The sequence below is a fragment of the Vitis riparia genome, chromosome 15, assembly GCF_004353265.1.
Source record: "Vitis riparia cultivar Riparia Gloire de Montpellier isolate 1030 chromosome 15, EGFV_Vit.rip_1.0, whole genome shotgun sequence".
NCBI classification, from domain to species: domain Eukaryota; kingdom Viridiplantae; phylum Streptophyta; class Magnoliopsida; order Vitales; family Vitaceae; genus Vitis; species Vitis riparia.
The window spans coordinates 8734920-8805422 of record NC_048445.1 but is presented as its reverse complement, the minus strand read 5'-3'; the positions used below and the strand labels follow the sequence as shown (position 1 = coordinate 8805422).

Below are 70503 nucleotides of genomic sequence, written 5' to 3'. Positions count from 1 at the left end.
AAATCATAAAAATAAAATTCAATGAGTTTGATCGAGGCTTTGACCCAGTAAGATTAGAAACCAGCCCTTATTAAACAGTCATCCCCTCGAGAAATAAAATTCTATTTAATGTTAATCATGTGGGTTTGCGTAGTTATAAGAAGAATCCAATGGGATAAATATAATATTGGGAAAGTTGGAAGCTTCTACGTGTTGATGACAACAAAAGTAATTGAAATTTTCATTAAGTGGTGGTTGTTGGAACAAAAGTATATATATAGTTATATACAATAAGGTGGTGGGCATCATGCTTTTTGATTAATTATTCCCTTTATTCATTAATGTGGATGTGTATCACACCCATTTATGCTTTGTTTGGCTTTAAAGAATTTGATAAATGATAGATGGTAAAAAAGAAAAAAGACAAAAGAAAAGATAGGATATGTTTCGTAACCGTTTTTGAGAATCGTTTTTTGTTTTTTTAGAACAAAAAATTAAGAAAAAAACGTTTGACAATTAAAAATTGTTTTACGTGTTTTTAAGCAGAAAACGTGGTGTTTTTAAAGAATATATTTTAGTTGTTTTTTACTGTTTTTATTTATTTTATAAGTGTGATTTTAAAAAATAATTATATAAATATGTAAAATGATTAAAAATAAAAATTAAATGTAAAAATTATTTTTAAAATATATTTAAAAATATTAAAATTAGGTTAAAAACATTTGAGGATTTCAAACAGATTTTTATTTTACAAAACATTAAAGAATAGTTTTAAAAAAACCATTTTTTACAACTGTTTTTAAAAATAGTTATCAAATAGACCCTTAAAGTCGTATGCTATTTCAAATTTATTTTACTTATTTTTACACTTCTATATAAAGATTAAATAGTATAAAAATAATTAAATTCCTAACTAATTTTAATTATATTTATTTTTTCCTTTTTCTTTTTAAATATTTTTCTTAACATTTTGTTCTCCTTTGCTATACTTACTTTCTTGGAACCAAATATAACTTCTTCTTCTTTTTTTCTCTCTTAAAGCTAATATTAACTTATTTCCCTCATTTTCTTTCTTTTTTTGAATGATAACAATGGATTTTTTTTTTTTAATTATAAAGATTTATTTAAAATATTTTATTATCTTGTAATGTTTTAAGTGGGATTATCAAATTTTTTGAAATATGTATTATACAATTCATATCTAATGATTTAGTGCAAATCCAGGGTTGAGCCTGAAAAGGCCCCAAGAAATTGAACATGGTCTTCATCTAAAGAGTAAAATTTTTATTTTATATATTGTTAGGGTAGATTTTCTATTTTTATTTCAAAAAAGAGACAATAATAATAAATCCTATATAAAATAGTGAAATTCCCATAAATTTATCTTTAAAAAATTAAGATATTAATTTTTTTTTTACTATCCCAATACTTAAAACATAAATAAATTCATGTTTTTTTTTTTTTTAATTAATAAGAGTTCCTACATTTTACATAAAAATTATTATTATTATTATTTTCACTTCAAAAATAAAAAATAAAAAATAGTAGGAGGTTTGTAGCCTTCAACACAAAATTAAAATAACATTACATGAAGATAGGGTGGTGTTTTGGATGGTTGGAAATTTCGTTATGAGATTGAGAAGTGGTGGTAGTTGAAAAGGACACAATGGTTGTCACCATCATGGCCTTTTATTAATTTCCCCATTTGACAATAATATTAGTAGTTGGCTAGTTGCCTTGCGGAGTACACAAAACATTGAATGTGGCTTAAGGCTTATCCATTAAAATAAATTATATTTAATTCTAAAGATAAGAATACCAACCCATCTTTGTAAAAGTGATAATGAAATGTTTTTTTTTTTTTAAATTACCTTCACGTTTATTATTATTATTATTATTATTATTTATGTAATTGTACATGCTTTGTGAAAAGTTTCCTATATTCGTCCGACATTAACAATTTGCACATATATGGGCTTATTTGTATAACAGCCCAGTGTTTGGAGAGCCTGGCTAACAAGGCCCAGCCCAGTCAATTCTGATATGAGATGGGTAGGATAGTAGGACTCTGTTAGGCCTTGAATTTAGGCCCCAGCCCATTAAGTTCTGAAAATGCCTCTCTTTTGTGGGGAGTGCTAACAAATTTTAACGTTTGTTTCTCGAAAAAACTCACTTGCGCAAGAGAAAATAGTTTTTTACTCTGATTTTTTTTTTTTTTTTTTTTTGAAATATTGACTTCTTTCCCATGAAGGAAACGTGAAAAGTGAACTCAATTGAGCCAAATATTTGTATTAGTTTCAATTTTGTGTTGTTTGATGTTTGCTTGCCCAATGTTTCTCGGGAACCAAACAGGGCATAACCGTTGATGATAATAAGGTGCGCATGAGCTGTTTGTATAAATGTTTGGCTGAAGTTTGTACTTGGTTATGTGCATCGAAGCTGAGGTTTTGTTTGGGTGGGAGAATTGGGTTTGGTTTGGTGTTCTAGTTCTGTGGAATTTGAAATGTTGCTTGATGTTATAATTCTGTTGTGGATTGGAGAATTGGATTCAATTTACCATATTCCAGTTCTGTGGAGCTTGAAACTTTTAGTTTGGAATTCTCTCTCTTTATTTTTTTGTTGGTGAATTAATTTTGACGTCTATGGTGTTTTTAATTCAATTCCAAACCTATTGTTATGCTACGGCTGCATTTGGTTCTGGGAAATTGGATTAATTTGGAATGCCAATTTTGTGGTTTTTTTTTTTTTTTTTTTAATTTCACTTTGGATTATTTTGTGGGGTTATTAAAAATTGTAATAGCTTGATTTGGAAATTTGGCTAGGTTATGCATTCTCAATCTCTGCTAACAGTTGATTAGTTGATTCATGGATCGTTGGAGTGGTGTTTTGAAGGTTCCACTGCACCCAAGCAGCAGGGTCCTCTACAGAGTTGCAGCATCTCTCTGCCTTTCACCCACTTCCAAAACCCTAATTGTAAATTCACTTTACATAACTTCATGCTCTATTCAATTCAGCTCTGCTTGAACCCCTGATTCTTTTGCAGTTTTCCCTCATCCCATGGTAGCTACAATGATAGTGATTATCATTTTTTAAATATCTATGCATGTATGATGCAGGTGCCTTCTGCAAATGCCATCTTCTTCAATGGAGATCGTGTCCAAGGAACTGGGAATTCAGTGATTGAGAGGTTGTCAAATATAGAGCAGATTGCTGAAATTCTGGTTTCCAAATTTGGTGGTTCTGTCAATGCTTGGGTTGTAGAGGCTTCCACTTTTAATGGCCCTTTTGCTGTTTATAAGGATTTTATCCCATCTGTGAATCAATGGGGAGATCCAAAATCATACAGTCCAAGTGGATTCCCGGCATCCACGTCTACTGTTTTGCTCTTGTCAAATTGCCTTGAAGAGGTGTGTTCTTCTCCTTGGATCAATGCATTTGAGTTATAAAAGCAATCTTAAACCCCCTTGTGCATGTCCAAATGATTGAATTTTTGAGCCACTTGGGCTTGACTGCTTCAATGTAAACCAAAATCAGGAAGATAGATATGTTCATGCCACTGCACCGGGGACTTTATGATTACATTTTTAAGTGATATTTTCAAATTTGCATAATATGAGATAAATAATGCTGGTACATCCAGCCCATTTCTTGAAAAGCGGCTTACTGAATTGTTATTGCGAGGATCTATTTTTCCAAGAGTTTTATTTGATACTTATAGAAAATGTTGCATGAGTATTTCTACGGGAGTTAGAAATTGATTCACAATGGAAACTACTGCTTACCTAGCTTGAAAAAAATAAATCTGAAGTTCATGAAGAAAAAGAGATGTATGTACACTAAACAATCAGAATAGTATATTCAAATATATTTGGAGGGCTTTAGCATCTAAACAGATTGTAATTTGGAAATAAAAAACTATTTTTAGTAGAGGCTAAGATCATGAAGCATGTTAGTTGGCCATCCATTTATCTGAATTCAGCTAGAGCAAAAGCAAAGGATAAATTTAATTGTGATGCATAAGAATTCATGAAGTGCCAGTATCCAACAAGGATGCTTCATTCTTCATTTAGAGGTCCTGCTATAGTGCTTCAAGTTCTTTGTGGGGCATCTGTCTATGTTGCTAAATCTCATTGTAGTATAAGCAACTGCATCATATTTTAGCCTTTTAGATGTGTGATTGTTATCGAGTTCGTTTCTGAATCAAATCCCATGCAAAATTTTCCTTTTTCTTATTTAATTCAAACTTTTGTGTGTATTTCCTTTCATCCCGATCCTCATTCCTCAATGATATTCTGTGCAACTTGAATGTGAGAAATATTCTGAAGTAGCACAAACTGTTTGCTACTTGTTACAATCAATTTGAGACTGAAGATTCTTGCCAAATTTGGTTATTGTAATTGCACTCCTAGCTGCTTTGTGAAGTATGTTTCCAACCATTTCTTGATACTGCTAACTATTTGTGGTGTTGCGTAACTTCCTGAATTCTATGTATGTTGCTACTTGCTATGTCAGGCAAAGAAAGCTATTTCAGGAAGGCAGAAAGAACCATGCCCACTCGGGCTATCTGCATCTTGTTCATATCAACCCAAAACATTCATCCTCGGATTCAGCAAGGGTGGTACTGTACTTAATCAGCTAGTTACTGAGCTTGGCTTCTCCAAAGTTGCATCTATTAGGAGTTCACCCCACATAAAAGAATCTGATGTCCAGGAAGAGTATCAAATACTACCCACTTCAAAGGAAAGCCTCTTAAACAGCACAGCTGAGATCCATTATGTGGATGTTGGCTTGAACTCTGCTGGAGCATATATCACTGATCAAAATGTCATCTGCAGAATATCAAAACGGGTTGCAAAAGGCGGTGGAGGAATTCGTTTTGTTGTCCATGGAACTCCCAGGCAATGGCATGACAAGAGGCGAGTTTGGATTCGAAATGAAAAGGATAAATTGGTTCATCTGCTTGAATCAGAAGCTGAGCACAGTGAAGGGAAATTACGGGTATGTGAGAGATTTTATTTTGCTGATAGGCCTTCTAATCTACAAATGCATTTTGAAATAATAGAAAATCTTGATGTGAGTTGAATGCTGCAACTTTGCCTTTATAAAAATGTGTCATTTAGCTGTCTAAAACCCTTGTACATTGGATTCATGGGGATATAAATATTTCTTTTGTCTCTTTTGTTGACAAGAAGAGTTAGGTAAACCTTGTATATTGGATTCATGGGGATATAAATATTTCTTTTGATTTTGACAAGAAGAGTTAGGTTAATTAGAGTGGGTTTATGTTGAGTTAGACGATATTTGATAACTATTTTTTAAAATAATTTTAGAGTATGTTTGACGGAGTTTTTAAAAATTGTTTTCTGTTTTTAAAAATTCATAACATTGTTTGGTAATTGTTCTCTAGTTCTAGTTTTTAAAAACAAAGTAAAATAGAGAACACCTTATAAAGAACAAATAGAACATCTTTTAGAGAACAAGTAAAAGTTGTTTTCACTTATTTAAAAAAAAAAAAAAAAACCGTATACTCTATATTATTTATCTTTGCATAAAATTTTTATTTTTATTTTTATTTTTTGCTAGAGAAATTAACTTCAAATTAAACAAGACTTAACGCCTTGAATTTGTTAATAAGTTTATTAATTTTTAAAAATAATTAAAAACTTAAATGATAAACTCATTAATACTAGAAATTTATTAATATAATAAAATATTCTTTTTCTAACATATAATAAAATAGTATATTTTTTATTAAAAATATAATTTATGATTTTATTATAATATTACTATTTATGTTTTACTAAAAACTACATATTTTTTAATTTATACATAATTACAAAATTATTTTCATTTTCAATAAGACTTCAATTAAATTTAATTATTTAATATTATATAAATTGAATTTAAAATGTTTTTACAAAATCAAAACAATAAAAAAAAACAATTTATTGGAACACGTCTTTTTATTTTTTATTTTTTATTTTTATTTTTTATAAAATAACTTACCAAATATCCTTAATTTTATAAAACATTTAAAAACTTTTTTGATTCTTTAACTTAAAAAAAAAAAAAAAAAAGCGTCTAAAAAAAACATGAGAAATCATGGATCAAACAAAAAATTAAAAAAAAAAAAATTAAAGTATTTAGTTGACATGTATTAAAAATGAATATTAAAATTATTTTTATCTTATAGAAAATTTTGTTTCACTACAATAAAAAAATTGTTTCATAATTAGAAAAAAAAAATATCTTTTGACTCATATATAATTGTAAATTTAATTTTTATTTTTTTAATAAGACTTAATTTGAATTTGATTTCATATTATTATAAATTAATTTTATAAAAATTTTATAAAATAAAAGTAATACATTGAATTTAAAAACAGTATAAATTCTTTTATTCAAACAAGTTTCTTGTTTTTTATTTTAACAAATTATTTTTAAAAACATCTTTCCAAACACTTTAGTTTAAAAAAATTCTAAAAAAACTGTTCTTTATTCTCTATTTTAAAAAACAAATCTTTAAAAAACACCACCAAATGGGCCCTTAGTTTTTTAACTAAAAAAACACGTTTAATAAAAGATTGAGTATGGTTTTTTAAGAATTTTTTTTATGAAAATAGATTGTATTTAGAAAAAAATTTAAGTGTTTTTAGTCATTTTTTTTATGTATATATATAGAATGTTAATAAGTAATAATTGACAATATAGAAAATACTTGAATACTTTTATATTATATATAAGCATGAGAATAAGTCGAAAATTCTTCAACAAAATTTATTCTAAAAACAATTGAGAATTTATTTTAAGAATTGTTCTCCAAAACCATTTTTTAAGAAGGGTCTTAAAAAACATTAGTAAAGATGTATATATATATAAAACAACCTCCTCTCTTATGAAGATGTGTGGACCCCATATTTTACTTCATGCGTTCCCACTCGATGATACGATTCGTTTTTTATTTATTGAAAAATATGATTTTTAGAAAAAACTTGGAGTTGCTACTTATTTTTGTTTTATTTTTTTTAAAGGAAAAAACAAATAGAAAAGAAAAACCCGAAGTGTGATTCTTGAAGGAAAAATAGGTTGGTGAAAAATCAAAGTCGGATTCGAGGGTCAGCTTACCTATTGGGAAGGTATGGTAAAAAATCGTAACACCCCTCTAAGTCCCTAAAAACGGGTCTCTACTAAATAAAGTAAGAAAAATGTGATAATTGACAAAGAAATCAATGAATATACACTGGAAGTTAATAATGCGTGGAGAATAAATAAACAAAGTAAGAGCGAGAGCGTACCTTAACAGTGAATAATAATGTGCTATCATGGAAACAAGGTTAGTTCAAGTATAAAACTATTACATGCATATCAAAGAGTAAGACAAATATCACACAATATTCATTAAGCATAACAATTGTCAATCAAGAGGAGAAAACTCATATGTAGGTCCCCACCAAAATCCAATTGATTTTCCATGAATTAATCTCATAAATTTCATTGTTTTGGAATTATGAAAATTCATTCATATTTATTAAAAAAAAATAGAGAAAAACAAAAAATTATTTTAAAATCAAAGAAAATTTGTGAAAGTGCTTACCTAAAGGGAAATGTAGCAAGTTTATTAAAAATGAGATTTTTGATGACTCTAAACCCTAAGGAAGGAAAAAGAAAAGAAATGACTTAAAATTATTTGAAAATTGGGGTGAAATTAAAATTATTTAAAAATTGGAGTTTTGAAAATTATTTGAAAATTGAAGTTTTGAAGATTAAATTTGGAAAAAGAAACTGAAGTTTTGAAAATTGGAGTTTTGAAAATTAAATTTGAAAATTGGAGTTTTGAAAATTGAAGTTTTGAAGATTAAATTTGGAAAAAAAAAAAAAACTGGAGTTTTGAAAATTATTTGAAAATTGAAGTTTTGAAAATTAAATTTGTAAAAAAAAAAAACTGAAGTTTTGAAAATTATTTGGAAATTAGAGTTTTGAAGATTAAATTTGTAAAAAAAAAAAAAAAAAAAAAAAAAAAACTGAAGTTTTGAAAATTATTTGGAAATTGGAGTTTTAAAAATTAAATTTTGAAAATTGAAATTTTGAAAATTAAAGGTTTGAAAACTAAATTTGAAAATTGGAGTTTTGAATATTAGAATTTTGAAAATTATTTGAAAATTGGAGTTTTGAAAATTAAAATTTGAATATTAGAATTTTGAAAATTGGAGTTTTGAAAATTAAATTTTGAATATTATAATTTTGAAAATTATTTGAAAATTAAAGTTTTGAAAATTGGAGTTTTGAAAATTATTTGGAAATTGAAGTTTTGAAAATTAGAATTTTGAAAATTATTTGAAAATTAAATTTGAAAATTGGAGTTTTGAAAATTAAATTTTGACATGTGAGGATGAAAGATCAAAGAGGATGACACATGGCCTTGAGGTGATGCACTGGAGAGTGGCCATGCATGGCCATGTAGGAGTGGGGCCCGAGGTGCAATTGGGACTAAAGCCAGGTGGTGTTTGAGGGCTCATATTGGGTGGAAAAAAAAATGGAGCTTGCTAAATGAGTTGGTTGTGCCTTTTCTCCAAGCTAATAGTTGCCACATACGGGAATGAAGTTATGCATTTTCATTTTCATGCACATAGGTTGGTGCAGTGGCAATTAAGAAGTGGTCTTAGATTAGTCTTGAGCTAAATACCAACAAGAATGGGTTATCCAAGCAATAGCCTCACACTGCATCCTTATGTCTTTCAAATTTTCCAATCTAATCTCAAGTCTCTCAATTTCTGAGCATGGGAGCAGAATCCTTGCTAGTGTTGATAAGAAAGAAACCATCTGGGGCGACAGGACTGTAGGGTCATGGCATTGTGGGCATTGAGAGCTATTTTCAGCGAGAACATGGAGGCAAGTTGCAACCCCCTTCCCACTGCATGAGGATTGTCACCACAATCCAACTCCATTCACATAACACAACTAGTTTTGATTCGAGCAAAACATGTTTATTTCCGACAGGTTTTCTTTCCATCCATATAAGCTCTTTCAATGCTATTAACCTAGCTTATTCTTCTCTATGAACAAAATTTCAGATAAGGTAAATGATCACTCGAGATTGCAAAGTGAAAATGTTAGATACAGTGGTTGTTGGAACAGAACACAAGTGGCTTTGATCTACAAGCTTCTACACCTTCAGCTTTCAACTCGCTGCCATCACCAGAATTGAGATATTCCATTAATAGCCGGAGCTACACCACTTCATGAACAAGATTCAAGTGTAGCTTATTCCCTGTCCAAACCAATAATGATATTTGCCACGTGTAAGAGCCAAGAAGAAGGACGATGCACTACATGCAAACTATAGTAGAGTTGCTCGAGACCCATTCCATAACCAGTGCTAAATCTAGAATCTTCCAATGGTAGATATGGTTGCTGAACAAATGAGCTACTCTTGGGTAGCTTTGATAGTGAAATACATTTTGCATGGGATATGATTGAAAAACATGGTAATGCACCGGGTAGTGAATGAATGAGCCATTCTGACCGAGCAGGTTGAAGTTGAAGTTTCTGCTATTCTTCTTAGGCTCAAGAAGGTGGCCAAGCAAGCCGTCTGAAAGTGGGACCCGGGGCTTAAGGGTAGGTGGCGGAGTAATTGGGGAATGGGTCTTAGTAGATAAACCCATTTCTAGAGCTTTTGTTCGCTATAAGGAAGGTTCCTTTCTATTGCTCACCTTCTTGTTGTCTGAGATATTTATGAAGTTTTGCCCATGAGCCATGAACCTTAACAACCACATATGACCAATAATACAATCTAGCATGCTTTGGTTTTGCATCATCCACTTTAAATCCTAATGGCTTGATTAGGTGTTGACCCACAACTATTGTTGTACATGCTTTGATAATGACTCCTCAATCAAATTCTTGAACCCATATTCATTCTCCCAGCACTAGCAAATGGAAGGTTTATACTCATAAACAACCATGAACCTTCACTAATCCTACAACCAACTTCTCTACCAAAATTAATAACTCGCATCAACCAAAATGGCAATCCCAAATTCTCACAATCTTACTCCTCTAGTCCCAGCAACTTGACCATTGATGATATCATCTCACTATCAACAAGAAACAGGGCAATAAACATAGAAAAACAAAAACATAAAAAACTGAGTATGAACTTAGCTCTATTTTATATATCAAGTTCAAGGAAGTAGCAATGCATCAGATATTTATGAGAGAAATCAAAGATACCAAAATAAAACCAAAACAGAGTATGCATGTAGAGAGTTAGATCCAACAAAGCAAACAAGTGACCCTTAATGCCCTATTAAGGAAATTATATTTTAGTTATTGTATGATTATCTTGACATAATTAGCTGATTGTATAGGAGCATAATTTACCTTATATTTCTGATTCTATAGCTATAATTTAGGAGAAGATTAGATTAATTTAGGAGAAGATTAGATCAAACATGTGTATATATATACTACATTCTGTTAATGAGAAAGGTATCCAATTTGAAGCCAATCTCTTTATTCTTGTTATGGTATCAGAGCCAGAACAACAAACCACCATGGCTGGCAGTCAGAAGGCTTTTGGATCAGAAAACAAGACCATCGATCCTTCACATCCCCTCTATATTCATCATTCAGATCAACCAGGCCATCTTTTGGTGCCCATCAAATTAAATGGGGTCAACTATCAATCATGGAGCAAAGCAGTTATTCATGCCCTTACTGCCAAGAAGAAGATCGGCTTCGTCAACGGGACAGTTGAAGAACCATCGCAGGAAGATGAACCCTTTCTGTTTGAACAGTGGAATCAATGCAACAGCATGATACTTTCTTGGCTAACTCATGCTGTTGAATCGGACATTGCTGAAGGAATTATCCATGCTAAAACAGCACGCGAAGTGTGGGTTGATTTACGCGACCAGTTTTCTCAAAAGAATGCTCCAGCGGTTTTTCAAATACAGAAATCAATCGCCACCATGTCGCAAGGAACGATGACAGTAGCTGCATATTTTACAAAGATCAAAGCCTTATGGGACGAGCTTGAGACATACCGTTCCCCGCTGACCTGCAACCAACGACAAACACATCTCGAGCAAAGGGAGGAAGACCGTCTTATGCAATTTCTAATGGGTTTGAATGAGTCATATAAGGCAGTGAGATCCAATATTTTGATGATGTCGCCATTGCCCAATGTCCGTCAAGCATACTCTTTAATTGTCCAGGAAGAGATGCAACGACAAGTTTCTTCTGAGCCAACCGAGAATTTCTCAATAGCTGCTGCAGTCCCGGGAAAAGGAGGTAATCCAAGACAGAAAATGTGTGACCATTGTAACAGATCCGGACATACCATAGATGAATGTCAGACTCTTAAATTTCATTGTAAGTTCTGTGATAAAAGAGGTCACACGGAGGATAGATGCCGACTGAAAAATGGGAGCAATAACAAAGCGGGACAATTCCGAGGACAACGTCCTTTTGGTCGTGGGAATCAGCCCTCAGCAAACGCGACAGAATCCCAGGAAATGTCTGATTCGACTTCTTCTAGTACAGTCCAGGGGTTCACTACAGAACAAATACAACAGTTGGCTCAAGCAATTCGTGCATTAAATCACAGTAATTCCGGTAATATTGACGCATATGCAAATGCTGCAGGTTTGATTCCATCAACTCTTGTGTCTGTTAATTCTAGTAGTACAAGTTCTTGGATTTTGGATACAGGTGCCACGGATCACATCGTTTCCCACATGTCTCTTCTCACTGATCTCAAACCTTCTAATGTCACAACTGTTAATTTACCAAATGGTGCAGCATCACCAATAACACACACTGGCACCGTTATTTTTGATTCCCAATTGACCCTTAAAGATGTTTTATGTGTCCCATCCTTTAACTTGAATTTAATTTCGGCTAACAAACTCGCAAAAGATCAGAATTGCTGCATCATATTCTTTCCTGACTATTGTATTTTGCAGGACTTGGTTTCGGGGAAGATGATTGGCTCGGGTAAACAGCGTGGTGGTCTATACTACATGCATCCATCAACAAATAAATCGGTTGTCTTTCATGTTTCTCAACCGTCTGACTTATGGCATTTACGCTTGGGTCATCCCTCTTTTTCTCGTTTTAAATTATTATCACATTTGCTTCCAGATGTTCATAAAGAATTAGGAAATCATTGTTCAATTTGCCCACAGGCCAAGCAGACACGCTTGCCCTTTCCCAAAAGTTCAATAACTACAAAATTTCCTTTTTCTCTTTTACATTGTGATGTCTGGGGTCCTCACAAAATTCCTGCACATACTGGTTCACGTTATTTCCTTACAATTGTTGACGATTTTTCTCGTTGCACATGGATTTTCCTTATGCATCATAAATCAGAAACACAATCTTTGTTAACTAATTTTGTGCAATTCGTCAAAACTCAATTCCACACAGATGTTCAAACGGTAAGAATGGATAATGGCACAGAATTTATTCCTCTTCGCATCTTTCTTCAAAATAAAGGAATTGAACTTCAAACCTCTTGCATTTACACTCCACAACAAAACGGAGTTGTAGAACGCAAACATCGACACATTTTAAATGTTGCCCGTTCTCTCATGTTTCAATCAAATGTCCCACTTGAGTTTTGGGGGGAATGTGTTTTAACAGCCGTTTATCTGATAAACCGCATTCCGACTCCATTGCTCTCAAACAAATCACCATTCGAGGTCTTATATAATCGGCCTCCTTCACTCACACATTTGCGAGTTTTTGGTTGTGAATGCTATGTAACCAATGTTCACCCCAAACAGAAATTTGACCCTCGGGCATCTATTTGTGTTTTTTTGGGGTATCCACATGGACAAAAAGGCTATAAAGTACTCGATTTGCGAACACAAAAAATATCAGTCAGCCGAGATGTATTCTTTCGGGAAAATATTTTTCCTTTCCATCCTAGTTCTTCTCAATCTCAACAACATTCACCTTCTCTTCCTTTACCGCTTCCCATTTCTTTCGATTCCACACCTCAGCCGATATCTCTTCCTCGTTTTTCTCCAAGTTCCACTCCTCCCTTGTCGCATCACAATCCTGTATTATCTCCACCTTCCTCTAATACTGATGTTCCCGAACCTTTATCCCCAGAATCAGTTGCGTCACCCTTACCTTCTTCTCCATCTCCTTCTTCGCTTTCTTCCCCACCTTCCGTGCCCTCAGTACCCTCCAACACGTCAGCCCCTTCCCCCACCCATGAACCCCCTCTTCGACGTTCCACTCGCCATATTCAGCCTCTTGCCTGGCACCACGACTATGCCATGTCTGCCCAGCTTAATCATTCTTCCACGCAATCAAGTTCTCGTCAAGGTACAAGGTATCCCCTCTCTTCTCACCTTTCTTTTTTTCGTTTTTCACCCCATCACCGTGCTTTTTTAGCTCTTTTGACAGCCCAAACCGAACCTTCATCCTTTGAACAAGCTGACTGTGATCCGCGTTGGCGCCAAGCCATGTCCATTGAACTTCAGGCTCTAGAACGAAACAACACTTGGGAGATGGTCCCTCTTCCTCCGGGACACAAACCCATTGGCTGCCGCTGGGTGTACAAGATCAAATACCATTCTGATGGAACCATTGAACGCTATAAAGCACGTTTGGTTGCCAAGGGCTACACACAAGTCGCCGGTATCGACTATCAGGAAACCTTTTCTCCAACTGCCAAACTCACCACTCTTCGCTGTTTGCTGACTGTCGCAGCTTCCAGAAATTGGTACATCCATCAGCTTGATGTGCACAACGCATTCCTTCATGGCAATTTACAAGAAGAGGTTTATATGACTCCACCTCCTGGTCTTCGCCGACAGGGGGAGAATCTGGTATGTCGGCTTCGCAAATCTATTTACGGTTTGAAACAGGCATCACGCAATTGGTTCTCAACTTTTACAGCTACTGTTAAGTCTGCGGGTTACATATAGTCCAAAGCAGATTATTCACTTTTTACTAAATCCCAAGGTAACAAGTTCACTGCTATTCTCATTTATGTTGATGATATCCTGTTGACTGGTAATGATTTGCATGAAATCAAGATGCTCAAGACTCATCTGCTCAAGTGTTTTTTTATTAAAGACCTCGGTGAATTGAAATATTTTTTTGGTATAGAATTCTCTCGCTCTAAAAAGGGAATCTTTATGTCTCAAAGAAAATATGCATTAGATATTTTGCAAGACACAGGATTGACAGGAGTGAAGCCCGAAAAATTTCCAATGGAGCAAAACTTGAAATTGACTGATGAAGATGGCGAGTTACTTCATGATCCAAGTAGGTATCGGAGACTGGTTGGCAGATTAATATACTTGACTGTAACCAGGCCTGACATAGTGTATTCAGTACGTACACTAAGTCAATTCATGAACACACCTCGGAAGCCGCACTGGGAAGCAGCATTACGGGTCCTCCGATATATTAAAGGATCACCAGGTCAAGGTCTTTTTCTTCCATCTGAAAATAATTTAACACTCAGCGCATTTTGCGATTCAGATTGGGGAGGATGTCGTATGTCAAGACGTTCCGTTTCTGGTTATTGTGTTTTCCTCGGATCATCACTCATCTCTTGGAAATCAAAAAAACAAACGAATGTTTCACGTTCGTCAGCAGAAGCAGAGTACAGAGCAATGGCGAATACTTGCCTGGAATTGACTTGGTTGAGGTACATACTTAAAGATTTGAAGGTTGAATTGGACAAACCAGCACCATTGTTTTGTGATAATCAAGCAGCTTTATATATTGCGGCTAATCCAGTTTTTCACGAACGTACTAAACACATTGAGATTGATTGTCATATAGTTCGAGAAAAACTTCAAGCTGGGGTAATTCGTCCGTGTTATGTTTCTACAAAGATGCAGTTGGCGGATGTTTTTACAAAGGCACTTGGCAAGGAGCAGTTCGAATTTTTGTGCACCAAGTTGGGAGTTCTTGATTTGCACTCTCCAACTTGAGGGGGAGTATTAAGGAAATTATATTTTAGTTATTGTATGATTATCTTGACATAATTAGCTGATTGTATAGGAGCATAATTTACCTTATATTTCTGATTCTATAGCTATAATTTAGGAGAAGATTAGATTAATTTAGGAGAAGATTAGATCAAACATGTGTATATATATACTACATTCTGTTAATGAGAAAGGTATCCAATTTGAAGCCAATCTCTTTATTCTTGTTATGCCCACACCAATCAACAAATCAATAGAAAAGTAGTTGAAAATGAGACTGAAATAGTATGAAAATGAGAGACAAGAAGTTCACAATAGTCATACCTGGAATGCTCCCCTCAAGCAAAGAGTTGCATGGCTTCCAACTCTTTTCACAAATTTGCCTAATCTTTCATCTTCTGCCTCCCGTTATATCATCCAACTCACCCATCTGTTCTTGTTTCCCGTCCAAGCCTCCACCAGCTCTACTACTTCCCATTCAAAGACATCTCCATCCTAACCACCACCATGCTGAGGTAGCAATGTCTTTTGCTACGTGCCTCTTACAACTTGCTCCCCTATAGAGGTCGTCCCCCACTCCTAAATATATAAAAAAAAACCTAGCTCACTCTCGGGGTGGCCAACAAGTGGTAATGGAGAAAGCAAAAACATATAATGTCATAAAATGCATTAAATAAAAGTAATTAAAAAAACAAATGTCCCTTGGTCCAAAAGAGGGGTCTACAAGATGTAAAGAAGGTTATTTGAATTAAGCCTAAACCTTATTTTTTTAACAGAATATTTGGAAATCCTTTTATATTATCATTTTTTTAAAATAATAATGTTTATTTTTTACATTTGAATATTGGAATAATAAAATAATGTTTGGATATTAGAAATTGTTAAAAAGTGGAAAAAATATTTTTAAACAATGATTTTTTTATTTTTTTTATTTTTTATTTTTACATTTAATATCAGAAGAAACAGTAATGGAAATGAATATTAAGAAAATAAGGGAAAAATTATTAAAAAAATTTCCTTTTTGGAAAATTTAACATAAGTGCATTCCTAAATGATTTAATTTATATATCTTTAGTATTTTTTTATGGAGAATCAAACTAGAGAAATATTTTTAAGTATTTTCAATTCTTTTTTAAAAAAATTCCATTTATTTTCTTTCTCTCAAATTTCCTTGGAGTTGAATTTGATACTTTGAAAACTTGACTAAAATCTGGAATATAAGTATTTATTTATTTTGTTGAAAGGTAAAGTTGGAGTCAAAGTTATAGTTTTCAAAAGATGATATTGGTATCTTAATATTTTTGTTAAATGTGAAATAATTTCTTTCATAAAATAAAAATTATTTCTAATAAAAATTATAATATTTTTATTTATAAATTATATTTATTTTAATATAATTAAAATTTTAAAAAATTTGAGTGAAGCGAGAATGAGAAATTCTTATATTGTTGTTGTTTCGCCTTACTTAAATTTTTTTTTTTGAATGGGGATAAGAATATATTTAAATAATTAGAACGAAATCGAGATGAGTGTAACTTATCACGAACTTACCCAATATCATTCCTAATAACATCGACTATTCATGTCATTGAGTTATACTAATATGATTTGAACTTTGATGAGTACACATAAGACAACTTGTCATACTAGCATTAGAAAAAAATTATAATGGGGTGACACTAGTGTGTGTGTATATATATATAATTTTCAAAAAATATTTTTAAAAAATAAATATAAAAATATGTTACTTTTTATCACTAGTTCTATTTTAAATTGAACTCGTTCTATGAAAATTGTAAGTTTATTTTTTTTGTACTCATCTTTTTCACTTTTTGCGCTTTTAAAAATTTATATTGTGAACTCATCTTTTCACTTTTTTTTTAATTTTTATTTTTTTACATTGAACTTGTTTTTTCATAAAACAAGTTTTACTTGAAATTAAAAAATATGGTAGTTTTAAAATTATTTTTTATCCTACAATTTAAAAAATAAAAATAAATTATCCTACTCTTAGAGCAAGCCCCTATAGACTTGCATTCTAGAAGTTACCATAGCATTGGAAGCCATGGATCCTATTGCACATTTTTTTGATCATGTCGTCCCCACAACCATCAAAGCAATGATGGAGTTAAAATTTTTTGTTATGGGGCAAGTAGTAAAATTATGGATCATAATACAATTCATTATAATTCAATAAATTAAGTAAAATATAGTTACAAAAAACACACACACACAAAATATAAAAAATATCAGATTTATGAAAAATAAAAACAAAGGAAATTTTCAAAACAATTTAAAAGTAAAAAAAAAAAAATCACTAGAAAATTTTCCATCATCCTAAATTTTTTATTTCAAGAAATTTAGTAATTTTATTAATAAACTGTATATTTTTTCAAACAAATAAATGTAAATAAGAAAATGATAACTTTAATTTAAGAATTATACATGATATGTTAATAAAAGTATGAGATCATCAGGGAATATAATTGGCTTCATGGTTAGGATTTTAATATAGTCACAATAAAATATAAGTTGTAGAGGTTAGGCTTAGGATAGTAGTTGCCCAAGGAAAAAATAGAGATAGAATAAAATATATTAAAGAGATTTTATAAAAGATTTCATTTATTTGTTTTTATCTTTATCTAAAATTTATACAATAATTATATATATATATATTAATAATATTTAACTAGAGTAACTATAGTCATTTTTGTTTTAAATTAATGTGGGGCAACATGTCATGGTCTCTTCGATCTTTTAGCATTGGAGACATATCATCGACAACTATGGCAAAAGAGGAAGCCTTATGGCAAAAGAGGAAGCCTTCTTCATGTGACACAAATTGACAACTTTATATATTGTATTGCACTTGAACTATTTAGACCCAATTACTAGTTGGAGATTATTATACATGGCATATATTATTATATATTTTCCCTTTCTTCATTTTTTTTATTTGTCATATTTAATTTTATTATTATTTTTTTTCTTTTCTTTTCTTGTTTTTCTTTTTTCAACTTCTATTTAGCCATTTCATGTACATGAAGTGTAAAAATTAGTGTAAAGGTTGCAATTGATTTTTCGGTAGGTTTATTTTAGAAGAGTGTCACATATTGCATTAGCTCTTCTCCCTTTGGAGACATGTGACGTTATGATCTACTTTTTCCCCATTATATGCAAGTCAATGGACGTGTTTCATGAGGATGGTAGATTATGTAAAAATTACACTTTTGCTATATAAAATTTAAAATTAGTTTCGTTAATTAGCTATCATCTTTATTAAACATCGAATAATCAAAATTATTATACAAAATGTTGAGTTGTATAGGAGTCGATTCTCAATCATCATCCATAACATTACAACATATAATAGGAAACACCATGCCATGTTGATAAGCATATGATTGTTCTCTTCTTGTATCTATAAAACTATCGCCATGCATGAATATTGTCATACCCTTGTATAGTGAAGAAGTGATGACATGGATTAAAGCATGTAGTTTGCACAAACCATCCACAAAAACATTTACCTTGCTTGTTGTCTCCATTCATTCTTTAACATTACATAATATTTCTTATGATCACTATACCAAAAGTTTCCATAACTTTATGGATTAGGCAAAAGCTAAAGTCAATTTAATCTTTTGTGGTCCAAGCCCACACAACCCTTTGTCATATGTTATTGTTAGTTCTAGGGTTCTCCTAAGTATGTTTTGATAATAACAAAATATGGTTAAATGGACTAAAACATTTAATCAAGTAAAGTTTTAGGTTTTGTTGAGAAAATCAAAAGAAAGGTCATAGTTTACCTAAAAAGGGTTGAAATAACATGAAGACATGAATCTTAGAAAACTTATAAAGTCTAAGAAATTGTGTAAGTTGAATCCTTTAGGTGCATTTAGGATTAAATCCATTTTCATGAATTCATTCATACTTAGTTTTTATTTCATTTATTTATTATTATTATTATTATTATTATTAAATGACCTTAAATGTTTACAATTAAATGAATATGACTTATACATCAAAACCTTTGGCTAAATTCTTTCAAAATTGATTTACAAAAGTTTATAAGTGAGTTTCTTAAGTGTTCAAAAGCTTTAAACTAAAAAAATGGGTTTTTTGGTTGCTTTTATCCCAATTGGTCATGGCTCTCCTTGAATCGGTTCCACTAAGTAGGTGCTCCCGATTGAGGATCAGTCAAGGCTCCAAAAAAATCTCTATTTTTTTTTATTTAAAAACCTTGGCATTGTCAGTAGAGAGTCAACCTTTCCCTATGGAGTACCGATTGAGTTCTAGTTAAGGGTCAATCGAAGCTAAAAAAGGACCAATAGTCACCTACAATACATTTAATACTCAACGATAACTTAACCAATCAAACCAAAACTTGATCGATCAAATAGAATAGGGTGCCTAAGGTTAGGTTTCTATAAATTGAGAGCTCATATGCATTTATTAACAAAAGAACATCTGCATTAACTTACCTACTCATTTCTCACATTCAAAGCTATTTCAAACTCAAGTGTATTTACTTTTTTACTTGCAAATCCATTTAGTACACCTAATTGAATTCATCCTAGTTTTCATTTGTATTAAGCCATATTTGTGCTAGGATGCGAATTCTTAAAGACCCATAATTGTTAAAAGGTTGAGCATTTTCAAGCTTCAAGTTAGTATTGAGCTTAAATGGAATTGTAGTGCCCATTAGAACTATTGAATCCAAGCATACAAGTTTGAAGATTTGGTTTCAAGTCTTAGTTAGTAAAACCTTCACTTAGAAATGAGATTGAGAATAGTGAAAGTGGGCGGGTTTGTTGAACTACTATAAAAAGAGTTTGCATGCTTCTTCCCTCTTCTATTTACTTATATTGTTTCAATTGTTGCTTAATTTGAATTATTTTTGAAAAAGTTTTAACAACCCAATTCACCTCTTGCCCTCCTGGGGTGTTTTTCTTAATTAATGTAACCTTGTTTCACAGTTATCCATGCATACTTATAATGGGGTTTAACTAATGTTTGCTTCAATAAAATATATTGTCAATTTAGTAATGTAAATTGTTAGCACTCTCTTCACCCATTTGCAACCTATTATTGTTTAATATAAAAATACTAGATAAATGTATTGCCACTTAAATCCAATATATCATATTATCAATTTGTAAATCATGACTTAAAATTTAAACATTATAGAATACCATCAGTTTGAGGGGCATTCATAGAAATCCTTTTTCTTAATTCTCTTTTCAATCTTCATAGGGGTACCATAGTGAGGATACTTTTTTTGGGATTCCTTATAAGTTATAATTGATTCTACCTTTAAAGCTGCAAAGATTTCATAGTCAAAGTCGCAAAGGTTTCAAAATTAAGGTCAAAGTTAAAGCTAATGAAACTTATTAGATTCCAAAGAGGACCAATCAACTCCACTTCTCTAGGACACTTACCCTCTTTGGATGTACATATGAAGGTTCCAAACTTAAAGTAGATTTTGAAAAGCACTAACTCCACTTCCAAAGGACACGTATCCTCTTTCGATATACATGCATGTATATATATGCAATTTTAGTTACTTTAGCCTTGTTCTTGATTGGTATTATAGTCTTAGAAAAGTTTTCGAATATACACAATACAATGCAAATTGTAGTATCACTTTCATAATATAAATGTGTTGGTATTGTTTGAACTTGTTTGTAGCCTATTCTAATATATTATAACAATGTTACTGAATATATTGTCACTTTAACACTATTAATGTGACATATTACAATGCATCATTTTTTTATGAAAAATATGACAAATTGTATTGTAATTCATATGGTAAATAATAAATTATAATGTGTACATGATAATAGACTAATAGTATGAGGTCTAACCTCTAATAATAAATAACAAATTATGTTTCATTACACAATTCAACATAATGGATTGTCATGTCAATTGTTTCAATGCAAACTCTCAGAGCTATATGTATATTAGTGTGTGTGCAATCATTCATCAATGTGAAACAAGCTCACTTACTCTAAACATAATCTTGGTCAATATTGTAGTCTTAGAGATATCTTTAAATGTACATATAATTATTGAGCTTTGGTAGATGAATTTTACTACCCAAGTATACAAGGTGATCGTTATAATGATTGCATTATGTGAACTATGGTAAAGGAATGGACTTATTGTGTCAACAAAGTGGAAATACTTGTCTAACAACTTCTATCTCTTTGAGCACCTAGTTCTCATTGTTGTGTAATTATGATGGATAACAATGGATACGATCAATTTTATCAAAACTTATCTATATTTGAAAAAAATACAAAAGAATAACACAATTCATAATAACATATATTCAACACTCCTTGATGTTCACTATAAATATAGTACAACATGTAAGAAAAGTAGAACTAGTTGAAGTCAAACAAACATTAGCCATCCATGAGTGCAATTCCAATATCGAGATATTCAACGATGATAGTATAACATAGGTATTATTATATTTATCAAATTCTCAAACAATTATTATTGTTAAGAATTACATTTATTTACAATAATCAAATTAATGTTTGGAAACTATTTTAATAAAATAAATATGTCGACATTGTTGTTTCATTCATTATTTAATTTTCACTGTACTAATACCATGTCTAACATATGAATTAATAATATAGCGTTGACATGATAATGTATCGTTGATAGTCATACTTTCCAACATCAGTTGCTACATAATAAGCGACTTTCCCTTGTACGGAATCTAGAAGAGACACACCCTAACACTACATGTAGATGAACTAGTAGCAATTTTATCATTGCTTTCTTGAGTCGGTTTTGATACAAGGATAACAATCACATGTTCTTAAATCAAAATTTGGTTAAGAGACAATTAGAACTAAGCTTAATCTAGGCTTTGTGGTGTAGCATTTGGTCTTTGCTTTAAGAAAGGGATGAATGACACTTGCTTTATGCTTTGATTTTCTTCCATGAGCTCGTGAAAATAATTTGAGCTTATGAATAATGCTTAAACTTATTGAAGATTGTACAAAACTTTGGCTTCTTTTACTTGTGTTCTTCCTCCCTCCCGAAACAAAAATAGAAGAGAGCACTTTAAATAATACCTTTTAAAAAATTTCGAAAAAAATTTAAATATTATCCCCAAGATTTGACCTCACATGGACTTCTAGGATAATTACTTGACCTAAAAAAATCCAGAATCCAGCTCTGTTTTACTATCTCTTACCAATTCAGAATTTTGAACAAATTTTTATTAAAGATTTAATTTATTTAAGGATGTGAGTCAGGGCCCAATTCCAGGCCCATTTATTGATGGGCTTGTTAGAGAGGAGCCCAAGTCAATTACTTTAGAAACATTTCCTTAGTGTAGTTTCTCTTCCCTTTAACCCTTGGACCAGAGTCAAGAAAAACCCTCTGTTTCTCCCCCTGAGCCCTAACTCTCTCTCTCTCTCTCTCTCTCTCTCTCTCTCTCTCTCATCCCTCTTAATGTCGTCTGCCAAGGTTGGTAATCTCTTTCTCGTTTTGTCACGATATATAAAAAGAATTTGGAAATCCATTTCTTGAGAGTTGTAGGTGTTTATTGGGTTTTTATATATGCAACTTGATGTGTATTTTCAGAGCACAAACTTCTGTAAATGCTTTTGTTCTACATGTTTTTCGTGTTCTGATTACTTCTTGATCGTCATATTTGTAGTTATTTATTTTTTACTATTTATGATGATTTAATTGTGTTGAAATTGCGTCGATTTTATTCCTAAATAGGTCAAGAATAATGGGTCGTTCGGATCAAAAAGATCGAGAAACGATGGTATGTTCATTTTCATGGTTTCAATTTCTGGCAGTATGATGACTTTTTTTTTTAAATACTTTTTATTATTATTTAGTATTGTTGATGCAACAAGGGGCAGTTTGGTTGCTGGGAAAAATGAGGGACATGAAAAGAGAGTGAACATTTTGGGTCCTGTGTTCTCTCTCTTTGTTGGCTTGTTTGTTGGTTTGTTCTTTTTTTTTTTTTTCTTTTTTTTTTTTTTGCGTTTTTGCTGGAATATGTGGCTCAGCTAAGCCAAATTGTTGTATTGGGGTTGATTGAGTAGGTGTGTCTGATTTCTCTGATTTAAAATAACGAATATTTTAAGTTTCAAAATTTGATTTCTATTCTTTTCATGCTTTTTCTTAGCAACTGATGCCTTCAACTTAATGTCATCCTCCCTAGCCTTTTAACCGTGATAGAATTTCATAGACGTTTCTTAGTTTCTAATCCTAGGGTTCCTTTTGGATCTTGGTAAGTTTGAGGAAAGTACCTGGACAAGAAAAGAGAGGGGAGAAATGGAAGGAAAATAAAAGATAGGTTGGAACTCAATTAATTTTTCTTACATGTTTCTCCTAATTTATTTCTCTCTTTTCCTCTTTTCTAAAAAGGATGAAGGATTTCAAAATATATAAAATTTTAAATAATTTTCATTATATTTAATTTCCTTTGTACTTTCCACGATAAACTAAATAAGAGAATTTGGATTCCTTCCTGCTATTTTTTCCTTTCCTTACTACACATGATCCAAACTAATGAAAATATTAATAGGCATTACTTCATATTTTATCTTTCATCTTAGTTAACAGTCACACTAGACATCCATACTTTGCTGATTGAACTTGTTGGCTTGACATATTTATACTAGATGAATTGCATATCATTTGTTTATGGATATATTCTTCAATTGGATTAAGAGGAACTCTTTGAACATTGCATTTCACATTGTTCTTACTATCACTTTTACCTTACATAATTCTTGAAAATAATTAAACAAATATTACCTTACAAAAATGGAATGGGTTTTATCCACACAAATTTCTATCTCTTGCATGGAATTCTATCATACTAACATTGGAGTGCAATTTTTAGAGTTTCTGAAGTAGAATTTGCTACTATTTAGATGTTCATGTTCCAAGGTGAAAGGACCTAGGAACAAAGTGGAGAGCCTACACACACACACACACACACGAAAAGAGCATGCTTTAAAAGAGCACCAAAGAGTGGGGGGCGCCCTCTGTATACAGGCAGTGTGCACAAAACATTACAGGCTTTACAACATAAAAGCCAAAAGACATACAAGAATAGCCTACAAAAAAGCCAAGCTATCCATGAGGAAGAGCATCTAAGAAATCCATTATTGGAAGGCTCTCCATTGCCAATGAAGCATGAGACCACTCCAATTGTGATTTAACTTCTTCAACCTTTAATATGAGAACTCTTCTTCATTGAAATTCCTTTTGTTACGCGCTTTCCACATACATAAAAACAAAGGGGTGCCATATGCCAAACAATTCTTCCCTTATTATCCAACCCTGTAAACTTTCACTTGAGGAGGAGATTTCTTATTGAAGTTGGAAACACTCATTTTAGTTCAAAGACTGCAAAGAGAAATGTCCATAGCACTTTTGTCTCATCACAATGAATCAAGATATGATTAATTGATTCTTCATTGTCTTTACAAAGGCTACATTTGTTGACTATTGTCCACCCCTTCTTCATTAAAATATCCACAGTTAAGATCTTCCTCCAAACGACTTTTTGTGCAAAAGAAAAAAAAAAAAGCATGTTTTTAAGAGAGCTCGAGATTCCCAAATCTTTTTGGGTGGGAATACTATATTAGTCTCAGAACATGAGGAGTTGCAATACAACTTGACACTAAAATTGCCCTCGTCTCTCTAAAGTAAACTGTTCTCTCCTCTTTGCACTTTCATAAGGTAAATAAGATCTAGCAGTTGGATCACCTCCTCCAACTGTTTCTCTTGTTTCGGGGTGGCGCATGCAGCGACGTCACCCCTGACCTCTCCTCTGGTTCTTCCATTCGAAACTCGACTGTCCGATGATGCCTTCCTTAGCACCGGCCTTATCTCCCACCAGAGAGAGAGAGAGTAGCACGTCTCCTCCACCACGATATCTAACGTGCTCGGCAAATCTTCGTCCTTCGTCTTAACTAAGATGCAAGCCCACTGAAACAAGAGAAACTAGCAATTGACATTCTCATAAGCTCTTTCTATTTCCAATTTTCAAACAAGACCCACATTGAAGCTTCTCTTCCTCTAATTAACAATCTCATTTGTAATCAAAATTACATAATTCATTCTGGTTGTCTAATGCCACTTGGGTCAATTACTCTTTTGATCCTATTAGCCAAAGCATTTGCTAGAAGTTTATATAGATTACCCACAGGACTCATTTATTTAAAATATTAACATCTTTTGCTCCTCCCTTTTTAGGAATGAGAACAAAAAATGTCACATTGAGGCTACGAACAATGCAATCCTTCAAATAAAATTTCTCGAATAGATGCATCACTTCCCCTCTTATTATAGGCCAAAAAAACTTCCAAAATGCCATTAAGAAACCATCCGGCCTTGGTGCTTTATCTCCCCCCAACTCTGAAAGTGCTAATAGCACCTCCTTCTTAAAAAAAGGGCCCTCTAAACTTTCTCCATCCTTTCTCTATTCTATGTTTCTATGCATTTGAAAAGCTTCACTACTATAAAGTAAGAGAAAATGACATCCTTGAGCTCCTCCTTGTTTCCAACTGGATACCATGGATTTTAAGACTATTGATGAAGTTGCCATTCTACCTTGCATTAGCCACGAGATGAAAAAATCCTTCCTTTAGCTAAAGAACCCTTGATTTTTGCCTCTAAGAGGCTTCTTTTAAGATGGGTAAGTGACTAATACACATCTTTGGCTAACTTTTGGTTTCTTCTGTCCTCGTTTGAGAGAGGTCTTACTCTTTTTGTCCTATTCCCAATAGCTTATCATCTTCAAAGCAACCTTCTTAACTAAAACATTACCGAACACCTCCTTATTCCACTTTTTCAGGTTGTTTTTCAATGCTTGCAATTTCTTAGCAAACACTAAATAAGGACTACCCATGAATTCATGCTTCAGCCTCCACTCTTTGATCAGGTTCCTAAATCTTTCCACCTTTAACCATATATTTTTGAGTGTAAATGGGACTTTGCCTTTCCTCTCTCCTCCACATTCTAGAAAAAGTAGAGGAGTGGTTAGACACTGACCTTGGCAATAGATGCAATACAATGCTTGAGAAATGCACCTCTCAGTCTCTAAAAAAAAGGAAAGTAGCTTGATTGAGCTTTGAGGGAGCCTCCTTACTCTCCACACCAAGTGAAATTGCCACCACCTAGAGGTAGGTTTGCTAATTGAAACTCTTCAATAAAACTAGAGAACTCCCTCATAGTTGTTGACATTTGCCTGCAATTCCTTTTTTCAATTGGGAAATGTACCACATTAAAATCCCCACATAGACACCAAGCCTCATCCAAAAGCTCTTTGATTGGGGCTAGCTCCTCCCATATCTCCCTTCTCTCCTTTCCCTTTACTAGGCCATAAATCTTAGTGAACAACCAAAGGAATCCATCTTCACAGTTTCTAAAACGACAAGAAATAGAATAGAACCCTGCTTCCATATTCAGACACTCTAGGGCTCTTGTATCCCATGATAACAAAACCCCTTCTATTGTTCCCTTAACATCCATAGAAACGCAACCTAAATTCTTTCCTACACTCAAACTTCTCACAATCTCAATAAACATCTCCTTGATTTTTGTTTCCCGAAAATAAACCAAATCTAAGTTCTTTTTTCTGACCAAGGACTTGATCACCTTCCTTTTGTTTGGGTCATGCACTTCTTACATTCTAGGAAAAAATCCTTAGCTTCATTTGAAGACTAATGTTAAGGGCCAACCTTTCCCTCCATTATCTTCTTCTTTGCTCACATTGCCCTCATAATTAATAGAGCTAAATAATTTCTTCAGATTTTTATCTTTTTTGAAGTTGGACTCCTACCCACTTGCTCGCCTTAAGTGGACTAGAGGAACACTTCCTATTCTCAATTTATATAAGAATTCTTATGTCTTCTTTAGACCCTTTCACCAATACCCCCATATACTTACAAAACTAGATGAGTTCTTTATTCATCCACAAGGAATGATTTATAACTAACTCTCTTGCATCACTAACCAACACCAACGACCTTGCATTTCTCGCCTCTCCAACTTGAGAGGCTAACAATGGAGGGTTGCTTGAGCTTTGCTCCCTTGGGAGCATTTTATTAAGCTTTCCTTTCAAAGGGGGGATTTAATGTGTTCTAGAAATACAATGGACTATCCATCCTTGAAATCATGAGTAAAGGGTCCCTCTCTCCTTCATGCACCATAGGATTTTCATTCTCGATCTCCCTCTTCTTACTAGCAAATCCCTTAGCCTCCTTTATCAAAGAATCGGAAATGGAGTCCCCCAACCCAGAATAAGACAGAGAAGAAGCCCTAGAACAACTTGCTTCAGCCCCCTCCCATGAACAAGAGAATTAGAGAATGAGTTTGTACTTGTTTTACCCCACTTTGATACCCTTTTAGGCTTCTCCATAGCCGAAGGAGCATACCTTTCCAACATTTCCTCACGGGGCTCCTCCAAACCACTCCTTTCACAGTCAAATCACTTTGGGAAAAAAGCCCTAGCAAATAAGGATTGCAACTTTTTCCTGTTTTTCCCTTCACAAAAGCAAGAGGGATTAGATCATGCAAATGAGCTTCCTTAATTTACTTTAATCGATTGATCTTGGGCCTTTTGGGCTTAAGACTTTTCTAGGCCCACAACCCACTTTTCTTTGAAATATGGAGACAACTCTCTCTTCTTTAAAACCAGCCCAATATGATTTAGGCCTCTCATTAGAGCTAGTCTATCTAAATTTAGAATATTCCCTTCTAACTCATCCCCGACCTTCTTTTCATCTGTCTCAAATGACCTATTGTCTACTACCCCAAATCTACCCTTAGATTCCCCAAAATTTGGCCTAAGAGATATTCATAGCTTGTAAATTTTCCTTTGATAGTCCCCCATGAAGCCTATTAGCAGCCTTAACCAAGTTAGGGGTGCAACTTGGGCATGTTGTTTGGACCCAATTTGACCTTTGGATGAGACAATCATTTTTAATATTTAGGTTGGGCTTAAGTTAAGTTTTTTAATCCAAATCAATTTGGGGTGGGTTTGAACCAAAGTTCAAATAACCCGAGCCTAACTTGAACTCAATTTAATATTTTTATATTTTTATTATCCTTTATAATGATATTTATTTTATTTATTTTCTTTTTACATTTTTTAAGGAAAAATATCAAATTATAATTTTTTTTTTTCATTTTTCTAGAAAGATATATAAATTTATTTTTATATTGAAATTTTGTCCCATTTACTATTTAACTTTTAGAAAAGTTTGTAGAAAAAAGGTTTTTAAAAAACATTGTAGATAGATTTTGAATCATACAAACCATCTAATTTGATTAACTCAAGCCTAATCCGATCAACCTCATCTTGATATAAGTTTAGAAAAATAAGGTTGAGTTGATTGTTTCTTAATTTGGGTTAGATTGTGGTAAGCCATCAACCTAACCCAACCTACCAAAGTTGCAGCCCTATACCAAGCCCATAGAAGATGAGATAAGGCTGCCTTTTTGCTTATTTTTTGCACCATTTCTTCATGGAAGCACGATGAAGGAACGATGGGTCCAATCACTCAGCACAGTCTTGTGCGATGCTGTCAACACCGCGCATCCAAATCCCCCCTTCCTCTATCACCCTCGTCTATGCACTCCAAGGCACGTGAATTTGCCATTATTTCTTCTTCTTGCATGGGCCTTCCTTTGTTTTCCTACAAGTCTTCTACTGGGGTTCTAACTACAGCAGCAACTTCCTGAGCCAAATAGTATTCAGAATTTTCCCTCTATACCGGGCATGACATGTTCACTAAGAAGTAATGGCAACAGGGGATCTCTTTCTAAACATGTCCACTAAGTTCATGTCTAAAGTAAGGGCTTGATGGAAACCCTTGGTTTAAGCTTATTATGGTTGGAAGTTCACTTGTTTGTTTTTTTATCTTTCCTATACTAACTAGTTAAACCCAAAACCTGATGTTTTCTTGATCCTGTCAGCATATCCAATTATTCCCATTTTTCTTTCTAAAATCTACTACTCTCTCTCTGATAAATGATAGTCTTGTCTCATGCCTCTTCTCGTGCTGTAAATACTGTAAATGCTGTGTAATTTTTTTTATTACTCTGTAAACCTTCCCATCAATTGCTTAATTATGAGTAATAGCTTCCATGGTGGATCCTGCCATGAAAACATAGTTTTGTTACCCTTGTTCATGTCTTAGTATTTGCTCAAGTACACTTTTAGAAAGTTTATCAGTATGATTCTTAGGTTTGACTCCACAACAGTTTGTGTAGCTCTACATATCACCACCTTTATTTGGTTTTGGTGTCCTAAAGCTTTCCCTCGATTTTACTTTATAAAATTACTTGTTCTTTAGGTCTAAGAAAGCTAGGAACATGGCCCTATTAGTTCTTGTAAGCATATCCCTTGGTGACTTTAGATTCAACTGGAACTATGTCTCAGAGAAATTTATATTATTTGGTTGCCAACTGAAGCAACATTTGTTGATTTCTATGGAGTGTTCTGACGGATATCAACTTGTGGGATGTGGATATTTGATGTCCTTTGTTGAGTTTATGGTCTGCTTCTTATTCATGGATCTTATTATATCATTTGTTATTAAATTATACATGCCTTTCTTTGCTTATAAAAAAAAAAAATAAAAAAAAAAAATAGAACTATATTATCTGTGTTGCTTTGCTTGGAAGTTACTTTAGTAACGTTATCATATTTAGGGAAAAGATGTTTGACTATCCAAGTCGTATATTTTGTTGGTGGAAACCTTAATGAAGTTTATTTTATTTCTTTGTTGATAACATACATTTGATAAGTGATATAATGCGACTGACATTTGACATAAATTGTGAATGGAGATACACTAATCTATGGTAAAGTGTTCTGATTTATTTGTTTATTTTTATTTTTTGTATTTAAGAATTACATTAGTTTTAAAAAGGAAAGGAAAGTTTAGTGAGGATTAACACGCATAATAGTGAATAAAAAAATTACAGAAAAATAGAATGACAAAAGCAAACTGGTGTGATTCAATATTTTTGGCAGTTGCAGCATTTTGGAAATGGTGCATGAAATGTTGATTTGGCTTAATTGTCTAAAACTGCGGATGGGTTTTTGAAAATAATATTCACTTGATTCTTCTCATCTATTTGACTCTGGTTGGTTACCTAGCATACTATTTTTGTGCTCAGTTTATAGGATGGCTCTTATACTTGCATGAAGTGTTAATTTGGCTCAATTATCTAAAATTATGGATGGGTTTTTGAGAACAATCTTCATGTGATTCTTCTCATCTGTTTGGCTCTGGTGGATTAACTAGCAGAACATTTTTGTGCTCACTTTATAGCTTAGTTGTTACACTTGCCATTTTATGCTTAATGGACATTGCATACCTGATATGTCAGAATCAAATTGCTGCTTGTTCCTGGGCCTAACCATGATATTTTTGGTTGTGGCCGCTAATTCAGTTGTGATAATTTCCTTTGATATCATTTTTTTTTCTAGTGGTTTATCTATTGTGAAATGGTTTTATCCTCTTTTGGTCGTTTTGACGGCAGGTGCATAGGTATTGTATACCTTGAGCCACTTCTTTGGTGTCTCTTTTTAATAGATCTTTCACTTTACCTATCAAAAAAATAAAAAATAAAAATAAAAAATCTATTGTGAAATGGTTTTCTTCTGTTCATGCACTGTAGTCTGCATTTATTTATTTTTTTTTGAGGAGATTTTTATCCATGCCAGCTTCACGGAATGAAGGAGATTGGACCTGTCCTAAATGTGGGAACATGAATTTTGGGTTTAGAACTGTCTGCAATCGTGGAAAATGTGGTGCTCCTCGACCTCCAGCTACTCCGGTATGTTAGTGGATGCTTTTTCTCCATTTTTTTAATTTAATATCTTTTGTAATAATCATCTGTTTTGGTTAGGGGTTTGGTAGTGCATACACGAATGGTTAAAGAATAGCTGTACATGTCATGAATTTGAATTAAGACAATGTTTTGGATGTGAGTAGTCCTGGGCCTAGCTTGTTAAATGTATAGATTGTAGGTAAAAAAGGAAAAAAAATGATCCTTAAACTTGTATGTTGTGTTAGTGAGAGTTCTTCTTCTCCTTTTATTTATTTATTTTTGTGTTAACCTGGAAATAGATTTCAGAATTTGAGGTCTTATTGGGTATAAAGGAGCTGAATGTGTGGGTGGATTTGTTAAAAGGTTGGAGCACATGGATAGGGTAGTTAAATGGAATGCCTGTGTTCTTTTGAAAGTTCATGGTTGTAATAATTTCTGCCTGCAGTACTGCACTAAGTTCCAGATTCAAAGAGAATGTACAGTAGAGGATCTTAGGTCAGGAAAATGGTCAAATGAAACAAGGAAAATTCTTATCAAACTGATGAAATAGAATGCATGTAAGATCATTGTTGAATAGGAACATCTCAAGAAAAAGAGAACCTAAAAGGTTCTCTGGAATTTGGATACATCCCTATTTTCAGTTTCTTTACTCTTTCTCTTCTCTTCCATCTTAGAAAACATGCTTACATGCAAAGATAAATTTACATCATGATTTTACCCAAATACAGAGAGCAAGAGAGAGAGAGTTGAGTCCTGCTTGATGGTTTAACCTTGTGAAAGGGATAAGCATCAAACTCAAGATTTCTCTCTCTCTCTGGCTTACACATCTAATCCCAACCCACATGACGATCTTTCTTCCCTTCCCCAATGCCTGACCACAAAAATTCTCTCTGCAATCTATTAATCCTATTAGCCTATTTGTTTGGAGGCTTAAAGATTGAGAAAAAATATGGGGGAATGTGACACACACACAAAATAATACCCAATTAAGACAGGTCAATTAAAAAACCCTTAAAATTCTGAAGGGCCAGGCAAATTAAAAAGTAGGCCTTAACTCACATTAATGCCTAGTGGGGCTCTTATCTAGATTTATCTTTCATCTTGAAATATAAACACTGACAAAATGGTCTTACGACTTAGTTTTTAAATTTGAACAGGCTCTTGAGAAGAAAATGCTGTCATCAACAAACTGTAGATAAGTCAACCCTTGTTCTCCTTTTATCCACTAAGAATCCCTTAAGGATACCAAAGTGATATGTGCTCAACATTGATTTACTTAACACATTTGTCACAATGGTAAAAAGAAATGGAGAAAGCAGATCACCTTGTCTTAAATCCCTTGAAGCCTTAACCCATCTTTTAGCACAACTGTTTATTAGTACTGCCTAGCTTACAGATGATAAACAGCCATGGATCCGAGATCTCCATCTCTGTCTAAAGCATTTTCTTTCTACAGTATGGTCTAGAAACTCCTAATCCACATAATTATAAGCTTTTTCAAAATTCATCTTAAAGACAACCTCCTCTTCTTCAATGCGTCTTTTCTCATCAACAACTTTATTAGCTACTAATACTGCATCCAAAATTTGTCTACTGTCAACAAATGCTGCCTGTGAAGAATGGATGGTTTCATGCAACACCCCACGTAATTGCTATGACAATACTTTAGCTATGATCTTGTAAAGGCTAGTCACCAAACCAATAGGTCTGAAATCAGATAACCTGTTGGTTTGACTTTTGTTAGGCACTAGAGCGATAAAAGTGACATTAGTACTCTTATTTATGAATCCATTCTCATGAAATTCAGCAAATAGCTTCAGCAAATCCTCATTTTTTTTTGTCCTAGCACATGTATCAAAAAAAAAAAAAAAATTTGTGTCTTAGCACTCATGATACAAGGTAAAGTGAATTCATTTAGGCCTGAGGCCTTTTTCCTTACCCATGAGAATAACTACTTCTTGTATTTCCTTTTCTGAAAAGGATGCTAGCACTCTCCTTTCAGATGGGGACCACTCTAAACCATCTATTCTTCACAAGTCCTCATCTGATCTTGCTGTAAAGTTTGCTAAATAATCTCAAGATCTCCTTTCTCCATTCTTGTCCACCAGAGATTTAGTGAACTTCTTCTTCCTCCCATTAGCTATTATGTGGAAGAACTTGAAATTGCAGTCCCCCTCAGCCCATTTTACTCTAAATATTTGCCTCCAATGAACCTCTTCCCTTAACAACAATTCTTCCAACTCCATTTTCTTGGGAGCTCTTAAGGATGCTAATTCATTAGTTAGAGGTCCTTCCCTCTTAAGAGAATCTATCATGGCAATATCCCTCATTATTGAATCCTTCCTTTCTCTTACATCCCCAAAAGTAGCCTTATTTCATATTACAAATTTTGCTCTAATGCCTTGCACTTTTTTGCATGAACTTATGATCTTCCCACCTTGAAATGTGTAGCTCTCTCCACCATAAATTTATACTCTCATTGGACTTCAGATGCCTCACCTACATATTTTCAAACCTAGAAGGAGTTGGTCCTCACCTAAATGGATTAGTGTCTAGTACAATGTAAGTCATGAAATTTTCAATTATAGACTAAAAATTCATGGTATTGTCCTTTTTCTTTCTTTTATTTTGTAAGGAAAAAATCATACATATTAACAACATGCCTAAGCCAAGGGTGCACCAAGGTGCATAGGATGTATACAATAAGCACCAATAGGTGAACAAAAAGAAGAGAGCAAAACAAAAAACAAGCTTCCTCTCCTTACTTGGAGCTAAGTCAATCAATAAAACCTATCATGGTTAATGGATCAACTTTGTGCACTCTGACCCATTACAAAAAAGTACTCATGAAAATGGATTTAATTGCTTGGTTCTACTGTTCAATATTTTCGAAAGAACTCCTATTTCTTTACTGTCATAGAGTCCAAAATAGGCACAAGGGGGTGGCCCTTCAAATCTTTTTTCTGTTTCTTTCCCACAAAAGATCTATGCCAACTGAGAAGGGTTCCTCTTACCGTACTGTGCAGCACCCAAATCACTCCAAATAGAGAAAAAATCAGAACATGGGAAAAAATATACTGTGAATTTGAAATTCAATAGTTAGAGATGGATTAACAAATCAGAATCATGAACCAACAGGTTATACTGGAATTTCATGTAACCTCAAAACTTGGAGCACATTAATATATAGCAGTTCATCTAAGAAGAGCTCATACTCAAATGCACCATTGTTTTTGTGTATCTATTTAGCATAATGGCTGCATGAAAAGGTCAAAATGAGTAGAAGTGGTTATTTTTTTTAGGCACAAGACTTCCTTCTGACCAAACTCTCCTGGTCTCTAGTTACAGTATATTTGGTGCCAGAAATGGAAAAAAGAAAGAAAAAAATAGCACCCAATATCAGTTTGAAAATTCTGTGTTATCTTTCTTGTTATTTTGATCAATAGCTCATGTTGAATACAATTATTTATGTTTTTTGTAATTTTAATTTTGCAGTCTGCTCCTATTACTAGCCCTTATAATCACCCTCCTCCCTTTTATTTCGGAGGTGTTGGGGCTCCTCCTCCCATGCCTCTTGGAGGTCCCAGCAGATATGGCCCCCCAATACCAGTCCCTGGAATGCATTATGACTATTCACCTGGGAATGTTCATGGACCATATGGCCTTCTCACCACATTTCCCCCTGGAGGTACTCATCTCTTTCTGTGTATGATCCTAAATTTTCTTTTTTCTTAGGGAAGAGTTGCATTTGTTAAAGTAGAGCAATGCTCTACAAGGAAGCAAAAGTTTAATGTTACCATGGAAGCATAAAGAAACTGTTGGAAATTAAAACAAATCTATTAAAAGCAAAGGCAAGTTCAAATGGGAACTAATGCATGCATTTGATGTTAATATACTAGTTCATATGGTGATATGGTCTGGTTTGCTTGCATGTTTAAAGGAAGCTTGTATTTGTGTGTATCATAACCACAGACTTGACAAATGTAAAGATTAGTTTGTTAGCATAAAAAATATAAAATTAATTGTTGTTGTTGTTGGTTTTCTTTTTCTTTTCCTTATTTTTATTTTTTATATATATAATAATTATTATTTTTTATTGCAATTATATGAAGGAAATTTAATATAATGCTCAAAGTCACTAAATTGTAAGCAAAAAGATAAAAAGAATTCTTTGAAAGCAAAAAGATAAGAAGAATTCTTTCAAGACAATCAGATATGAGTGCTCAAAGCATATCAAATTAATGAAGTATAAAAGCGGAGATTAGAAAGAAATTTCTGGAGTTTACTTTTGGTGTTTCAAGAACATCAAATTATTGTAATAGAAGAGGGAGATTGGAGACAAAGCTTGGCTCCTTCGAATATTCAATTTTGATTATTCTTAAAGGTTGATCTAGTTTTCACTAGGGTGCTTATATAAAGGTTATGCAAAGACTTAGAAACATACAGATATGCTAAAAGCTATTCCTAGTATAGTTATACATTGGGATTTGGGTTCTATTCATAAAATCACTAAGACTTCTGAAAGAATAGAATGGTAATATTAATAGATAAATGCAATAGCAGTATTCTTAACATCATTTTTTGTATGTCACTTCAATTTCTTGGTGGAGAAAATTTGACCTTTAGTAGTTATTGAGGAAAGAGAAACTATTTAAGACAACCTACAGGAAACTTTGTAATTGAAACAATCTCTACCCATCCTCTGGCCCAGAAATTAGCACTACCATGTCTCCTCTCAGATAGTGTCCATCGTCTTATACTCAAACTTCAAAAGAGTTTTTGGGTTTGAGATGATTCATCTCATATGATGGGGAGGGTGGCATCAGTTTTTTCTTTCTTCATTTCTTTTTTTTTTTTTTTGTTTGTTTCCTAAGAGGTAGGATCACTTTGACTCAAGTATGTCTAGCTTACATCCCAACCTATTACCTTTCCATCTTCAAAATCCTGGTGGGAGCAACACATAGAATTGAGAATCTGAAGATACTATTTATAGTCATGGGCCATGGCTTCTGAGGGGACCCCAAGCCATAAGTGAGATACCATTCTAGAAAGTTAAGATTCTAACTTTGTGTCAGGATCTACAGGCCAAGGAGCAGTCTTCAGTAGACAGTTTCTAAGGGGTGTAGGCCTCCCAAAAGGCAACAAAGGTGGATGCAATTTTATCCTAATCATCTGACTTTATCAAGAAAGATTACCATTTTAGGCTATAAGAGGTTGAGGGCAAGATTTTGAATCGACCATTGGTCTTACGATATATCTCAGTATAATTTTTGTTTATAAATTCTCCTGGTGATGAGTAATTCCTGGAAAGCTATGTATGATACCATGCAATTCATGTGACCATACAATATCTGAGTGATTAGATCTTTTGTCCTAGTTGGAGGACTTCTAGCATTCCCCCCTGCTTAGCACCAGAGTATTTTATTCAAGAGAAAAAGGAGGCCTGGCTCAGTAATCTCTCTGTAGTTTTCAAAAAAGTTTTTCCATTCTGTATAAAGTGAGAAGTAAATAGAATATATGAATTGCCCCCTTCTCAATTGTTTTGTAGAATTAAAATAATTTGTTACACCCAAAGACAAATTACCTAAAAATGAGGGATGGAAGGGCCCTTAATATGAGGGGGCATATACATGATTCATGTATGTCAATGGTATCATGGACAGGATTTGATGTTCAAAGCATGTTTTTGCCCATTTGTGTGTGTAGGACTATGCATGTGCCTAAATGGTTTGATTGTTTTGTTGAAGCAGGCATGGGTTATGGTTCAGGTCCTGCTATCAGTGGATATGGATTTGGCTTTCAGGGACCCCCATGGGCTGGAGGAGGCATGCCAGATGGCACTGCCTCTCGAAAACGTCGTGGAGGTGATTGGATTTTCTCAGCTCAATTTTATTTAAATATGATCTGTTATTATGCGTATGCAATTCAATTTAAATACCAGGGCTTGGTAGGAATTAGGATGGAGCATTTCGCTATTGATTACTGGTTTTGAATGTTATCCATCATTTTCATTATGGAGGTTATTTTTATGTTTAGTTTGTGCTAGTGCTTCTAGTTTTGCAAATGATGATTATTATTGAGAAATCCTTCAGTAATATGAAGTCAAATGCTAGAAAATGCATTTATAATGGATATTGCTGTTAAGATAACATCTCTTATATCATTTATTTTTTCCTCCTGTTTGTAAATTACTTTTTTTTTTTTTTTAATTTATTTTATTTTTTTATACTTGTTCAAATTGGTATTTGTTTCGATAGCTGCCAAGGCTGCCATCTTTGATGATGCAATATTCCTTCCTAGAGTTAATTAAAATCTGGCAAATAACATGCTTAATAGTATAGTACATTTAGTGATATAAGTATTTGAGTTGCCTTTCTTTTAGTTTTCCTATTTTCATTCTTAAGAGAGAATCCCACAATTCCCCACTGAAAATTCATTGTTACATTGAACCCTATCTGAAGGAGGATGTAATGTCATCCAAGTATTCCACATTCATCACTAGCATTTAGGCTAATGGTCTCAATCAGGTGGCTGTTTATGTATTTGCAGGGCCAGATGGTTTATCTGAAGGGGATTGGGTTTGCCCCAAATGTGACAATGTTAACTTTGCTTTTAGAACCACTTGCAACATGAAGAAATGTGGAGCCGCTAGGCCTTCTTCTGTAAGTCCTTCCTCATCCATTATAATTTTGTCTTGCAAGCATTGCTGCAATGGCCTGATGTTCGCCTTGAATACTTTCTCGTAGGGACCAAGCCGGTCAGATTCTGGTGCCCCAGAAGGTAGCTGGACTTGTAGCAAATGTGAAAACCTCAACTACCCTTTCCGAACAGTTTGCAACCGCAAGGGTTGTGGAAATGAGAAACCAGCTTCTGATGAGTAAAAAACTTGGTCATTGTTGTATGAATGATTTCATTATAAATCCACCTATTCTACCATGTAATAATGGAAGTTTTTGGATCATTCTATATTATTACTTAAAATACTAACAACCCTAAAGCCACCACCAATACCCAACACTTCCCCACACAAAAGTTGAGGACTTTTAAAATATAAATGGGTGTTTCTGGGGCTTTTGTATTCTCCCCCCCTTTTATGCTATTCATGAGTGCACAAGCTCAAAATGTAGCTTTTAAATGGCTTAAAACTGAGGACTTAAATCTTTTTCTTTTTAATCATCACACATTCCTTGTTTTCCTCGAGGGAGAAATTCTATACTGGAAAACGTAATGCTTTTAGGAGAATTGAATTGCCTCCTTGGCATGAAGCTGATTGTCTTTGTTCTTCATTTTCCCATTTCTTTATCAGTATTATTTTTTCAGTCGTTGTCTGATATCAAGTAGAGTCTGTCTAACACAATAATTGAACAGTAGCAGAAGAAGTATAGAGACTAAAGCATCTAAAAGAAGAATATCCAAAGAGAAACATCCAGCAAGGTTGCTCCATGGTGCCTTCCAAGATGGCCTTCTCCCTCAATAAGGAAAGGTGCCCAGAAGCTGCCATCCATTTGCCTCCACTTTGTCTTAATCGACAACTTGAAGGGCTGAAGTTCTTGCTTAATAATGCAAAAGAATTAGTCAAAATTAACATCAAGGGAGTGTATGTAATCCCCATCTCTCCGGTCCGGCAGCAAGTTTTATAGTAGCGGGGGCTAATGACTTTAAAATAGATAATATTTATTCAGTTGTGATGGAAGGTATTGGAGTTAATTCTTGTTGAAAGCATGGAACTTTAAAAATCAACCTATGAATTCTAAGGAGGGTTTGAGTAAAAATAAAAAATAAAAAATAAAAATTCAGAAGGTACCTGTGCTGTGAGTTCATGATTTCATACTCCTCCTGGCCCCAATATTTCCCATATGGACCTTAACATTGAAAATAACATAGAGAAGAGAAGACACCCCAACACTTAGACATTGCTGCATAACTACATTGTGTTGTTGTACACTTAGTTGACATATGGTTTTGCCCTCTCTCTCTCTCTCTCTCTCTCTCTCTCTCTCTCTATATATATATATATATAGTTTTATTGGTGGTAACGCCCTAGGTTAACAAGGCTATATAGTTTTATGCAGATGGTGGCACGTTTTCCCTCCTAAGATTTAGTAATGGAACATTGGATTTCTAGTAAAACTCAGAAAATGTTGGAATCTCTTGGTATAGCTGTTGTTAGCTACCCTAATTTGGGATTTTGCACTGGAGTTTGAATGGATCGAAAATAGCAAGCTCTTCTTGTATTTTGTGATTGTATTTTATACTAGGAGAATATAATCTAAATGGAATAAGGATGATCCACTAAAGTTCTATGTGCACCCCACATTGAATTTCTCTATGAGGCCTTAACCAACCAAATATGTATTTGCAATTTAACCATACTTCTCTTGTGCATGTGATGGATCAGATGCAGTGATTTTAGAAAATATTTATAGTATAAAAGATGATTTTAAAGAAAAATTTTGATAAAATTTAAAAAGTTGAAACTTCCCTGTAAAAATCACTTATATGTAATGGATTTTTTTTTTTTTTAAAATACTTTTTGTGGTTTAAAATTTTTTAATATTAAGTTTCTTCATTTCGTTCATTTATTTTAGATATTTGTTTAGATGGTCTTGTTAATTAACTTGGAAATTGAACCAAATTGGTTGGTTTTAATCAAATTAAAACCCATTAGATCCAATTTATTTATTAACTAAAATCAATTTAATTTAAGATCAGTTTGGTTTCATCAACATCAAGTTCTTGTTCTTTTTTTTCCTTTTTTTTTTTTTGCCCAACCCTACTTTAGTCTTGAAATAAAAAAACAAATCCCACCTAAGTTGACTCCTTGATTTTGTAGAATTAATAATTAATTTTTTCTTTCCATATCTTTCAATTATCAAAGATTAAGAGTTGAGGTAGGGATGTCATGATAGGGAAAATTACGAAATGGCCTCCTCAATGACCCAAACTTTAGGGAGCCAAAAAGGGGCATTTTGGTCATTGAAAGCACAGAAATAGTAAGACTCCCTTTGGCGTACCGAGGAATCGTGGTATCCAAAGGAAATCCAAATGGCGGCAAAACTAACTAACATTTGAAAGTCGTCGTTTAATGGCCTCGGCCTCTGAGGTTGCAGGCTTTACAGCAATGGACAATGCTGGCCGGCGGAGCTGCAAATGCCACCCCATTGTCTTCTTCCTTACGGACCTTTCACCTCCTTCAATGGCTACTCTTAGCCACCTGTACCCACTTGTACGTCTCTTCACCATTGGATTTCTTTCTTCTTCCTTATTCTCTCTCTATATATACATCTGCCTTGTTCTTTGTCCAGTTCATGTTGATGTTGATGTTGATTGGCTGTTTTTCTATTTAATGTCATTCTCCTGACACCCACCAAAGCGGCTTGATTTTGGAGTGTGGTGAAGGTCTGTAATGGTGTTTTGAGGGCATCTTTTCGGCTGAGGGATCGAGGGTTTTCCAATTTCGTAAGCTCCAAATCTGTGATTTTTTACTTCAGGGTTTGGGACTCGGTCATTGATTCCATGATTTTTGAATCTAATTACTATGTTCACTGCTTTGATATTCTTCCGTCTTTTCAAACTTTTTGTTTACACTATGTTCTTTGATCCACAATTAAGTAATGGCATAGTGTTTTCATTTTTATTTTTCTTGAAGAAAAAGAGTGGGATAGTAGGCAGAGTTTCTTCCTTTTTCTGAATTAAGATTTACAAGAACTTGATCGTTTGAAAAGTTGTGAGATTAAGGAAGAATGATTTGATAAGAAGTGCTTAAACTAAGCTGATTTTCTGCCACAGTTTTTCTGGGTGGAGAGTGAAATCTAAAGGAAATTCAAGATGGATGAGAAGTCGATTGCCCTCGACGAGGCTATAAACAAGGAAGCTGTTGATCTAGTATGAACTTAGACCCATCATGCTTGTTGTTGATAGATTCAATTCTTCAAAACTAAGGGACAAAAACATTATTTTTTTCCTTCTTTTTTTTCTTTTGAGATTCAATGGCTGTTTGGTAAAAGTGGAAGTTGATTCATACAGGAGAATATACCCCTTGAAGAAGTTTTTGAACATCTTAAATGTACTAGAGAGGGTCTCAGCCATGATGCATTTCAACAACGGTTGGATCTGTTTGGGTACAATAAACTTGAAGAAATAAAGGTCAGTGCGAAGGAAAAAAGAAGAATAAAAAAACCTTCAGACCATACATTTTCTCAAGATTCTTATGTTTTCCCTGCTATTTTGCACTTTTTTTTCCCTTGGTTTGATTCATTGTCCTGCATTTCTTTCATGTACAGGAAAACAAAATACTGAAGTTTTTGGGATTTATGTGGAATCCTCTGTCATGGGTCATGGAAGCAGCAGCTGTAATGGCTATTGCTCTTGCACATGGAGGAGTAAGTCTCTGAATCATCTAGGTTTTGTTTGGTTCTAAAATATTAAGGAAAATGATTTTCTTTTGTTTCAATTATCTATGGAAAATAAGAAAGAAAATCAAATATAATTAAAATTAGCTAAAAAAATGTATATATTTTATATTATTTAATCTTTATATAGCAAATAAAAAATAAGAAATGAGTTTGAAGTAGCATATAATAATAACCTATTGACTTCAAATCTAGTTTTTATTTTTCTTAACATTTTATTTCCTTCTCCTTTTTCTCTCTATTTTCTCTCTCAAATTTCTTGGGAACCAAACACAGCCTAATCTTTTGATTTTGTGCTTATAATAGTCCTGGTTGAAGTTGAGCTGAAACCCATGATTTTGGGGTTAAAACATTGAGAGTGTTGGTTTCAGAGAGCATGCCCCATAGAATATTAAAAAAAAAAAAATGAAAAAAAGAACTTTTGGATCTTAAGGTTCTGAAATCTTACCTAGACTTGAATGTTCTGAAGACTGGAATTTGATGACCACTATGGCCCAAATGTTACTTGGTCTTCCACCACAATGGCTCAAAACAGAGTCTTGCACCAAAGGTAGTGTGAGCTAACTCCAGGGCTACCTCTTCAATTAAATTATATGATTTGATGCATCCTTGTGCACTCTAGCACACCCTATTGTGCCCAAATGTAATTTCCACTTGTGCGAATATAAATTGAGTTCGTGTGATGATCACTAGAATTCATAGAAAAAATATTGGATCGAAAATAATTGACTCATCGCTTTATTAAGCGAGTCAATTACACTCCAATACCTATAATATTAATAAAAAATAATTGATTAATCATGAATGATTTATTACTCGGGTTCAAGACTTACTATTCATTAATTGCATAGAAAGATAAATAATCATATTATCAATGAATAATATAAAATCATTGTTATATCAAGACTCTCCTTTTAAGGACTCAATCCTAGCAGAGAGTTGAAAGTAGTTGAAATTTGAGATTTTTCCACATGAATGAATTTTCCCTTTTGAATGCTTATTGAGATTAGGAGGTAAATACTGATGAAAAATAATCTTTGCAGGGCAAGCCTACAGATTATCATGATTTTGTTGGGATCATCATCTTACTTATTGTCAATTCTACAATCAGTTTCGTAGAGGAAAACAATGCAGGAAATGCAGCAGCTGCTCTTATGGCTCGGTTGGCCCCAAAAGCAAAGGTTTTACTTTGGAGAAACTCCTTCAATGCAACTTCACCTACTTCATTAGATTAGTTTCCAACATTTGATTTCAAATTCTCCTGCCTGCCCAAGAATACATTATATCTGGTGGCCCACTTTTCTTCAACTTTCTACAACTGTACTTACTAGGTCTTACGTGATGGGAAATGGAGTGAGGAAGATGCAGCAGTGTTGGTTCCTGGAGACATAATCAGTATCAAACTTGGGGACATCATTCCTGCAGATGCACGTCTTCTTGAAGGAGATCCCCTAAAGATTGATCAGGTATTTATTCCTTATACTTACAAGTAATCAACTTGTTATTGCATAAATTCTGTTGGGTGAGTACCAAAACTCGAAAATCATAAAGCAATTATAGGCACCATTGAGGATATGCAATTGAGCCAAATCATCTGTACAGTTCAGAATGGGTTGTTTCAAATGGTATTAAAGCTGATTCCATACTCTAGTGTGGGATTTTGTTTTAAACCACAAGGGGTTTGTGTTTGTTTGGTCCTCCAATCCTGTGGGACATGATTGCATAGGGGGATTACAAGGCACGACTGTATGGAGAATGATTGTGATATCCCATATCAGATAGGGGCATGGGCTCCTCTTAACCATGTAGACGCGTTTTAAAGCCATAAGGACCCATTGGGGTTAGAGTGGATAATATCTACAAAGTTAGGAGTGGATCGTTACCCCTCAGCTCTGACCTTTTGAACTAAAAGAGATAGTGTTGAGTCCAGTTTTGAACCTTATAAATGATTATTTCAAATCATTGTTTACCATTAGTGATAGAGAATTAAATTATGGATGAATCCCAATGATTTAACGGCTAAAAATTGAATTGTTACATGAAAACCGGGATGGTCTGTTCACAGTGTAATGTCGGTATGATTATCAAGTATGTTAAAATTTTCTAGTCTGGATTTAACATGCTCCATTGTCTTTTGCAGTCTGCCCTAACTGGAGAATCGCTTCCTGTAACCAAGAATCCTGGTGATGGAGTCTACTCAGGTTCAACATGTAAGCAAGGTGAAATTGAAGCAGTAGTTATTGCAACTGGAGTTCATACTTTCTTTGGGAAGGCAGCCCACCTTGTGGAAACCACTACACATGTTGGCCATTTTCAAAAGGTTTATATCAGGAGTTCTTTTTAGTCCTAATTTCAAGCTCAAACAGATGAGAGTCTGAAACGCTCTTACAGGCTTTCTCAACTTCATTAATATAAACAATATCGAGTAGAGAAGTCCTTGTTGTGTCTATATCTTGATAAGAATTAACTGTTAGATTGATTCATTTAATGGTATCAGGTTTTAACAGCAATCGGAAACTTCTGCATTTGCTCAATTGCTTTTGGGATGGCTATTGAAATCGTAGTGATATATGGGCTTCAGGAGAGGGAATATCGTGTTGGTATCGATAACCTGCTTGTTCTACTGATTGGTGGGATCCCAATTGCAATGCCAACTGTTCTTTCTGTTACAATGGCTATAGGTTCTCATCGGTTATCTCAGCAGGTTTGTGAATCCCAAACACATGAACAAAATATTTAGAAATATTTTTTAAATAGTCATCATCAAGGGATTAAAAGTTCATAATGGTGATTTCTTACATCTTTTGTGAATAATTAACATCCATATCCTCTGCAGGGTGCTATAACAAAGCGAATGACTGCCATTGAGGAAATGGCTGGAATGGATGTGCTATGCAGTGACAAAACAGGCACCTTGACACTTAACAAACTCACTGTGGACAAGAACATGATCGAGGTTATACTTTTTTCATATCTTTTAACCTGCAGTCAGTGTAGAATCAAAACATAGCTACATCGGTTGAGTTGGCAGTGTTGTAACCAGTTTGCATTGTAAAATAGTATACACACTTCCTAAATCCAGTGCAGTTGAATTTGGAAAAGAAAAATGAATGAACAAAAGAAAGAAAAAGAAAAACCTTACCATAGCTAAATGTGGGTGATGAATAGAAGACAGTGACAACTAGAAGAAATGCTAGTTGGAGAGACCTTGTTTGGATCAATTTATGAGTTATTTGTAAGTTACCTTTCAAGATATATTGATATCATCCATGGAATTTCAGGTTTTTGCCAAAGGGGTTGACAAGGATATGGTTGTACTCATGGCTGCAAGGGCATCAAGATTAGAAAACCAAGATGCCATTGATGCTGCAATTGTTTCAATGTTAGCAGACCCTAAAGAGGTATTGGATTTAAGTGCTACATATTTAGAAAACCAACATAGTTTCTGCTTTACTTCCCCTGTGATCACCTATGAGATACAAGAAAAAGCTTTCAGAATGTCTTACCAATGTGAATATCAACCATCTGCAAGAATTTCAGAAGTTATACCACATAACTTTCTACTTTAAAGAATTTCTACTCCTATATATCAGTTTTGTGACCCACTTAATGGAGTTGCTGTCAGATCAACATTTTCAGCTAATAATAATGTTACTTATTCCTGTTTCAATTGTAAGGCACGAGCTGGGATTACTGAAATTCACTTCCTCCCATTCAATCCAACCGATAAAAGGACGGCGCTTACATACATAGATGGTGCTGGTAAAATGCATAGAGTGAGCAAAGGTGCACCAGAGCAGGTAGGAAAGTGGATTTTTTTTTTTTGGCTAAATGCAACCAGTTAGACACATATATATGCATCCATAGTTACAAGTTTTTGTGCACATATTCTCTAGATTCTCAATCTAGCTCATAACAAATCAGAAATTGAGAGGAAGGTACATTCAATAATTGACAAGTTTGCAGAACGTGGCCTTCGATCCCTAGGTGTTGCCCGCCAGGTGATTAGTTTTTACTGCTTTATTTACTATCTTGGATGAACATTTGCCTCCATGAATCTTTTACTAGCAGACTTTCTTTTCTCTAGGAAGTACCTGCTGGAAACAAAGAGAGTTCTGGTGCCCCATGGGAATTTGTTGGTCTCCTCCCTCTCTTTGATCCTCCTCGCCATGATAGTGCTGAAACAATAAGAAGAGCACTTGATCTTGGAGTTAGTGTCAAAATGATCACAGGTGCACATTGCTGCTGATTATGGTCTTTAGTCTTAGTACTTCTCTTTCTTTCACCTGAAACTCCCAATGAATACTAAGGCCTTGTTTGATAACTATTTTTGAAAAAATAGTTTTTAAGAACAATTTTTGAAAACTGTTTTCTAATATTTTGTAGACCAAAAGTCTGGTTGGGAACCTAAAATTGTTTTTAACCTGTTTTTACTATTTTTAAATATGTTTGAAAAATAAATTTTATGTCCATAGCTTTATTTTTAATCATTATATATGTTTGTTTAATTATTCTTTAAAATAGCTTTCAAAAAACAACTGAAAACAACTAAAAGAAATTATCTAAAAACACTTTGTTTTTTGTTTTCTGATAATAGAAAACAATTTCTAATTGTCAAACGTGTTTTTCAGTTTTTTTGTTCTAAAAAACAGAAAACTATTTTTGAAAACAATTGCCAAACAGGGCCTAAATTTCCCTTTTTCTTTTTTCTGGTTTTGGCACCTTAACCACAAAGTTCATTCCAACATATCATCACACTAACGGTTGATAGGGTGGGAAGATGTGAATTTCAAGAACTTCGAGAGGTTAAATGCTCTTGTAACTAAATTTTATTGCTGTTGATTTCTGGGAGTCAGCAGGGTAATCTAAGTTTTGTGTTTGCTTTCTCTTCTGAGATATGATGTTTCAAATATATATGAAGAAAAACTAACCTCTTCAATGCCTTTATGCTGATCAAAATGAGAATTCTATATAATTATTTTGGTGATTCTGTAAATGTTGTCTCACATATCCACATCAAATGTTAATATGATGAGATCCTTTGCAGGTGACCAACTGGCAATTGGTAAGGAAACAGGAAGACGACTTGGAATGGGCACAAACATGTATCCCTCTTCATCTTTGCTTGGTGAAAATAAGGATGAGGCAGTTTCAGCTCTACCAATCGATGACCTCATTGAGAAAGCTGATGGTTTTGCTGGGGTTTTTCCTGGTAAGCTGGCAGTTATGACAGTTGAGCAGTGTGAATTTGATTTTTAATCCAATTTCTGATTCCATTTTTGACTTTACAGAACATAAATATGAGATTGTAAAGAGATTACAAGCAAGAAATCACATCTGTGGAATGACTGGGGATGGAGTAAATGATGCACCTGCATTAAAGAAAGCTGATATAGGAATTGCTGTAGCAGATTCCACTGATGCTGCTCGTGGTGCTTCTGATATAGTTCTAACAGAGCCTGGTTTGAGTGTCATCATCAGTGCCGTCTTAACAAGCCGCGCAATCTTCCAGAGGATGAAAAACTACACGGTAATCCAACATTAGGAAAAAAAAAAATCAGAGCATTAGTGGAAACCCTGAATAATGAGACAATAAATTCTGAATTTTTCTTCCATTTTTCTTTCTTCAGATATATGCCGTCTCTATTACCATACGTATTGTGGTAAGTTTCCCTCTAAACTGAGCATGTTTATGTGATCCAGTCATCGCTCTCTTCTAATTGGCAACTGGGGTTTTATCTAACAGCTGGGTTTTATGTTGCTGACTTGCTTCTGGGAATTTGACTTCCCTCCTTTTATGGTTCTCGTCATTGCCATTCTTAATGATGGTTAGATTAACATAACTACTTCGTTTTTTTTTTTTTTTTTCATCTTTGTATTTCTGTTACATGATATTCTTACTCTTGCCTTTTTCCTGATTTTGATTTCAGGTACTATAATGACAATATCCAAAGACAGGGTCAAGCCTTCTCCACTTCCTGATAGTTGGAAGCTCACTGAAATTTTTACAACTGGGGTTGTTCTTGGAGCTTACCTGGCCCTAATGACAGTTTTTTTCTTCTATGTAACCTATGAAACTAACTTCTTTACGGTAAATTCACTCCTTTTCTTCATTATCATTCACCCCATGTCTTCTTAGGATAATATGAGCCTACTGATTTTTGTGGTACACTTGCCTGATGGTTTGGGAGTCTGGGATCAATATGCATACCTCAGCTAATAAAGATGATCTAATGCAGAGATGAAAAAATCTTTTGTGAATTGTTAGATGATTATTAATTTTTATTTTTTTATTTTTTTTGTAGAAACGTTTTGATGTACCTGACTTCAATCAGCACCACTTTAACATGACAAATGAAACCATAGCTACTGAGCTTAAAGAACAGTTGGCATCTGCTGTTTATCTTCAAGTCAGCACCATCAGCCAGGCCTTGATATTTGTCACTCGCTCTAGGAACTGGTCGTTCACAGAACGACCTGGACTTCTGCTCGTAACAGCCTTTATTATTGCTCAACTGGTAATTGGATCAAGAATTCATGTCATTGTTCTATTTCAGAATATGGGATGTTTTAGATTTCATTAGAGGCTGAAATGACCCACCAAATAACATTGTGCCTTTTGATCTAAATCGGTGGAAATATGAACTGATTTGTGTTATGGCATACATGTTGTGCTCCCCTAAGAGCATTTACTTTCCAACCTAGAGTTAGAAAAGCTTTCTATTCCTTTTCCAGGGTTAACCAACAGTCGTTCATCCTTGCAGATTGCTACTGTGATATCTGCTACTGCAACCTGGAAATTTGCTGGAATTAGAAAGATTGGGTGGGGTTGGACTGCTATCATTTGGGTGTATAATATTCTGACTTACCTTTTGCTTGATCCAATCAAGTTTGCTGTCCGGTATGCCCTCAGCGGACGAGCCTGGGGTCTGGTGGTAAACCAAAGGGTAAGTGAAACTGCACACTCCCACAAAAAGGATGACTAGTTTCTGAATTGAAAGCATGTGAAATGGATTAGTATTTCTACAAGAAAGTAGAAAGACTTATGTGTGTGCATCATGTGTTTCAACAGACCGCATTCACAAACCAGAAGGACTTTGGCAAGGAAGCCCGTGAGGCTAAATGGGCTACTGAGCAGCGAACGCTGCATGGCCTACAGTCTGCTGAGATGGCAAGCATCTTCTCGCAGCGCGGCACTTTTAGGGACATTAACCTTATGGCAGAAGAAGCAAGAAGGAGGGCTGAAATCTCAAGGTCAGTTCCCCTGATAAACTATACTACTATCTTACATGGAAACTGACTGAATACCATTCTTTAGGAGGGCGCTGCCTGGTTTGGCATAGGTTCTCTTTATTCATTTTTCCTTGGAGTTTTTGTCGTGAACATGATTTATTAGTATGATTCATTTCAAAGTCCTATTCTTATTCATCCTTTTTTCACTCTGCAGGATGAGAGAGCTTCGCACTCTGAAAGGAAGGGTTGAGTCCTTTGCCAAGCTGAGGGGTCTAGACATTGATTCCAACATCAATCCGCACTACACTGTCTAAGTGTTGCTGTGACTGCAATTCTCATTTCTTTTCCTTTCCATTTTCTCCTTGTTCATGGTTTTGTTAGTAACTTGAAGTCGAAAATGGTTGGATTTTGTATGACTTTGATCATCCACATGGCCCGTTTATTCTATAAATCATCAATAACATGCCTTGATTTATATGAATGGCTACACTGCTGACTTCCTATTTCTGCTCATACCAACCTCTTCCCCCCTCTGTTATGTAGTTTCTTAGCTTTAGTGCAAAAGTTTGATGTTGGGATCATAATCTAAAAGACCAAAAATGTTGTTTTGGCATTTAGGGCATGTTTGGAATCCGGAATAGAGAATGAAAATAAGAATCAAAACTTCATTTTTATGGAAATTAAGACTACATTTGGTTACTGAAAAATACTAAGAGAAGAAAAACAAATACTAACTCATGTTCGGTTTCACCGATAAAAATATAAAATAAAATAAAATATAATTAAAATTAGTTATAAATTTACGTTGTTTTAAATTATTTAATCTTTATATAATAAACAGAATTAAGTGCAATAAGTTTCAATAATAATATAAAAATGATTTATTGATTTTAAACATATTTTTTATTTTTCTTCACTTTTCTCTATATTTTATTTTCTTTCGCATTTTTTTTTTAATTTTCTAGGAACCAAACACAACAAAGCATATCTAGAACCATTAATCAAACTCGAATATACATTTCATAATTTTCTAATAGAAAACAATTTTTTTAAGACTTGCTCCATAAATAGTAAATAGAATATTTTTTGAGAGCATATTTTAATTATTTTTAGTTGTTTTATATTATTTTCTAAGATTATTTAAAAAAATATTTCTATAAATATAAAAAATAATTGAAGATAAAGCATTACATACAAAAATTATTTTTAAAAATATAGAAAATAGAGTAATAACATTTTAAGTTTATTTAAGAGAATATTATAAAACTATTTTTTAAAAAAAATTATTCTCAAGAAAATGTTTTTTGAGAATTGTTTACAAATACATTCTTTAGTAGATCGTAAATCTCACTCTTTGTAAGAGTTTGATTCCTCTCAATCATAATATGATCGATTTTGTGGGCCTCTAGAAAAGTTGAAAGTTTAAGATCATATGCCAGATGAATGAGAGGTTTTGAATTCAAATGTATTTATCAATAATGTTAATAGAAAGTTGAATATAAATTTGTGTAACTAACAAAACCGTTATTCAAAAAACGGTGGCGGGACAAAATTTGAAAGACAGAGTTTAGGGTTTTGTTGATGCAACTGTAGAGAAACTTTGCAGAGAGCAGAAACACAACGGTATATTTAGAGAGAGGGAGAGAATGGCTGCGCTGTAGAGATGGAGAAATGCGATCTCAACCAATGACAGGGAACCAACAACAATCGCTTTGGAGTCCAATAGAGAGAACGTGCCTTTCTCTTCTCCAACAATCCAAAACCAGAGCCAACCTCCTCCAAATCCACGCTTTCATGCTCCGTAACGCCCTCGAAACCAACCCCAATCTCTTCACCAAATTCATTGCAACTTGCTCTTCCATCGCCCTTCTGGCTCCTCTGTATGACCCACTTGCCGGAATCGTCCACACCCGTCGTATGTTTGATCATAGACCCCACAGGGATGATGCCTTTCTTTGCAACTCCATGATCAAAGCGTATGTGGGTATGCGCCAATATTCTGAATCTTTCGCTCTTTATAGAGATCTTAGGAGAAATACGAGTTTTACGCCTGATAGTTTCACGTTTTCAGTGTTGGCAAAGTCCTGTGCACTGAATATGGCGATTTGGGAGGGTCAAGAGATTCATAGTCATGTTGTGGCAGTCGGGTTTGGCTTGGATTTGTATGCGGCGACAGCTTTGGTTGACATGTATGCGAAGTTTGGGAAGATGGATTGTGCAAGGAAGCTGTTTGATGAAATGATTGATAGAAGTCAAGTGTCTTGGACTGCTCTTATTGGTGGGTATGTGAGGTCTGGAGATATGGATAATGCAGGAAAGCTCTTTGATCAGATGATTGAGAAAGACTCAGCTGCATTCAATACAATGATTGATGCTTACGTCAAGTTGGGAGATATGTGCTCAGCCAGAAAATTATTTGATGAGATGCCAGAGAGGAGTGTAGTCTCTTGGACGATTATGATCTATGGGTACAGTAGCAATGGTAATCTTGATTCTGCTAGGTCGCTATTCAATGCCATGCCCGAGAAGAATCTGTTTTCTTGGAATGCAATGATCAGTGGATATTGCCAAAACAAACAGCCATATGAAGCGTTGAAACTGTTTCATGAAATGCAATCAACAACATCACTGGAACCAGATGAAGTTACTATAGTGAGTGTTCTTCCAGCAATAGCTGATTTGGGTGCTTTGGATTTGGGTGGTTGGGTCCATAGGTTTGTCCGGAGGAAGAAACTTGATAAAGCAACTAATGTTGGTACCGCTCTCATTGATATGTATGCCAAATGTGGTGAAATTGTGAAAGCTAGGGGAGTTTTTGACAACATGCCTGAGAAAGAAACCGCTTCTTGGAATGCTTTGATTAACGGGTTTGCGATCAATGGGCGTGCCAAGGAAGCATTGGGGTTATTCATGGAGATGAATCATAAAGGTTTTAAGCCAAATGAGATAACCATGATAGGCGTTTTATCAGCTTGTAATCACAGTGGGTTAGTGGAGGAAGGGAAGAGGTGGTTTAAAGCAATGGAAGAATTCGGGCTTACCCCAAAAATTGAACACTATGGTTGCATGGTAGACCTTTTGGGGAGGGCAGGGTGTTTGCAGGAGGCTGAGAAGTTGATGGAGAGCATGCCTTATGAAGCGAATGGGATAATCTTGAGTTCTTTTTTATTTGCATGTGGCTACTCCAAGGATGTTGCAAGATCCGAAAGAGTAATAAAAGAGGCAATTAAAATGGAGGCATGGAACGATGGGAACTACATTATGTTGAGGAACTTGTACGCAAATGAGAAAAGATGGAAAGAAGCGGATGAAGTTAAGGGTTTGATGAGGAGGAATGGAGTGAAGAAAGAGGCTGGTTGCAGTGCAATTGAAGTTGATAGTAGGGTTTGGGAGTTTGTAGCAGGGGATAGAGTGCATCCAAAATGGGAGGCCATTCATTCTGTCTTAGGCCAGTTATGGGCGCACATGAAGGGAACAAGGCTGCATACTAAAACTAGGAAGAGAGGGAGAGATATGTTGAATTGTTGAAGTGTATGCAAGGCACAATATCGTGCCCTGCACAAATGCAGAGGTTTAGGAAAAACCTAAGTCCGAACAATCTCATTAACTATAGATGAAGGAAACATCAACAGACTTGGCAGCCGGAAACAGTGATTTAGCAGATTCTTTTATCTAACTCATGTGACTATAGGGTGATCTTCTCTCTCTATGAAGCAAGAAAGGTTGTATTCTCTTAGTTCTCCAATTGTAATGTATCTTTACTTAGTTTTTTCTCTTTCTATTTTTTTGTATCAAAATGTATTGTAAAAATTTGATATAAAAGGGCTTTGTAACAAGTATTTTCAACCAAATTCAAGAAAGAATTGCATTTGGGTTTTTGATTTTGTGGGGAAATCAAACTGACAATTTGAATATGATTATTAAATCCTATAAAAGCACAGGTTAACGACTTGTGAGACGATTTTCAAGGTTTTTGACCTCCTAAAACCAATTCTTTGGTCTATGGTTGCCTTCAAATACCTCAGAATCCTCTTGACAACCTTCCAATGAGTATCCAATGGTTTTTGCATATGTTGACACACTTTGTAAATATTGAAGGCAATTTCAGGTTTGGTGATAGTGATGTATTGGAGAGCTTCTACAACATTCGTATCCTCTTAAGTATTCTTTATAGGATCGCCCTTTTAAGAAGAAAGTTGGAGACCACCGATCATTGGCATAGGTAGAGGATTAGCGTTAATGTCTATCTTCACTTTCTGAAGGAGGTCTTCGATTTATTTCCTTTGAGACAAGTGGAACCCTTCTGCAACTTTCTTCACTTCAATACCATGGAAGTAGTTTAACTCTCCAAGATCTTTAAGAGAAAATGACTTGTTTAAATGAAAAATAAGTTGCTCTAACTCTTTATTGCTATTCCTAATCACTGTAACATTGTCTACATAGACTAGGATAAAGACATATGAGCTAGTTGTGATCTTTAGAAAAAGAGGTTGATATGCTCTAGATGAGGTGAACCCAAGTGAATACAATCTTCTAATCTCTCAAACTAAGTTCTTAGAGCCTGCTTAAGGCCATAGAGAGCTTTATATAACTTACAACTAGACCTTTGCCCTGATCAAAACCTGGCAGTTGGTCCATGTACACTTCCTCTTGAAGACTTCCATTTAAAAACATGTTAACATCTAATTGCCTCACTTACCATCCACAAGACAAAGCTATAGTTAAGACAACTTTAATAGATGAGCCTTCACAACAGGTGAGAATGTTTCTATGAAATCAAACCTAGGAGTTTGGAGATACCCTTTTGCAACAAGTTGTATTTGTATCTATCGACTGAACCATTTAGATTCTTTTTTAGCTTAAAAACCCATTTGCATCCCACTGATTTCCTATTTGGAGGTAAAGACACAAGGGCTTCATTTTCTTCAATCATTGCTGCCTTCCACTTTCCATTTTAAAGAGCTTTTGCAAAACAAGAAGGTCCTGCATAGAAAGATCAATGACCAAGACCTTAGGCTTACAAATTCCATTTTTGAACCTTGTGACCGTAGTATGGGAATTCAGCCACACCAACAACATTAGTATTAAAAGAGAAGTGTGTTGTCCAACAAGTGTATGACTTGCTGCAAAACTATCTTCTAGTAAAGGAGTAGATAGATTTGAGTTGATGGGAACTATTGGTGGATGACCAGAAATGATAGATCATGAACTATATATAATTGGAACTTATGAAAGATATTACAATTGGGGTATAAGACCCACATCTTCCTATCTCTTCTAGTCCACTAGCTGCAGGTAGACCCGACCCATCAACTATCATACCTCAAACACTTGCCAATTTGCATGAAAACTTTGTAGTGATATCTTCCATCACAACATTACTAGTGGAAGCCATATACACAGAGGCACCTTTGAGCGAATTGGACTTGCCTTAGAAGCATTAATGATTCTGTCCTTGAGAGCAGAATTGGACTACTAAGGAGTGACATTGAGCAACTAGGGAGTGGATTGTGAAAGTATGATTCCAAAATCATTAAGATTATGAAAATTTGATAAATGTAAGTGTCAATAATTTATATATATTTCAAATATCATGAATTCTTATGTTCTATTATTTAAAGCAATCGACATAAGGTACAAAATTATAAGCCTAAGGTACAAAGAGATGCGGAACCGGGTTACAAACAAATGGAACTTCTGGTATAAAGTTCTAGGACTACTTGTCATTCCTTTCATTAGAGCAAAATTAAACAACTTAGGAGCACAATTAGGACATTAGGGAGGGGAATGAGAACATACGACAATAAAATCATAAACATTCACATTTGTTAACTTGGAAGTTGGAACAACACATGTATGTTGCAAAAATATGATAAATTAATCGTGTAATTAACTTGAAGGTAAAAAAATTACTAATTCGTTGTTTATTAAACTAATGAGCCTAAAGTACAAAGAAATGAGACAAAGGTATAAGGAAATCAGACTATGGTACAAATAAATGAGATCATGGTACAAACAAATATGATCAAGATATAGAGAAATAAAACAAATGTATAAATAAATAAGACATTAAATTTTTTATAAAAGATCGTCAATTAATGGACAATTTATGATGGGTGAGAGAAATCAAATGATTGGTATTGGAAAGATAAAAAAGTCACGATTGATTGTTGATTTTCAATAATTTCTTGACAGTTTTTATGATAAAATTGTTATTTATTATTATTATTTCATATTTAGTATATTATTTTTATTTTTCAAAAAATTATGAAAAATTGCATATTTATGGCAATAGTTTTTCAAGTGGAATTTTTATTTATTTTAGTATGTTATCAATTATTTATAATTCTTATCTATAAGTTTTATAATATTTTATAAAATAGAAGTACAACAAAAAAAAATTATTTTCACAACATGAAAAATAATATAAAAATTATTTTCACAACTCAAAAGTATCATAATTTTATTATTTTAAGTAAATTATCATAAACAATGTCAATCATTTTTTTAATTTCAAATTTCAAATTCAAAAACTTCAAATAAATTATTCTATATAAAATGTTATTTAATTTTTTTTACATAATTTAGACTTTTAATCAAAACATAATAATGATTGTATTATTAAACTTTGAATTTTTTTTTTTTTTTTGATAAGCAAACACATAATTCATTAAAAGAAGGCTAAAAAGCCCCAAAGTATACAGGACGTATACAAGGTAGCTAAGGCCTCACAAGCAAAAAGGCCAAAAACAAACCATCCCTTAACTGGAGGCTAGCCACTCCAGGAATCCTAAAAGGGAATGCGGCTCCTCTTCCATATGCAATTTAGTCCAACCCCAAATATTACATACAAAAGAATATTTAAACATCTGAATTGCTAACTCCCCCCTCCCTAAACGCTAGTCTATTCCTTTCCTTCCAAACCGTCCAAAAAATATATAACAGAATGGAATTTCAAAGCTTTTTCTTTTTTTTCCCCACAAAAGCACCCCCCCAACTATATAAAACTTCCTTTACAGTTTTAGGGAACACCCACTTGACCCCAACTAAACCCAACACTAAGTCCCATAGCACTCTGGCCATTGTACAATGTATAAGAATGTGGTTCACATTTTTCGCTTCGCAAGCACACAAAAAACAGCGATTAGGAAGCTGTCATCCTCTCATTTGGAGCCTATCAAGAGTCAAAATCTTTCCCCAAGTAGCTTCCCACGCAAAAAACATGATTTTAGTTGGACCTCTCTCCACCCAAATTTTGTTTTTCGGGAAGACAACATCCAAAGGCCTATTCAACCGGCTGTATGCTTCCTTCACTCTAAATTGCCCACTTCCCCCTCCCTTCCAAAAAATCGAATCTTCCTCCCAATTAATCCTGAATCCTCTCAACACTTGGAGCAAATCGCCTACCATCTCCACCACCCAATCATTAAAATCCCTAATAAATATCAAGTTCCAACCTCCTTCTCCAACATTTTGGTCCCACATATATTCAACTGACGCGTTTCTATGGGCTACCAAGATGTAGAGGTGCGAGAACCTTTGGGATAACGCTATATCCCCACACCACGTGTCAGTCCATAACCTAATTTTATTGTCTTTCCCCACTTTGAACACCATATTTTCCCAACACCAGCCAACTTCCTTTAAAATCTCCTTTCACACCCCCACCCCAAACGCACCCACAACCTTTTTGGTCCTCCATCCGTAATCCTCTTGACCATACTTTGCCACCAACACTTGCTTCCAAAGAGCCTCCTTATCAGAAGTGAATCTCCAAATCCATTTACCAAGTAACGTTTTATTCATAAGGGTAAGCTTCCTTATTCCAAGCCCTTCTTTCTCCTTATCCCCACACACCACTTCCCATTTGACAAGATGAACTTTCCTCTCCATGTGCCCCCCCCCCCCCCTACAAAAAGTCTCTTTGCAGTTTTTCTAATATCCTTGCCATAGAAATGGGCATTCGAAAGAGAGACATCTGATACACTGGCATGCTGACCATTGTACTCTTAATTAGGGTGATTCTCCCGCCCTTTGAGATATATTGACTCTTCCAAAGGGCAAACCTCCTTCTCACTTTCTCTTCTACCCATCCCACCCATAGACAACCTTATTTGGCACTCTCAGAGGTAGCCCCAAGTACACTGCCGACAACTGCCCCACCCTGTACCCCAACTCCACAGCCAGCTCATCCACCTCTTCCACCTCTCCTACTGGAATGATCTCACTTTTAGCCAAATTAATTATTAATCCTGAAGCAGCTTCAAACCAGAACAAGATCCAACTCAAGTTTGTTAAGTACTCCTTCTTAGCCTCACAAAATACAATTGTGACATCGGCAAAGAGCAAATGGGCAATGTGGACAGCCCGCCCTCTACCACGCTGAATTTTACACCCTGAAATAAAGCCCCCTCCCATAGCCCTTCTGATAAGAACGCTCAACACTTCCATCCCCATGACAAAAAGGTAAGAGGATAGGGGGTCCCCTTGATGCAACCCCTTTGAACTTGAAAAGAAACCAGTTGGGGCTCCATTCACCATGACTGAAAATTTAGCTGTGGAGATACACCACCACATCCACCTCAGCCACTTAGAGCCAAACCCCATTTTTTCCATAACCTTCAAAAGGAACTGCCAATTAATACTATCATAGGCCTTCTCAATATCTAACTTGTAGATTAACCCATTTTCTCCCCTTTTATTTATTCCATGTGTCAATCACTTCGTTTGCTATTAGGGAGGCATCTAGAATCAGTCTTCCCGTGACAAACGCGTTTTGATCAGGGGAGACCACTTTTCCTATCACTTTCTTAAGCCTGTTGGCCAACACCTTAGCCAACAGCTTATAGAGCCCTCCCAAAAGGCTGATGGGTCTAAAGTCCCCTAGATCCTCAGCCCCTCATTTCTTTGGTAACAACACCATAAAGGTATTGTTAAGACTCTTGAGGAACATATTCTGGTCATAAAACTCCTTGAACATCTCCAAAATTTCCTTCTTAACGGAGTCCCAGCAATTTTGCTAGAAGAACTAAGAGAACCCGTCAGGACCTGGGGCTTTATCCCCATTCATTTCCATTAAGGCCGCCTGGACCTCTCCCTCAGTGAAGGAGAGCTCCAACATCTCCGCTTCTTGCAAGCAAATTTGATTAAAATGAAGACTTCCAATGTCCGCCCTCCACCCTGAACTTTCTGAAAACTGCTGTTGAAAGGCATTCGCTACCCCTTCTTTAATTTCACGCACCTCTATCAGCCTAATTCCATTTATCTTAATTTTGTCCATATAGTTGACTCTTCTATGAGCAGAAGCCATACGGTGGAAATATCCTGTGTTTCTATCCCCTACCTTTAACCATAATTCCCTAGACGCCTATCTCCAGTGTGTTTCTTCCAGATCTACCCACTTGGCATAACCTTCCTTGGCTTCCTTTTTACAAGCTAATTCCTCCACTGTCAAACTTCTCTCATATTCCACCTTGTCCCAATACTCCACTTGTTAGAGCGCAGCCTCCTTGTTACATTCCAGATTTCCGAACGTCTCCCTATTCCAAACTTTAAGCTTCTGCTTCAACTCCTTCAACTTTGCAGACAATCTAAAGTTGGCGCTACCACTGACCTCTATCCCCCACCACCAATTACAGATTAAATCCTTGAACCCCTCGACTTTGAACCACATGTTTTCGAATCTGAAAGGGGCAGACCCTCTCCTCAAGCTACCCTCCTCAAGTAACACTGGGAAATGATCCGAAGTCCGCCTAGGCAACCTTTGCTGACTCACCCTACTAAACTGATCGAGCCAGCAGGGAGAGAATAGAAATCTATCTAGCCTAGCCCTTGAATGACTATTCAGGCCCCCGCTCCACGTGAAGACTCCTCCTTGCAGCTGTAAGTCCACGAGGCCTAGCTCGTCTACTACTTCCGCAAACCTCCTCATAGCTGAGGTTATTCACCCTTGCCTGCTTCTTTCACTTTGAGAAAGGGTGATATTGAAAACACCCCCTAGGCACCAAGGCCCCTCCCAAATTCCTCTGATCGCCCCAACTTCTTCCCACAAACACTCCCTCTCAGTTCTAGTAAACGGGCCATATACACCTGTGAAGACCCAAATCAGCTCATTCTCCATTATTCTGAATCTGCAGGATAAAGAAAACTGTCCCTCCTCCCACTCCAACAAATCCAGAACTCTTTTATCCCAACAAATCAGGATACCTCCAGCCGAACCACACGTATCCAAGGCCTTCCAATCTAAGAATCTTCCAAACCCTAAACTTCTCACCACCCTGTCAGACATAACCTGAACTTTTGTCTCCTGAATGCAGAAAAGATCCACCTTCTGCTTCCTGATTACCAATTTAATTACTTTCCTTTTCGTGCTTTCGTTCACTCCCCTCACATTCCAGCTTAATAACTTGAGATTCATTAAACAACCACAGACTGCACCCCTCTGCCTTGAAGAGGACATTTCTTTCTACCACCCCCTTCATAGTTGATTGAGCATTCCAATCTCTTTAGCTCCCTTTCAAATCTCGATTTTTCCAATAATCCTTTGCTGTGAATTTTTTCCCTCATTTTCCTGATTTTGACCAAGAAACTTAAAATATCCTTTTCCAGACCATCAGTCGAAAATCCCAGGAATTGGTTGAACCTTGCTAGACTACTTTCTTGCCAATCCAGGGCCTCTTCCCCCTTTCCTTCTTGAAGCTCATACTAGGATAACCCCCCCCTCCAAATCCCTTGCCACTGATATGGGACCTTTAAACTCAACCAATTCCCAGCATACATTGCCAATCTCACTAGGCCCAACTGTGTCTTGATGATTTGACTCACTGCCATTCTAGCATGCCTCCCTTAACACCTCAGAATGGTCAAAGAACTCCCCCTTTGGAGTTCGACCAAGCGAAAGCAAAGAAGAATGAGAAGGATTCCCCGAGTTCCATAAACCCCTCAAAGTTGAAAAAGACTCATACCTCGAGACTTCTTCCTCTAGGGCACTGTCTGCCAACACGTAGTGAAGATTTGTCTTCTGACCTCTCTCAGCTTCCTTCTCCCGCGCACTTAGAAACTCCAGCTCAAAGTTGGCTTCACCAGAGAGCCCAGATTGAGCTAAAGATTCCACCGGGCCTTTTTTAGGCTGAGTCTCTGTCGGACCTTTTCTCTTCTTGACTGAAGGCCCACTAGGCTACACCCCGATATCCTTCAAGCAGCTCGATAGCGGCCCGCTGCTCTTACTTTGGACCAAATTAGGCCCAAGTCGCGGCCTAGACTCCTCCTCTAAGACCTTCTCCTTTCCTTTTGGGCCTTTCGTCCCACCCGTAGGCCCAACCCCACCACCTCCAGTCTCTTTTGACATTACTACTTCAGATAATAATTGCGGACTAGGCCCCCAACACTCCTCAAGCCCAGATTGATCTCATTGAGCCCATCCAAGGACGACCCATCTTCCGCCCCACCCATTGAGGATCGGATCATCGACCCAAATTGGATCTGACCCACAAACGAAACCCTACCCATCCAGTCATCTAACAATAGCATTGCCTCGAGCCCTGCGCTACCCCACTGACTCATCGGCCAGTGCGTGCACCTCCGTTGCCCCTGACCTCTCCTCTGCCACGATTTGTTGAGCCTCGACGGCCCTCCGGCTTTTGTCTAATCGACAACAACACTTCCCACCAAAGCGGGAGATTATAAACAATCCCTTCGATTCCAATTTCTACCGAGCTTGGGCAGCTTGCCTCTCTTCGTTTTCACCAAGATCCTCGCCCACCGGAGATTTTCCATTTTTTCCGTTGAAGTGTCCATGGCTACAAAGCCCCCACACTCATCTCCCACCCTTCGTAGAATGGTCTGAACCCAAAGCGATAATGGCAAGCCCTTAATCCTCACCCATACTTTCTATTTTATTTCCCCTTCTTCCAAACACCCAAAGCTCGGACTCCAAAGCTCCAAATCAACATGAATCCCACCTACCGACCTTTTCCCGCCAGCGAATACTTTCCTAGCTTTTACCGCATGTTCAAACTCTAACAGGGCCTGACCCTCTTCCAGCCAAGCCAATCCTAGCTTCCATTTCATCCCCCAAACACTTGCCATCAGCCACCCCATCCTCACCAAATCCTCTCATCCTGCTACCCTAGGGTTCCATTTTCCCACCAAACATTGTCCCAATCTATCCACATTTTTGCTAATTTCCTCTCCCTCTATCTCCATTTTGACTAAGAGACTATCCCTATTCCCCCATCTCTTTCCTATTTCAGCTTTCATTCTTTCAGGGGTCGGCTCTTCCTTTTTTTCCTCCCTTCTGTCGATCATTGTAGTAAGGTTCCGCACCACTTCCGCCATAACTGACCATCCCTCCCTTCCCCCTCTGCCTCTCGGAATGCAAATGTTGTACCTTTTCTCCTCCACATCTACAACCCCTAACCGGATAAAGCTCTCTGCCTTATTGACTTCATGCACCATGGAGTACCTTCTCCCCTTTTCCTTCCAACCCTTCTCCCATTTGTCGTCTTTCCCATCCTTAACGCACTGGTCCAACACTTCCAGAAAAAAAATCCCAACGCTTGTCGGCCCCAATCTAACCCAAGACGAAACTCCTCTTTTACTTTCCACAATGAAGAGTAGGGTTTTACCTCTTCTCTTCTCCACCTCTACTTCAAAAACCTTCAATTCCACCCCAAAAAACTTTCCTTGCCGTTTCATCCGTTTCTCCGTTTGGTTTTCTCCCTTGTCGCCATCGCCCTCACCTTCGCTCTCACACTCTCTCGCTCTCTCTCTTAACATCGCTTTCACTAACAATATTAAACTTTGAAATTTTTAAATATAAATGAGTGGAAAATACTTTCTATACAAAATTAGACAAGAATAAAATACAAGGACACAAAATGAAACTTTGGTTACATTGCTTTCGAAGTACCAATAATTATATGCTTGGAACTAAAATTAGATAATTAGAGCACAATATTAAACAATTAGGGAATGAATTGTGAAGGTATGAAAAGTAGCGGGATCACTAAAATTATGAAAAATTGATAATTGTACTTATCAATCATTTATATATATATACATATATATTTCAAACAAATATCATGGATTCTTTTGTTGCCTTATTGAAAGAATTTACATTATTTAATATATTCTTATTCAATGCAATCAACATTACATGCAAGGAGTGAAGACGAAAGAACAAAGATATGAGATTCAGATACAATCAAATAAAACTTTGGGTATAAAGCCCTGAAACTACTTGTAATTTCTTCTTTTGAAATGGAATTGGACAATTTGGGAGTATAATTGGAAAGATGAGGAGCATAATGGAGCGACATCATAAACAAAAATTCACATTTATTAACTTGCAAGAACACATATATGACATAAAGATGATAAATTAATCATATGATTAATTTTAAGGTAAAAAATTACTTAAATACACTTCACTTTTTAAAATAATGAGCCATTGAGTATAAAAAAATAAGACACGGTACAAAGACATCATACCAAGGTACAAAGACATTGAATTAAAAAAAAATCAACAAAACATTGTAAATAATTCTGTGATTTATTGAAAAATAGAAAAAGATCATACCACTAGAAAGATCATAAAGTTCAACTTTTTGTGGTGATTTTTACACTTAAATTGATGATGAATTTATTTATCTTTAATATAGTTCCATAATTTTTCTGCTTTTTAAAAATTTTCCCACATTCATCACCTTAATTTTATATCTTAATGAATTATTTTTTATATAAATTTATTTTTCACAAATAAATTTATTCGTTTGGAAAACAAATACATTTCAATTACATCTTTATAAAATATTTTTCTACATTTTTTTTATTGGCTTTATATTAAAGTAAAAATTGTTCCCTTTCTTAAATAGTTTATCTTTTTAAAATATTAATAAATTTTTATATCTTCATAAAATATTTTTTCTATATTTATTTCTTGGTTTTAAATTTTAAAAAATGTTCATCTTTTTAAATAGTTTATCTTATTAAAATACTAATACATTTTTATGTTTTTATAAAATAAAAAAATAGAATGAAAACTTAATCCACCTATTTAAAGCTTACAACTACTTTCAAATTTTGATATTTTATAGAGGGAGATTTTTTATGCCTATTGAAAAACATAAGATATAAGTAAATAAAACCAACGGCATAATACAAATATACTATAAAATAAAACCATAATATAAAATAATGGGACTTTGTATATGGTACAAATATATAAAATTTGGGTATTAAGTAATGAGATCTGAGTTGCGCACATAACATTACTTAATTGATGATGTCTTTTTCATAAGTATAAAAAAGTACGATGTTGCACTGAGACCCTACATATATTATAGTTTACAAATTTCATTAATCTCTTTCTGCTATTCTCATTTGTTATTTCCTTATCAATAAAATTTCAAACTAATGATAACCAAATCTATTTAATTCAAATCTTATGGGAGGGTTGATTGAAATTTACCTTTTCGACCACTCTCATGTTCCAACCTAGGCTTTAGCATGTCCTTTCAGCTTGATCTATACATGGGCTCAATGGCTCTCTCTCTCTCTCTCTAACATGTTACAAGGCAAGAATTTTTTTCCCCTCAAATAATTCCTTGCTTCCACCAAGCCAAAGAGTCTAACAAGTCATTCCCTTATCTTTCAATATATATTATATAGACGCTCGCAGTTGAATAGAGTTCAACTGTGGTGTTGTGTTAATCCCAAAAATGGGGCTTGTCCAGAGTATCAAGCGTAGAGGTTCTCCAGTCGCTTTCATCCCTTTGCTTCTCATGGGAAAAGGTTCTCCATTGGCTTTCCTCAACATCTCTTATTTTCTTTATTTTCACTTTCTATTTTTCTTCTTCATGTTTTCCCCCTCGATTCTTTTTGCATGTAGAGTTGACGCCACAAAAATTGGCGAGCCGTGCAATTCAGATGTTTTACAGTGATCCTGCGGACTATGACACCCTGGAGGGCTTCCATTCAGAAATTCTCAGTATCTTCGAGTAAGTACCACTAATTCAACTACAACTAATAATATTAAAGGTCAAGAGAAGAGCTTTGTCATAAGCTTCCCAATAATCCAACTCTACAATCAGTCAAATGGTCTCCTTTTCAAGTGCTGTTTGGTTGCCCAGAAAGGGAGCGAGATCTATGATTATTCTGCAACAATTTCCAGGCAACCAAACAACCAACCATCATTTTGACACAAGCATTTCATGTAGGCATGTGTTAATACTGGGAGAGAGAGAGAGAGAGAGAGGGAGAGGAGAGGGGTAGTCATTCACCTCTATCAAACTGTCTAACTTACCTGGTGAACCAATCTTCCTCAGAATTGCCAACTCTGCGTTCCCTGGTAGACATTTTGAAGCACCATCACGTGAGAAAGTAGAGGTCAGTTACCATTGTCTCTGCAGCATCATTTTCCACTTCAGAATAGCTTCCTAACCATACATGTTACTCCAAAACAAAAACAAAAAAAAAAGCCAGAAGGCTTTTGCAGAATGGAAAACCTCTAGTCATGTGGGAAAGGAGAAAATATTCATGGAGTTGCTTAAGAACACAAAGCCTGGCGAGATAGATAACATTACCCTGATAGCAGGCCTGGCAACACCACCTTTCTCCATGGTGGCAAAGAGAGCAGGAGAGAATGTGACTCCCTTCAAAATGATCCAGAATGTCCCCGACGCCTTGTTTGTGCCCACAGTCACAGTGCTGATGCTTTTCTCCGTTAAGCTGATCAGAAAGGCTATGGAAAAATATAGTGAAGAAGCAGAATACAAAGAAAAAAAGAGAGAGGAGAAACGAAAAGAAGAGAGAAGAAAAGGAAGATGAAGCAAAGGCCCATAAGTGATATCAAGATCACTGTTTGTATTACCCCCATATGCATGAGGACTCTGTTCTTCATGATTATGCTTCTTATGCTTTAATAATTAAATTTATTTGTTCCTATATTGTATAATGTCTTAAATGCATCCACAATCAGCAGGAGTCAGTAGATAAATTCCACCCAAGACGGCATCTTCTCCCTACCAGCCATCCCCACCCTGCAAGTAAATTCCCTCTTACAAGTGATTCTTCTTATTCCTATTTTCGAGTCAACAATAAATTCTCTCTCAAATTCTTTTGAATCATTTACTTTGTTATAACTTGTAACCACTATTTATTTGATCCTATGTGAATCTTTAGATCTAAACAAAACAAGCATCGGAATGCACCAATTATATAAATTTATTTTTATATTAATTTTGGGAATTTACGATGAACTAAGTTATTATTTATAGTCATAATTCACCAACACGTATTACGTGGTATTTTAACTCTGATTTGGCCTTTTATGCTCCCTATTCTTTCGGTTTTGATCTCACTTATTGGAATCAACGAGATTGAGTATTAATAATATTTTTGCTAAAATAATATTTTATTGCATTCTATTTTTTTTATAAACATAATAACAAACCTATATTCATAATAAATTAGCCATATTTGCACTATGTCTCCAATTCATATTAGATTATGGTGGTATTTATTTTTTTGTTGAATAGAAAAAATCAAAATATTTGACATTTTTTATTCAGTTAAAACTAACTTATATCAACCATTATAACTAAAATGAACTTATTATTAATAATAGATTCGGTTTAATTATGTTGGTTGATAATAACGAGTTATTTTTAATTAAATAGAAAAAGTCAAACATTTTGGCTTTTTCTATTCAACTAAAAAATAAACATAATCTATGAATGTTAATTAACATAAAAGACTTTAATAAATAACAATTCTTAATATTTTTCGAATTCCTAAAATTTTTTAAATTTGACTTTAAATTGGATTATAATTTTATCACAAGCATAATGTTTTTGACCTACACAAATGTAAGGGTGAAAAAAAAAGGGGGCCTGAGTGGATGGGCAAACATCAATAGATTTGGTAGCAGGAAATGGAGATTTAACAAATTTTGGTATCTAATTCATGCAATTATAAGGTGATTTTCTTTATCCTATTGCATCCTTTCTTAGTACTTTCTGTTTTTGAAAAAATAAAAATAAAAATAAAAATTCTTATGCAAGATGTAAAAATTTCTATACATAAAAATAAGTATATATCTTGTGCATTTAAAAACAATTTTTAAAATTTAAGGAAATAAAAATTTTCAATTTCTCAAATTTTGAAAAGGGATTTTGTGAATAGAAGATAAAATTTTATTTTATTTTTAAATTTTTTATAATAAAAGTACCTATATTTTATATAAAAGTTCTTATTTTTAAAAATAAAAAATAGAAAGTGTATCCAAACACGGCTTAAGTTTGTAACTTTATATTTATATTTTTGTTCCAAAATAGTCTTAGGTTTTTGTATCAACATGTATTAGCAAAATTTGAAACAAAAAGGGCTTGTTTGTCACCAAATTCAAGAAAGAATTGCATCTGGCTTTTTGATTTTGTGGGGAAATCAAATTGATTATTCGAATATGATTATTAAATTTTCAAGCTTCATGTCAAGGGTCCAAACTTTCTAGGACAAATAATTACTAAAAATATTTTTAAAAATTTGCATTCTCCAACACTATCTAAAATATATTTTCATTTTAGAATATATAAAAAAAACCCTTAAATGCATTTTCTTTAAAAATTTTGCTAATAAAAAAACTGATAAGAGACTACCCAATTGGATTTCAATTTCAAAATTTTAATTATAAAAAATAAGTTGAAAAAAATAAAAGTACAGACAACTTGCAATATTTTAAAATCAAATTTGTGTATTTCATATTTTTCTATATTTTCAAGAAAAAAGTTGGCTGCCAAACATGTCCTATATTTTTCTTTTTGGACTGAATTATTTTTATGAAAAAAATTACAAGAAAATGTATCATTCCTGCATGCAAATAGGTACCTGCCTCAATTATTACAAATTAGGAAAATAATAACGATCAACTTGGAACCTCGTGAAATTTAGACATGTTTAATAGTAATATAAAAACAAATGAGATCAAAATACAAAAGAAAATATCAACTTACGATACAATAGAATTATGATATAAAATAATGACACTTCCTATATAAAACAAACAAATGAGATTAGGGCATAATGCATTGTGACATCATCAATATTATCCTTTTCATAGGTACCCAAAAAACAAAAAAAGTACACTTACTGGTGTAGTGAAACCTTACAAATTATTGTAACCTCCTAGTTAGTGTCCCACTTTCCAACTTTCCACTCTCACCTCCCAACATAGGAGGGCTTAAAGCTGTCTTTTTAGCTTAATTTATACATTTGGTCAAATGGGTCCCCCTGTCTCTCCCCCTCCCCAACACTGCTAGTAGAACAAGAAAGCCAGTTACAAGGCAAGAATAGGAATTGTTTTTTCTTTCCCTCGAATAATTCCTTGCTTCCACCAACCCAAAGAATCTAACAAGTCATTCCTTTTATCTTTCAATATATATACACACTCGCAGTTGATTTGAATCCACCTCTGTTTTTGTGTTTTGCCAAAAATGGGACTCGTTCCAAGTCTCATGAGAAAAGGTTCTCCATTGGCTTTCATCATCTTTTATTTTCTCTCCTCTTGCAATTTTTCTTCTTTTATGGCTGTTTTTTTTTTTGTCATTTTTCAATTGTTCATTTTGCATGTAGGGTTGTCGCAAAAACAAATTGTCAGTCTTGCAATGGAGGGAGTTTTGAAGAATCTTGGGCCACGTAGGTATGACAACTTCGAGGACTTCCATTCTTCTATTCTCAGCATCCTCAAGTGAGTACCTCTAATTCAACTACAACTAACAGTATTAAAAATTGAGAGAAGAGCTTTGTCATAAGCTTCCTAATAGTCCAACTCTACAATCAGTCAAAATGGTCTTCTTTAAGTGTTGTTTGGTTGCCCAGAAAAGAAGGGATCTATGATTATTGTGCAACATTTTCCAGGCAACCAAACAACAAACCATCTTCTTGATACAAGCATTTCAGGTCGGCATGTGTTAATACTGGGAGAGAGAGAGAGAGAGGGGTAGTCATTCACCTCTATCAAACTGTCTTAACTTCGCCTGGTGAACAAATCTTCCTCAGAACTGCCAACTCTGCGCTGCCTGGTAGACATTTTGAAGCACCATCACGTCGGGAAGTAGAGGTCAGTTACCATTGTCTCTGCAGCATCATTTTCCGCTCTTCAGAATAGCTTCCTAACCATATATGTTACTCCAAAAAAAAAAAAGCCAGAAGGCTTTTGCAGAATGGAAAAGCTCTAGTGATGACAAAAAGGAGAAAATATTCATGAAGTTGCTTGAGAGCACAAAGCTTGGCGAGATAGATAACATTACCCTGATAGTAGGCCTGGCGATACCACCCTTCTCCATGGTGGCAAAGAGTGCAGGAGAGAAAGCACCTCCCTTCAAAATGATCAAGAATGTCCCTGACGCCTTGTTTGTGCCCTCATTCACACTGTTATCTCTTGTCTCAGTTAAGCTGATCAGAAAAGTTTTGGAAAATTTTACATTAGGAGAAGAAGAAGAAGAAAAAGGAATAAATGCAGGTACCTGATATCATTGTTGTGGTTGTGCCCTTGATCACATTTTCATCTCCCTTCCCTGTTAAGCTCCTTGGAAGGATCCTTGGAATTCAAGATCACTGTTTGTATTACCCCCATATGCATGAGGACTCTGTTCTTCATGATTATGCTTCTTATGCTAGCGCAATGTCAATACATTGCAGCACAAAAATGGCAATTATATGTTAGTAATTAAATTTATTTGTTCCTAAATTGTATAATGTCTAAAATGCATCCACAATCAGCAGGAGTCAGTAGATAAATTCCACCCAAGAGAGCATCTTCTCCCTACCAACCACCCACACCCTGCAAGTAAATTCTCTCTTACAAGTGATTCTTCTTATTCCTATTTTTAGGGTCAACAGCAAAGGTACATTCTACATGCTACCCTCATTCAAAGGACCATGAGGGTATCTAGCAAACATAAGATCATCCATAAACTAGTAAAGAAACCTATGATATCCTGCAAAAATTAAACCGGTTCATTTGATTTGCATAGCAATCCAATAAGCACTACAACTTAAGCATCATTCTCAAGTCTGAGAAAACTTGAGTTCCCATTATTTTTATTCTAGAGAATAGAATTTTCCCTCTTATAATCCAAAGCAATCCTAAGAAAACTGATACTGAGGGTGCTCCACATGGAGCATAGAAGCAGATGACATCATGTACAAATCAGAGAGAGGGAGGGAGAGACCAGGCCGAGTAAGTAGCATGTACAAACTTGCACGGCTGCAGAAGTAGCATGTACAAAAGTAAAATGCAGTAGAAGTAATTGACATCCTCCGCGCATAAAATCTGTAGCTCCTCTAACATCAAACATCAGAAAGAAATAAATACTTTGACTAACTTGTTATCTCGCTAGCTGGTGGATCTGCGATTCCACCTGCCTGATTTAGCTTTGCGCCTACCTTGCTTTCTCTTGTTTGTGCGGACATTAACCTTGGAAGTCGAAGGTGATTTTTCTGTTGATTGAACATGGGGAATTAATGTACTTGTGGATGGGTCAACTTCTGAAGCCAGGACTGGAGGAATGGTGCTCTCCTGCTCTTCCTTCGGTACCAGAGGCTTTTCTGTGGGATCAACTTTAACTCCATGAAAATTATTTAACTCTTCCTTGGCCACTTGATTATGTATGAGGACTTCTTCAGTCTGCAGACATGAAGGACGAATTAGTTCAGCTATAAAATAGAATAAAACAATGAACACCCTGAACCACAGAATATCATAAGGAGTATAGAAGGGCCCGAGGGATAGCTCTCACTAAGAGGCACAGAGAGATTGAGAACCATACTAACTGTAAAACCATGTACTGGAGGGCATATGATTGAAGGGGGAAAAACAGCTCAGCAAAAATCAAAAGAGCTGTATAGTGCCAACAAAGTTGAGAGCTATGTGCTAAAACTAAACATTAAGACAAACCCAGCGTAGAGAATTTTTGAAATGAGGTGGATAAAAGATACTTCAAACAGCCATAACTACCAAGATAGGAAGGCAGCTATAGCAACTAAATCATACAAAAGCGGAAGAAAGGCTAAAACAAGGTCTGTTTATATCAAGCTGCTAACTTTTAGAAATGAGGCTTAACTGTTTCCTCTTACAAGGAAGAACTTTATTTTGTATGTAAGATAAGTTGACTAGAAGCATTACCAGCTACAAAACAAATTAAAATGAACAGATAGTTACAAGAAATTAAAACCTCAGAGCTTCCTCCTACAACTGAATAGACCATGAAAGCCAGTAAGAAAACCAGGCTTGCAAGGTTATAACACACCAGTGCTTCCAAATTAAAAAGAAAAAAACATAAAGAATTATCATAGAATAAAAGTAATTACTTAAAAAAAAAAAAAAATAACATTTTCATATGAACCCCAACCTGATGCTGTTCTGTGCTTTCAATTATATCTGGAACAGGGATCGCCTCTCCATGACTTGAAGCTGCAGTTTCAGGCATACCCAGATCTCCCATATTACAGTCAGATACATGCTGAGATGCAGCATATAAAGATCCAACTGGCATTCTATTACCATTGCTCGGAGAAGTAGGATTTCGAGCAGAACTAGTTGATGCATTACATGGTACAAGCATCAACTTATTTATGGAAGAGTATTTTCCAGCATTTTCATTCACCACCTTGTCCATTCGGGTTTTTAACTTGTTTACTTGCAATTTTGCCTTTTCAATCTTCCAAAGGATCTCTTCCAAGGAATTATCATTGCCTCTGAACTCAAGAGACGACCATCCATCATGAAACCCGAACTCATCATTGTCATTGGTAATCTTACTTGCAGAAACCACTCCTGCAGAAAAGAATGGTATACAAATTGTTCAGTGAGCATGTAGACTCAACACCACAAAATTAGGTGAAGATAAATTCTAAAAACATTTCAATATAGCATATGACATCAATCTTTATTCTAAAAGCACAACATGAAAGTATCCATGGTAAGAATTTTCGGCATTATTAAACTTAATTTTTGTTCAAACAACTAAAACATTTGTATTTTTATGAAACAGGCACTAAAACTATAC

At 34.8% G+C, this 70503-nt stretch overlaps 7 protein-coding genes across 10 annotated transcripts in view; 6 read left to right on the top strand and 1 right to left on the bottom strand.

The window, feature by feature from the left end:
- The first annotated feature begins 2207 nt into the window (after window positions 1-2207).
- LOC117931801 (UPF0565 protein C2orf69 homolog) lies at window positions 2208-5079 on the top strand. The gene is made up of 4 exons (XM_034852870.1): window positions 2208-2355; window positions 2802-2952; window positions 3096-3386; window positions 4492-5079. The coding sequence occupies exons 2-4, from the start codon at window positions 2845-2847 to the stop codon at window positions 5059-5061; spliced, it is 969 nt and encodes a 322-aa protein (XP_034708761.1). The 5' UTR covers window positions 2208-2355; window positions 2802-2844; the 3' UTR covers window positions 5062-5079.
- Window positions 5080-22330: 17251 nt separating this feature from the next.
- Window positions 22331-37818, top strand: LOC117931522 (ranBP2-type zinc finger protein At1g67325-like). The gene is made up of 7 exons (XM_034852487.1): window positions 22331-22439; window positions 22701-22746; window positions 30685-30797; window positions 34287-34479; window positions 36542-36655; window positions 37341-37453; window positions 37538-37818. Exons 1-7 carry the CDS (start codon window positions 22425-22427, stop codon window positions 37670-37672), a joined length of 729 nt encoding a protein of 242 aa, XP_034708378.1. The 5' UTR covers window positions 22331-22424; the 3' UTR covers window positions 37673-37818.
- A 1937-nt stretch (window positions 37819-39755) lies between these two features.
- On the top strand, window positions 39756-48917 carry LOC117931778 (plasma membrane ATPase 1-like). The gene is made up of 23 exons (XM_034852844.1): window positions 39756-40017; window positions 40165-40250; window positions 40581-40676; window positions 40818-40937; window positions 41075-41173; window positions 42247-42384; window positions 42535-42669; window positions 43344-43523; window positions 43701-43907; window positions 44040-44159; window positions 44485-44604; window positions 44881-45003; window positions 45100-45204; window positions 45291-45435; window positions 46251-46415; window positions 46495-46733; window positions 46834-46866; window positions 46950-47031; window positions 47134-47294; window positions 47509-47721; window positions 47968-48150; window positions 48276-48457; window positions 48651-48917. Exons 3-23 carry the CDS (start codon window positions 40620-40622, stop codon window positions 48748-48750), a joined length of 2907 nt encoding a protein of 968 aa, XP_034708735.1. The 5' UTR covers window positions 39756-40017; window positions 40165-40250; window positions 40581-40619; the 3' UTR covers window positions 48751-48917.
- Window positions 48918-50007: 1090 nt separating this feature from the next.
- LOC117931865 (pentatricopeptide repeat-containing protein At2g44880-like) lies at window positions 50008-52320 on the top strand. Of its 2 annotated transcripts, XM_034852936.1 has the most exons (2): window positions 50008-50420; window positions 50508-52320. In XM_034852936.1, exons 1-2 carry the CDS (start codon window positions 50108-50110, stop codon window positions 51962-51964), a joined length of 1770 nt encoding a protein of 589 aa, XP_034708827.1. In that variant the 5' UTR covers window positions 50008-50107; the 3' UTR covers window positions 51965-52320. The 2 variants fall into 2 exon arrangements, with proteins under 2 accessions (XP_034708827.1, XP_034708826.1); XM_034852935.1 differs by having other exon boundaries at window positions 50008-52320.
- A 10819-nt stretch (window positions 52321-63139) lies between these two features.
- LOC117932778 lies at window positions 63140-68143 on the top strand. Of its 2 annotated transcripts, XM_034854103.1 has the most exons (5): window positions 63140-63229; window positions 63327-63435; window positions 63763-63823; window positions 63920-64290; window positions 68047-68143. In XM_034854103.1, the coding sequence occupies exons 1-4, from the start codon at window positions 63157-63159 to the stop codon at window positions 64262-64264; spliced, it is 588 nt and encodes a 195-aa protein (XP_034709994.1). In that variant the 5' UTR covers window positions 63140-63156; the 3' UTR covers window positions 64265-64290; window positions 68047-68143. The 2 variants fall into 2 exon arrangements, with proteins under 2 accessions (XP_034709994.1, XP_034709993.1); XM_034854102.1 differs by lacking the exon at window positions 68047-68143 and having other exon boundaries at window positions 63920-64381.
- On the top strand, window positions 66922-68068 carry LOC117932780. 2 transcript variants are annotated; one of them, XM_034854105.1, is made up of 4 exons: window positions 66922-66958; window positions 67067-67133; window positions 67493-67553; window positions 67643-68068. In XM_034854105.1, the coding sequence occupies exons 1-4, from the start codon at window positions 66928-66930 to the stop codon at window positions 67961-67963; spliced, it is 480 nt and encodes a 159-aa protein (XP_034709996.1). In that variant the 5' UTR covers window positions 66922-66927; the 3' UTR covers window positions 67964-68068. The 2 variants fall into 2 exon arrangements, with proteins under 2 accessions (XP_034709996.1, XP_034709995.1); XM_034854104.1 differs by having other exon boundaries at window positions 67067-67181.
- Window positions 68144-68431: 288 nt separating the features above from the next.
- The window catches only part of LOC117932777, a 12880-nt gene continuing 10808 nt past the window's right edge, over window positions 68432-70503 (bottom strand). The window contains exons 5-6 of the mRNA XM_034854101.1: window positions 69847-70271; window positions 68432-69122 (exon numbers count right to left, since the gene is read on the bottom strand). Of these exons, the coding sequence (XP_034709992.1) occupies window positions 68832-69122; window positions 69847-70271 (716 nt within the window). The 3' untranslated portion in view covers window positions 68432-68831. The remainder of the gene's footprint in view (window positions 69123-69846; window positions 70272-70503) is intronic.

Excerpts from the sequence above, each read along its gene's own strand:
- LOC117931801 (XM_034852870.1), top strand. The coding sequence starts at position 2,845 with ATGGATCGTTGGAGTGGTGTTTTGAAGGTTCCACTGCACCCAAGCAGC. Across the intron at positions 2,953-3,095 it reads CCACTTCCAAAACCCTAATT|GTGCCTTCTGCAAATGCCAT; the intron begins GTAAATTCACTT and ends TGTATGATGCAG. Across the intron at positions 3,387-4,491 it reads TGTCAAATTGCCTTGAAGAG|GCAAAGAAAGCTATTTCAGG; the intron begins GTGTGTTCTTCT and ends TTGCTATGTCAG.
- LOC117931522 (XM_034852487.1), top strand. Across the intron at positions 22,747-30,684 it reads AAAAAGATCGAGAAACGATG|CTTCACGGAATGAAGGAGAT; the intron begins GTATGTTCATTT and ends TATCCATGCCAG. Across the intron at positions 37,454-37,537 it reads GAGCCGCTAGGCCTTCTTCT|GGACCAAGCCGGTCAGATTC; the intron begins GTAAGTCCTTCC and ends ACTTTCTCGTAG.
- LOC117931778 (XM_034852844.1), top strand. The coding sequence starts at position 40,620 with ATGGATGAGAAGTCGATTGCCCTCGACGAGGCTATAAACAAGGAAGCT. Across the intron at positions 42,385-42,534 it reads GGTTGGCCCCAAAAGCAAAG|GTCTTACGTGATGGGAAATG; the intron begins GTTTTACTTTGG and ends TGTACTTACTAG. Across the intron at positions 43,908-44,039 it reads CTCATCGGTTATCTCAGCAG|GGTGCTATAACAAAGCGAAT; the intron begins GTTTGTGAATCC and ends TATCCTCTGCAG.
- LOC117931865 (XM_034852935.1), top strand. The coding sequence starts at position 50,108 with ATGCGATCTCAACCAATGACAGGGAACCAACAACAATCGCTTTGGAGT.
- LOC117932778 (XM_034854103.1), top strand. The coding sequence starts at position 63,157 with ATGGGGCTTGTCCAGAGTATCAAGCGTAGAGGTTCTCCAGTCGCTTTC. Across the intron at positions 63,436-63,762 it reads GAAATTCTCAGTATCTTCGA|AATTGCCAACTCTGCGTTCC; the intron begins GTAAGTACCACT and ends AATCTTCCTCAG. Across the intron at positions 63,824-63,919 it reads CATCACGTGAGAAAGTAGAG|AAGGCTTTTGCAGAATGGAA; the intron begins GTCAGTTACCAT and ends AAAAAAAGCCAG.
- LOC117932780 (XM_034854104.1), top strand. The coding sequence starts at position 66,928 with ATGGGACTCGTTCCAAGTCTCATGAGAAAAG. Across the intron at positions 66,959-67,066 it reads TCCAAGTCTCATGAGAAAAG|GGTTGTCGCAAAAACAAATT; the intron begins GTTCTCCATTGG and ends TTTTGCATGTAG. Across the intron at positions 67,182-67,492 it reads TCTATTCTCAGCATCCTCAA|AACTGCCAACTCTGCGCTGC; the intron begins GTGAGTACCTCT and ends AATCTTCCTCAG.